The sequence below is a fragment of the Gorilla gorilla genome, chromosome 10 (assembly GCF_029281585.2).
Source record: "Gorilla gorilla gorilla isolate KB3781 chromosome 10, NHGRI_mGorGor1-v2.1_pri, whole genome shotgun sequence".
Taxonomy (NCBI): Eukaryota; Metazoa; Chordata; class Mammalia; order Primates; family Hominidae; genus Gorilla; species Gorilla gorilla.
Window position 1 is genome coordinate 103813464 of NC_073234.2, and position 62888 is coordinate 103876351.

Here is a 62888-nt window from a genome sequence, read left to right on the forward strand (position 1 = left end):
AAATATCACATACTGTACATTTGACTTGTTTATTTGTTATTTGTTTTCTTCCTGTTGTGTTGTCCCAGATCCCTGACTAGAACACAGCTCTGTGAGGGGAGAAGATTTTGTCTATTTATTTATTTATTTTAATGCTGTATGTACAGTGCCTGTTACATATTAATTCTTCAATAACTATTTGTAAAATGAATAAACTTTCCACCTGCCTAGTTAGTCAGGTGGAACAATTTATAGTTGTAAAACTACAATATTACTTGGTTCTAAATAACTTAAGCAGAGAAATAATTTATTGAAATGAGATTGGAAGGCCAAACAACCAGACTCAGAAAACCCTGAGGTTAAAAAAACTTCTCAGGAATTAAATGAGCTGGGCAGCAGGACACCTAGGCATGGTCTGGGGGCATCCTCACCCTGGATCATCCTCATTCATCTTCAGCTAAGGACATGCCCAGGGTTTCTGCACTTTATCCTCATCACCATGAGCAATTTCTAAGTGAAAGTATGCATCTTTGCATACTTCCTCTAGAGCTGGTGTGTCTGTGCCAGGCCTAGGTCATGTGCCAACAATCCAGCCATTAATGGCCGGGAGAGATAATATGTAACGCTTGTCAGCTGCCAAGGGGAAGGCTGAGTTCCCCTCCCCACCAAAATGTGAATAATGAGGGATTCTTTGACATATGAACAGATTTAGATCATGAACAGCCAAAAAACAAAACACATACAAAAAAGCACCTAATTTTAATCTATAATTATACATAAAAAGTGTCTTTTATTTGCTTTATTTTGTTTTTCTAGTTATTGATTTTAAATTTTCCTAGTGATACAAAATAGGTATATTAGCTCATTTAATGACTTTGGCTAGAGAAAATTAACACTAAGCCATACCAAGGTAATAAAAATTTTAGCCAGACCTCAATTTTTCCCTTGACACAGCCTATAATTTGTTGTCTGTCAGTATTTACTCATTAGAAGAAGAAATGAGTGAATTGAGGGCCTTCAATGACCTATCTGATCTCTTCAGAGTAAACTTTTATGCAAAGGCTAAGAAGATATCTTTTGTATTTACTGAATTTGCATAATAAAATGAACTGCATCAATGGAAAGCAGATGCTCATCTGACTAAATCATTACTCATCCTATTCCCCACAGGGAAACAGTCACGCATAGTATTGAACTAGAGTTCAGATTTATTGCACAACTACTTTTATTTGGTATGGGAGTGTTCCAAAGATGAAAGCAACAAGCCCTCCCATCCTACAAGTCCTTTTTCAATATGACTTCTCTATTGATCTCATCAGACTCACTGAGTCTGAGTTGGCCCTGGTGACTTGCCTTAACTCGTAGAATGTTGTAGAGGGGATATATGTAACTCTCAGGCCTAGTCCTTAAGATGCTGTGCAGTTCCTCATCTTGACCTCTCTCAGAAGCCAGCTACCATGTAAGGAAGCCTGGGTTATGCACTTGGGGAAGTAACATGGGAAGAAAGGCCCTGGAGGATGAGAGGCACCACACACAGCAGTCAGCATCAACTGCCATACAGTGTGAGTGGGGCCATCTTGGTGTTCCATCCTCATTTGAGCCACCAGTGGAATTTAGTCACATGATCAGCTCAGTTGATACCTTGGGGAGTAGAGGAACCAACTGTCTGACCCAGCCCATGTGCAAAATCATAACAAATAATAAATTGTAGTCTCAAGCCAATATGTTTTGGAATGGTTGGTTATACAACAATAAATAGCTGAAATATTTAGAATATAAAACTTTTGTGAATTTAATGACATTAAACGTTTTTTGAAAAACCATTAGGAAATATCTACTTTCCTTTGGGCTAAGGAAGAACGCAGTAGGTAAAAACTAGCTCCAGTTGAGCTATACTTATCAACACATCCCAAGCCATTTCTATCCCAGTTCCAACATCCTGGGCAGGAGTGATATCATCTACTTCCCCCAAGGTCCACAGTAACTTATCTGACCAGTAGATCCTTCTCTAATGTCTGAAGGTGTCTTTTAGCTTCTATGATGAATCAATGCTCTAACAGAAAAGGCAGACAGGACTGCTCTCTGATGATGTAGATGTTTTGACTGCTCTTAAGAGATACTGATTCCTTTTTTCTCAGCCTGCATTCTTCCCTCTCCTTCCACTCCTTAACTCTACAACGGAATCTTTTAGTTATGTATACAGTGAGAATTTTAGTCTAATTTGATGCCATATGCATGGCAACAGTAGGATGGTGGAGAAGAGATTTGGGCACAAATGATTCTACCATGTTGGAAGTATTTTTTTTTAAACATTATATTTTATAGCAAATTTCACAACAGCCCCAAATTTCAGAACTATTCCAGGTAACCATTTCAATGAAGTTTGGATATCAGACATTTAATTTAGATTCAGTCAATATTATAATAAAATAATAATGCTTAGTTATTAATTTTTATTTTTTTAACTTATTTTGAATTACTTAAAATATTTAGTCTCTGATGTTTTGCTATATTTCTTTTTGTTTGTTTTTATTGTGATCAAAACACTTAACATGAGATCTATCTTCTTTACTATATTTCTTAAAGCAAGTTTTATATCCATTGTTTCCAGAAAGTTTCTGGTGCAGCTACACTTTCAAAGATCTTTGTTAAAGCACCCAATGTTAAAGAGATAAACTTAAGTAACATTATACATTTCAGTGAGGCCATTTTTTAGAAATTGAACTATGATCTTCATAATGAGTTTTTGCTTATGTACCTAGATGATGCTAATATCAATTAAGAAACAAATTGTTATTGCACATCTACAAGGCACCAGTTCTAGGAAAGGCAATTTGAAAAATATGTTAGAAATATTAGATGTGGTTCCTTCCGTAAAAGAGTTAACATTCCATTCAAAGTAGAAAAGCCTTAAACAAGACATGATGACTGTTAAGAATAAGAAAGTGCCTGGGTTCAGGCTCCACTCTACCACTTTAGGCAAATACTACTCAGTGCCTCAGTTTCCTCCTCTGTAAAATGAGGTAATACTATTACTTATACCATAGATAATCCATGTAGAGTGCTTAGGGACATAATACATATTCATTCTTGTAAACCCTTATTGCTGTCAGATACTCTCCTGCCACTGAGAAGTTTGTCTCTTTGGTCATGTTGTTTTGGCTCAGTATTCTACATCTCACTATCCACATCTGTGAAAAGGCATGTTTCTAATTATATTCTTCAGTGCAGAAATTCAATTTTATATATCACTTTTAGAAAAAAACAAAGAATTACATACTAAAATGGGAAAATTTGTTGGCATGACTTGTGATCCTTATTATTACAATAATTAACATTTTAAAATCATGTAAATATAAAGATGCTTATTTTAAAAATAATTTTGTTTTCTACCTTTAAAATAAAATGTTATTCAAAAACCTTAAAAACTGAAGGAACTGGAACTTTTGTTCATTTAATTTAAGTTGTCATTAAATCTGGATGTCATGAATTAACTTCTAAATATATCAAGATCAATAATTGTACTGATAGTTCAATCAGTAACATAGTTACTTGTTTATTTAACTAACAGGTTTTTATTTCTCTTGATTAAAGCACCTATTACATTTAAACTTCATTTTTTGAGAACATAAAATGATACGTTATGTATTTCATTCTTAGTTCTCCAAAATACTAGTTTTTGTTTTGTCTTATGTTAGTATATTAGATGAACTTGGTGAAGCCATCAGTCATCAGTCAAATGAAAGTCTTAAAAATTGACCTATCAAAACAGTTATACATGCCTAATAGCTTATTGGTAGAAATTAATGAGTGGCAAGCTCATCTTAAAGGTGGAGTTATAAGTTTGCATACTTTATTAATTATATATCATTAAGAAGTTGTTTTTCTATACTTGCTGGGGTTTTTCATGTTATTAATCCTGGTTCTGTTAAAGGAATAAGCATTTCCTCCCAGTGCCTGTTTTGTTACAAATATGTTAAACTGAACAAAGGGTCACTGTTAATAACCATTTGATAAAAAGGTTGCATTTATTTTTTACTCAACATCATTTGCTTTTAGAGGACAAATAATCTACCTTCCCTGATAATTAAGCAATTTGAAGAATGGGGAGGGGGAGGTGGGTAATAATTTTTTAAATCTTGTCTCTAAATTTAACAATAGTATGTTTATATTGCAATTTATCACAGAAATTTTCAGAAAACAATTTGACCAAATAACAGCTCTTGTGAGCTCATAGCCACAGAGGTTTACAGCCTGCCATTCTAAATTAAAAGCATACAAGACTGTCTTTGAAGATTTTCTCTACTGGTAAGTTGCCTAATCAAATTTTGCCACATCACTGGTATGTTTTTATCATGTGTTTTGAAAAAAAAGTAAGAACTACTAAAAACTATGTATAATGAATTTAGACAAATTATATTAAAATTAAAATTAAAACGTTTTATATAAAAAACTATAGTTCTTTACAACATAGTGCAAAATAACTTACCTATCTTTTAAAAAAAGCAAGTAAACTCAAAGTAAATCTTCGGGGAAAAAGTTAAAAATATTATTTATGGAAGTCAAGCATTTTTTTTTGTCCAAAAAGCCCTAGGACAGAAGCATTACATTCCCACAATTCAAACCGTTACCTATAAAAAAAAACCACTACTTTAGATAGCATAGTACTTTATGCATTAGTATGATTAGTATATTTGAGTATTATTAGTAGTATTTTTTGCTATTTTTGGATAACAAAACCTATGAAAATATTGGTGACCAGTAAAATCTGGACATGTTTTAAGTGATGGAACAGTAACTTTAAAATCCTTCTGAAATTTATGATTAAAATGAACTATGTTTCTTAAAGGTATGATGGACTATAAGAAGAGACAAGACTTTAAAATGTTTGAGTTACTAAGATTCTGTTCTCTAATTCCAGTTTTTAAAGCTGTGCTGAAATAACATCATATCCGTTCTATAGTCTGCAAGGAAACAAAAATAAACTAATGTAACCATATTCTATTTACTTAGACTGTATATGAGTGCATCCATGCTAAGATACTATTCATTAGGTAAATATTTGAAAAAATATATTAATTAAGATAGGGGAAGTAATCTGATTGTAATAATCTAAAACATCTTTAAAACCACTTGAGTTTCATAGAAATTAAAGTAAAGGCATTTTCTAATTCTGTCAATAAGTAAAAAAGAAAAAGAAAAAGAAAAAAATTAGCATTCAGATCAATATATGCTACCTACATGAGAAAATTATATCAATGCTTGCTGAAGAATAAAACTTTTCTATTAAATTATTTTTTTAGATTGTTTCAATTTGCTGGGCTTTTTGAATGGCTTTTCTGGTCCAACTTTTCTGAAATGTTTCCCCTACTTTACTGGAGTAAAGTTCAGCTCATGTCTGTCTTGAATGTACAGTAATACCCTTTACCTTGTCAAAAAAAAAAATCAATAGATTTGAATCTGTTAAACTTGGGAGCAGCTGTTCTGAAAATGCAGCCTCTCTGCTATGGTGGAGATTTAAGGCTATCACACAAAAATAAAACAACTCCAGGTTAACTCAATGGAAAATTGTGTGGGAACATCAGTGCAACAGTAAGCATTGTGACTCCATTATTTATTAAACATGTTTCTAGAAAAACCACTACTTATGTGCAGAAGCTGGTGAACACTACCAAGATCTATAAAGCATTTCTAACTATGGTGCTTTGCACTAATTTAGTCTCAAGAAAGACTCCAGGTTTCAATTCAATTCTGCAAATATTTGTTGAGCAAGAGCATTCAATATTTGTTGTACAAGTGAACCCAGCACTCTGCTAAATGTCCTGCTTTGACAAAAATCTGAAATCTATATTTAACCTTAGGCAAAACTTTTAACCTAGCTGGGGCTCAATTTCTTCATAAGTAAAATGAAGAGATTGGATTAAACAATATCTAAGATTTTAAAATTCTATGATTATGGGATTGGCTTGGACATAGTGATGTCATATTATCCTTTGCTTTTAATCTTTGCCTGTACCTCACCAATAGGATAGACACAGTGAGGCTGCCCATTCCATTTGATGCAAGGTACAGCAGTCGTTAGAGGAAGGAGGGAACGTGCTCAGGGAGGCAGGCAAGCACTGTGGTGGAGAGCATGGCCTAGGGAGTGGGACTGTCTGGACTGGGGTTCTGCCCTTCTCAATCATATGATTTGGGACAGTTACTTTACCTCTTGGGGCTTCAGTGTCCTCATTCGTAAAATGGGGATAATGTTTGTATTTACCTTATAGAGCTGTTGTAAAGATTAAATGAGTTAATGTACGTAAAGCACTTGGAACAGCGCCTAACACAAAGTACATATTCAATAGGACTAGCCATTATTATTCTGGTCCAAGGCACAGATGTCAATAGCCTAGTTCAAATCTAAGCACTAACATTGACTAGGACATCACTTAGTTACTTTAATTAATAGTAGCCACCTCACATGATTACTCACAGAATTATATATAAATGAATATCTATATGTCATCAGCAACAGTATCTGACATAAAACACATAAATTAATAAGCAATGGAGCCAGGATTACATATAACTACACTCTTCCCTAACACATAGCAACACCCAGAATTCAAACATTGGGAAATGAGTTAAAAATGGATGCATGTACAGAAGTCTTCGGGCATTGGATTTTTATATATAACAGGTTTATAAATGTAATTGTAGTGAGTTTTTGCAAAATAAGTATTCAGAACAAGAATGTACAGCCTTTAATAACATGCAGAGTGTATAGTGAATGCTCAATAAATATTACCATTGACTGTTATTAAATCCTCTTTCTACAGAGCTGAAACAGTCTTCCTTGGCTTTAATTTAAAAGTTAACTTTAATATGTAATAAAAGTATATTCAATAATGGAATAATTTTACATAATAAAGTTTAAGGAGAAAATAGTTTTCTCATGACATAGTTAAACCTATGTCACAAATATGACACAGTAGCTTGAAGAATTACAGGAAAATTAACAATTATGGCTTAATAAAATAGGATTCATTGAAATGAAAGATATTCTGCTTCAATTAAGTCCATTGAATCAAATGAATCCCTTGTAGTGTATAAAAGAATAACTGACAAGTTCTTTGGCTGCTAAGCTTCTCTGTACTCTTTGCAGAAACCACTAGTTTTTAAAAAGGAGTTACCTTTCATTTAGCTAAAAATCGAAGTTACAAGTGCATCAAAATATTGTCTAAAGACACTGTTGCCCATGAATTGACACACGGTGTAATGAAAGAGGATGTATGTCAAACCCCATTAGTAAATCTTTAGAGAATGTACATGCTATTGAATTAGGTTAATAATATATACAGTCAGTAATAAAGACTTTCTACAAAATTATTTTATAAAAAGATATTATGTGACAGCTACACAAAAGAATTTGTATAACCAAATATGAATGCCAGTTAGGGCAAAATGTCAGGATAAATATTACAACTTATGGTTGGAAGTAAGGCCCTGATAGTGTTAGACTCTAGTTAGATGCATGATGCTCAAAGAGATAACAAAACAACCATTGACTCCAGCGGCTAACTTTTATTTTTTCACCTCTCTGCATATGCTGCAACAAGTTCATTTGTGCAATATATAGCACATGCATAGTTAAAATTGGGAGTATTTCATCTGCATGTAACATCTTTCCTTTCCCATTGGAAAGGACTAAAATGGATTAGAAGTGGCATTATTGGGGAGGATTTTTGCTTTCAGCTAAGGTAGAATAAAAGATATTGAATTTACTCTCTTACTGGAAACTACTAACAACCCAGCAAAAAATAAAACATTCATGTTCAGGCATTGGACACCAAGTAATGCAGAACAATGATCCCCAACTTACAGCCTAGAGAGAATTTTCATGATGCCATGAAGAGAGAGAAAACCCAAGTGGAGCTTGGAGCTCTCCCAGAGTTGAGGAGACAGAGGCAGGAGTATGGGGAAGGCAAGTTGGTTAGGGTTTTGAGGACAAAGTCCCAGAAAGGAGAAAATTGTAGAGAGTAAGAAAGCTCCAGTGATCTGCAGAGGGTCACCCTCCAGTCTTCAGCTCATTACTAATCAGCACATGTAAGAAGGAAATTCTTCAAATTTGTGGAGGCACCACCCAACAAAAAGGAGCAGGGGAACAACTCTTGGAACTTGCAAAGGCCCAGGGAAAGCTTGTCTTCCCAACAGCCAGTGTGGAAAATGTCACAATTCACAGCACATCAGGAAATCAGAAGTGTATTGCCTTAATGGTGGGACAGGATCAGCCCTAGACTATAGGCTATTCTGTTCCTGCATAACAAAGCTTTAAAGCAAGGCTCAGAAGATTCAAACTAATTTTTTCTGGTTTTTAATTTTTAATTTTGGCTTTAACATAATTATACATATTTATGGGGTACAGAGTGATATTCCAATACATGTATATAAAATATAATAGCCAGTTAGAGTAATTAGCTTATCCATTTGTCATTTGTTTAGAGACACTCAAAATCCTTTCCTCTAGCTATTTAAAAATATACAATGTATTATCATTAACTATAGTCACCCTACAGTGCGATAAAACACTAGAATTTATTTATAAATAACTGAATCTCAGATGAAGACTCAGATAATATGTATAGGAATATAAAAATATCCAGTACTCCCAAAGGTAAAATTTACTACCATGTCTAGCATTCAATAAAAAATTACCAGCAATGCAAATAAATGGAAATGATTCACAATGTGGATGAAAACCTACCAATAGAAACATATCCAGAAGTTGCACAAATGATATGATTATTAAGCAAGGGCATTACAACTGTTATTATAACTATTTTATATAATTATAGACATTTTATGTGTTTAAGAAGCTAGAGGAAAGATTGAACATGTAAACAAGACCCAGATTGAAGTCCTAAAAATATCTGAGGTGAAAATAACATTTAATGAGATTAACAGCAAATTAGACACTCCACAAGAAAGGATGAGTAACCTGAAGACATAACAATTAAACATGTCCAAAATTAAAGAGAGGAAAAAAGACTAGAAAACAAATGGACAGAGCATCAGAGAGTTGTGAGACAACTTCCAGTGGCCTAACATATGTGAAATTGGAGTCCCTCAATGAGAAGGGAAAGAAGAGGAACAGAAAAATATTTGAAAAATTATGGTCTAAAATTCTCCAATTTTGATAAACACTATAAACTGATAGATCCAAGAAGGTCAATGCATGCTGAGTACAAGAAATAAGAAGAAAACTTTGCTAAGGTACACCGTAATCAAATAGTTTAAAAGTGGTGATAAAAAGAAAATCTTAAAAGCAGCCAGAGGGGCTGGACACAGTGGCTCACCTATAATCTCGGCACTTCGGGAGGTTGAGGCGAGCACATGAGTTCAGGCCAGGAGTTCGAGACCAGCCTGGCCAACATGGTGAAACCCCATCTCTGCTAAAAATACAAAAGTTAGTTGGGCCTGGTGGCACATGCCTGTAGTCCCAGCTACTCAGGAGGCTAAGGCAGGAGAATCACTTGAACCCAGGAGGTGGAGGTTGCAGTGAGCCGAGATCACACCACTGCACTTCAAACAGGTTGACAGAGTGAGACTCTGTCTCAAAATAAATAAATAAATAAAATTAAATTAAAATAAAATAAACAAATAAATAAAAGCAGCCAGAAGGGGAAAATACATTATGCACAGAGTGGGAAGAAAGATGAAAGACAACAGATTTCTTCTTGGAAACAATGTGAGCCAGAAGATAGTGAAACATCTTTAAACTATTGAAAGAAAAAAGAAATCCCATAAACATAAAATTCTATACACAGCACAAATACATTTGAAAAAGGAAAGCAAAAGACATCCTTCGATATAGAAAACAATAAAATGATTAATCATCAGCAGAAATGTCAACAGTAGTTCCTCTGGGAGAAGAAAAATGATATGAGATGGAAAGCTGCATTCAATTGATGAGCACAGGAAATGGTAAATATATGAGTAAACATAAATGACATTTTTTCCTTTTGTTTTAAAAATCTCTTTAAAAGCTAATTGTTTAAAGCAAAAGTAGTAACAATGTATCGTAAGGGTTAAAACACATGCAGAAGTAACATGTGAGTATGCTGTTATATGATACTTATACCGGGCACGGTAGCTCACACCTGTAATCCCAGCACTTTGGGAGGCCGAGGCAGGCGGATCACGAGGTCAAGAGATCGAGACCGTCCTGGCCAACATGGTGAAACCCCGTTTCTACTAAAAATATAAAAATTAGCTGGGCGTGGTGGTGCACGCCTGTAGTCCCAGCTACTTGGGAGGCTGAGGCAGGAGAATCGCTTGAACCTGGGAGGCGGAGGTTGCAGTGAGCCAAGATCACGCCACTGCACTCCAGCCTGGTGACAGAGTGAGACTCTGTCAAAAAAAAAAAAAAAAAAAAGAATAGTATCACTTGAGGGTAGACCATAATAACTTAAAGATATATACTACAAACCCTAAAGTCACAACTAAAAAATATAATAAAGTAGGGAGTCATACAGAATAAGACAGCAAATGAGATAAAATGAGAAAAAAAAACATTATAGGTCTAGCAAGTGTGAACTTTCACAGTCAAGAATTAGGTTTTCCAAAAATATGGTACTCTTGTCTGCTACTTAGCTCATGGGCCCATCTTACCTTTTCAAGGAACCTTAGCCACACGTAACTTAAAATGCTTACTCTTTTAAGCAAATTCAGTCCATCCAAGTCTTTTTCATTCCTTCTTCCCTGATGTGTCCCTGAATTATCCTTGTTCCTGGGGATATTGTTCTGATGTTATTGAGAGCAAGTTCCTGAACCAGACCCTTGTGTCTGATGTTAACTCTATGTTAACTCTGTTATTACTTATCTGCCACAGGCTGGTTGCTTAACCTTCTTATTTTTTGGTGCTTTTTCACCTGTAAAAAAAGGGGGTAATAGCAGCTACTTTGAAGGATTACTGTGAAGAGTCAATAGATAACATATGTAGATGGTCCAAAGGTAGTCAGTTATCTCAATTGATTATTCAGTCAATTACGGATCAAACTCCTTGTCCTACTCTTTCCCCATTTTCACTACTGCACTTGATGTCTTAACTTAAAAAAATAACATGTGAAAGCACTTAGTACAATGCTCTTTGCTTGTCAAGCCCTAAATGAGTGACATTTTTATTCTTATCTGTATATAATATTCTCTGCTCTGCTGCAGCCACATAACTGTTGATTTTGCCTTTTGTCTTCATGAGATGCCACCAGCTCAGTCAGTAACTGCACACTTCCTTTGTAGGTTTCAGAAATATTTTTGCAGTATTTACAGGCTGGGATGTTCCAGGATTCAGTGGCACAGACTTCCAGTCCAGCTTCCTGGACACTTCACTCCACCACTGCTTCTCTATCGCTCTGTCAGAAACATCCACTCTTCCCAGGCCAAACTCTGCAAAGCAGGATGGAAATTCTAACCATGTTTTTCTGGGCCACCAGGACCTGACTTTCTAACTTTCAAACTAATATTTTCCATTGGAGCTTTTTATTTTCATTTTTTATTTATTTTATTTATTTTTTTTGAGACGGAGTCTCGCTCTGTCACCCAGCCTGGAGTGCAGTGGCACGATCTCATCTCACTGCAATCTCTGCCTCCTGGGACTACAGGCACCCGCCACCATGCCCGGATTTTTTTTTTTTTTGTATTTTGTTGTAGAGATAGAGTTTCTCTGTGTTAGCGAGGCTAGTCTCGATCTCCTGACCTCGTGATCCATCTGCCTCAGCCTCCCAAAGTGCTGGGATTACAGGTGTGAGCCACTGCGCCCTGCTTGATTAGAGCTTTTTAAAACTTCTGTTTGGAAATTCAATTCTAACTAGCGACTTCTGTTACTGTAGCTATCCTGTACACGGCAGTCACTGTATGTGGCCAGTGACACTCTGCCTACATGCTGAGGGCTATAATAGTGGTAAGAAGGGTGGCAGGAAGAAACCTAGTAATATGGTCAAGGACTGTCTGCTCCCTAGTGGCGGCAGAAAAGTTAATCATTTACTTAACTTTAACTGTTACTAGCAACAGATTAATTACGATGTATTGGAAAGTAATTGGTATCCACCATAGTGCCTTGTTGCCACAGTGAGCTGCTGCCTGTGACACTGGACCTGCTTGTTACCAAACACAGGCAGAGATATGGAAACATCTGGAAGGTCCCTGAGGCACCATAGCTATTGAGGTGGCCCTGGATATCTCTGGAAGCTGCAGCTGTCTCTTGATTCAGTCTAGAAAAACAGAAGTCCATGAGACAACAGGTCATCAGTTGAGTTTCAGCTCTGTTATGAACAACTCCATGGAACAATTTCTGAGTATTAGAGACGTAAACATCTTCCTGCATCTTCCTTTTATGGTGATTATCTCCTCTGCTAGTCCAGGAGCCTTTTGAGCAGTGGGACTTACTTACACCTTGACATTCCCTATAGGCCCTCGCAGAATCTTAAAGGAAGCTGCTACAGACACCACCACCACTATATATGAAGAAACTATCCCAGACACTGCTCCAGGGGCTCCACAATCATAATTCTATTTAATCCTCATAGGCCACTCTAAGTTATATATTGCTTTCCTATTGATGGATAGAATGATTGAAGTTCTAAGTAGTTGTAAGATTTGTGCAAGGGCACAAAGCATGGGGCCAACATTCTACCCAAACCTGTGTTACTCTCACACCTTATTTTCTGTCACTGCAATAAAATATCTCCTTCACACAACACCTCTCAGTGGTGGCTGTTTCTGAGCTTGTCTGCTTGCACTGTATCCATACACAAACCTGGTGGTTAGACTGTCTTTGGAGGGAATTTGAACACAAGGCAGTAGAAACAAGATTTGTGGCTATCAAGACAATAGAGGCAAGTAGTATTACCAAATATACAGTCCATTGCTTTAGAAATTTTGCAAAGAACAGTCAATAATAATTAGTTTTTACATACATCTAGTGAAAATATGATAAAATGTTGTTCAAAATTTTATAGCTAGAGGTGAAAAGAATTCAGAGGAAGTTGTCTGAGTATTCCTAATGTTTTCAATCTACAGTAGCCAAAGCCATATTTATTGTTTTCATAGAAAGTAAGAAGTTTGGGATCATAGTTACTAACTTTGGTCTGGAACTTCTGGCCTACAGCCTGTGTTTTAGAACTGCTAGATTGCATTGTACTCCAAAGAGGCATGTGACCAGTGAGCAAAACCAGATGGTGAAGTATGCAAGGCCTACCTTCTGCTGAACTCACTTCTCTCTTATGAAGCCCTCTGACCTCCCTGCCTGCCCCAGTTCTCAGTGCTCCGCTCCACACATCCAGGAGAAAACAAATCATTAGTGTTTTCAGAAAAATTTGTCTGTTAGACGTCTCTGAGACTTTATAACTACCCCAAAGGCAGAAACTCAAAATAATCTTTTGTGATACCAATGACTAATAGTGGTATTTCAACTTCTGTGTCTTCTGATTAAGGGAATTATTTTGGTGCCAAATTATACTCTGTAAGGGGCAAATTGTATTACTAAATCTGCCACTTGCCCTCTCCTCTCAGGTGACTTTGCTTAGCACTACAAAGATGGTAGAAAAACAGTTTTCCAGTAGCCACATAAGAGACTATGCACAATTCCAGATTTGATTCCACACTAATATAGAGGTGGAAGAGTTGCTAATAGTAGAGTTCGATGAATGGAAAATTGCAAGGTGGTTTTTCGTTTAGGATGGGCTGCTGTTGACCTCGCTGCTGACCTTGCTGCTGACCTCACTGCTGACCTTGCTGCTGACTTCACCGCTTCTCCCAATATATGTCAGCTGAGTGGACTTTTGGCTGCCGGACATGAAGAAATCATATAATCAATTAAGCAATCAATCAACAAATATATAGTGGACTTCTGCAATTTGCAAGGCTCTGTGGCAAATTGTACAAGGTATGCAAAGATGACTTATAAGCAATATTCCTGTTTTTAAGTAGTATGTGACAACTACCAAATGAAGAGTGTACATGATATATATTACAGGAGTCAGAGGAGAAAGCTACTCCTGTGGCTGAAGTTATAGAGAAAGTTTTGTTTTTTAGCAGCATTTGCCATATAGAGTAATATTATAGGAAAATAACATAATTTTTAAACTGAATACTTTCTTCATGCCAGGCACTGTGTTAAGCTGTTTACACAAATAGTATGGGGAATACTTAGATGAGTACATGGCACATGGTAAATGCTCAATAAGTATTACTTTTTGTTTTTAATCATTGCATTAATCCTTCCATACCCTTTTAGTAGGAGCTATTATTTCCCACATACTATAGTTGACAAAATGGAGGCAAATTAAGGTTATATGACTTGTATAAGCTAGTAAGTGTGAACATAGATACTGACTCCAGAGTCCATAAGGTTGGTAAGTAAGGCAGAAGCTGGGGGGCTGGGGTTGGGGTTTACACCCAAGGAGCACCAGGGGCATATGAATAGAAGTCATAATGTTCTAATCCTGTTCAGGAGGTCAGAAAGTTAACTATGGTAGAGAACTTAGGATGAAAAGCTATGAGAGGTCTGCCTAGAAAAATAATTGAGAATGAATTATGATGGATTTCAATATTGACTGGGAAGGATATTTTCAAAATCTGTTTATCTTACACGTACTAGAGAGCCGATGGTATTTATACACACACACGCACCTGTGTGCAGACACACGCACCTGTGTGCAGGCACACGCGCTGACATAAAGGAAAGGAAGTTTTTGTGAAGATTAAGCTAGGGATATTATCAGAGCTAAGTTATCCATTAAGCACAGTAGGCACAGTCTCTAGAGCCCAAAGTACATTTAGCACATTTCAAATGTTTTATAATATTTTAAGTGAGAAGGACAAATGAATATAATTGTAATAATTAATACTTAATAATGAATACAGACTAGATTATGTTTATCTTTATACCAATAGAATCATAAAATCTAATTTTTAATTTTTTTCCTGGACAGGGGAAAAGTGTTTGTGGCCCACAGAAATCATGCTGCAGCCCTGGGTGATATGCTGAGACATCTGGGGGAGGAAATGACTAGGCATAAGTAAAACAGGGAACTACTAAAATCCTTATGCATGCAGGCTTTGACTAAGTTTGTGACCATGACAGTGTAAAATGAAAGCCAAAAGCATTGCAAATAAAAAAGCTTAGAAAAGTGAACTGCCTCTGTATGTATGGGCATTTGGTGGAATGTGAGATTATGAGTTACATCTGGGGACACAAAATGTAAATTTGATTCAAGATAGTGGGCAACTATATGCATTTACTTTCTTTGCATTTCAATGAGGCAGGCAGTTAGCAAATGGGCATGATTATTTGCAGGCGGCTAAAAGCAATACAAGTGGGCCTAGACAGGTTAGCTTAAGGACCCATCTCCCCAATAGGAAGAAACTGTTACAACAGACTATAACAATGAACAGATTGCAGACATCCTGCTTTAGGCACAGATAAGAATATAACAAAAAGTAAACTAGGTGGCAACTGGTTAAATCCAAGGTGGCCGAAAATGACTCACGGTTGATCCTTGGCTTCACTATGCCCCATTACCGTAACATTTCTGTGGGGAAGCCTCCCACTCCTATCATGCACCTGATGCCATGACAGTTTCTAATTAACCATATTTAGTTAAGAAAAGGGTGGTACCCCCATTCCAGGTGTTGCTCACCCATTTCCTGGAAAACCCCTCCCCTAATTATAGAATATTCTGTGCCTTCATCATGCTTATCCATATAATACGTGAGCCCTGACCACATGGCATGTGGCTCATTCTTTTGAGCATGCATGCACTCCTCTCTTGAGTGTGTGCTTGCTTTCACTCTGCAATAGAGCTTCTATACTTTCACTGTGGTCTTGCTTCCAAATTATTTTGTGTGGTGAACACAAGAAACTGAAATAGACTTCTGGCAGCACCAACATTTCTTGAAACAACAGAAGAGATATATTTTTCAAAATCTACCATAGTGCTTAAAAGTAAAAGGCTGAAGCAGCAGACTAGAGAAAGTTCAGGACTCTGACTGACAAAGAAAAAATCAAAGTTGAGAAACCTGAAATAAGCACAGGGAGAGTTGCAGAATTCATGTCAGACTAAAGGAGCCTAAGAATAGAAACTCGTCATAGGACGAGGAGTGTAATAATTCGTTTAAAGGATTGTGGAACAACTAGATCAGTTCTATGTAGGGCAGCTGGCTGAAATGTTTGCCTCTGAGTATAAACCTAATGATAGCTTTCAAAACAAAGCAGAAAATCTGCCGGGCTAAGACAGTTGGTAAAATCTCAACATGACCTTGGTGCTAAAAACAAAATGATGCAGATCCTGGGTGACTTTAAACCCACACAGATATGGAATAAGGGTGGGAGAGAATAAACGGCTCAACACTGCAGTGAAATACACTGTAATGTTCTATTTCCTTTCATATCTCAGCATATGAGAGAAGTCCTGCCTTCCTTGCCAGCTTTCTGCCCATGAGCCCATCAGCCTGCATAATATTGCCCTTTCAACTTCAGAGTCTAACCAGATTTCTCATTATTTTGGGGGATGGGCTGGTAAAGAATCAGACATATAAAACTTCTAAGAAAACCCATGTAGGTAACTAATCAACCCAGTCTTCCATTTGCAAATCTATAAGAACAAAATAACTTAGGAAAAGGCAACAGCATTAAAGAAAATCCAATAGAACAGCTCAGCTATAGAAAATTTAAACATTTTAATTCATTCTTAGACAGACTGAAGAGGCTTTAAAAGCCATGAGTCAAGTACAAGCTGCCAGGAAAAAAAGATACAATAAGAGAATTTAAAGCAGAGTTCCTAGAAAATAAAATATGATTGCCAAAAAAATAAATAAATAAGTACACAACACATACATATACATATAGGTGAAAAAACAACTGATAGAGAATTCTCAGGCAAGATGGCCGAATAGGAACAGCTGTGGTCTGCAGCTCCCAGTGAAAACCAACGCAGAAGGCAGGTGATTTCTGCATTTCCAACTGAGGTACCTGGTTCATCTCACTGGGACTGGTTAGACAGTGGGTACAGCCCACAGAGGGCGAGCAGAAGCCAGGTGGGGCATTGCCTCACCTGGGAAGCACAAGAGGTTGGGGAACCCCCTCCCCTAGCCAAGGGAAATCATGAGGGATAGTGCCATGAGGAACTGTGCTATCTGGCCCAGACACTGTGCTTTTTCCGTGGTCTTTGCAACCCACATACCAGGAGATTCCCTCAGGTGCCTACACCACCATGGCCTTGGGTTTCAAGCACAAAACTGATGGCCGTTTGGGCAGACACCGAGCTAGCTGCAGGAGGTTTTTTTTTTATATCCCAGTGGTTCCTGAAATGCCAGTGAAACAGAACCGTTCACTCCCCCTGGAAATGGGGCTAAAGCCAGGGAGCCAAGAGGTCTTGCTCAGTGGATCCCACCCCCACGGACCCCAGGAAGCTCAGATCCACTGGCTTGAAATTCTCACTGACAGCACAGCAGTCTGAAGTCAACCTGGGATGCATGAGCTTGGTGGGGGTAGGGGCATCCACCATTATTGAGGCTTGAGTAGGTGGTTTTCCCCTCAAAGTGTAGACAAAGCCACCAGGAAGTTCAAACTGGGTGGAGCACACTCTAGTACCTCAAAGCCACTGTAGCCAGACTGCCTCTCTAGATTGCTCCTCTCTGGGCAGGGCATATCTGAAAGAAAGGGAGTAGCCCCAGTCAGAGGCTTATAGATAAAACTCCCATCTCCCTGGGACAGAGCACCTAAGGAAAGGGGCGGCTGTGGGCACAGCTTCAGCAGGCTAAACGTTTCTGCCTGCCAGCTCTGAAGAGGGCAGCGGATCTCCCAGCACAGTGCTTGAGTTCTGCTAAGAGACAGACTGCCTTCTCAAGGCAGTCTTGACCCCCAGGCCTTCTGACTGGGAGACACCTCCTGGGAGGGGTCAACAGACACCTCATACAGGAGAGCTCCGGCTGGCATCTGGCAGGTGTCCCTCTGGGACAAAGCTTCCAAAGGAAGGAGCAGGCAGCAATCTTTGCTGTTCTGCAGCCTCTGCTGGTGATACCCAGGCAAACAGGGTCTGGAGTGGACCTTCTGCAAATTCCAGCAGACCTGCAAAAGAGGGTCCTGTTAGAAAGAAAACTAACAAACAGAAGGCAATAGAATCAACATCAACGAAAAGGATGACCACGCAAAAACTCCATCTGAACATCACCAACAGCAAAGACCACAGGTAGATAAATCCAGGAAGATGAGGAAAAACCAGCACAAAAAGGCTGAAAATTCCAAAAACCAGAGTGTGCCTATTTTCCTCCAAAGGATCACAACTCCTTGCCAGCAAGGGAACAAAACTGAATGGAGAATGAGTTTGACGAATTGACAGAAGTAGGCTTCAGAAGGTGGGTAATAACAAACTCAGAGTTAAAGGAGCCTGTTCTAACCAAAGGCAAGGAAGCTAAGAACCTTGATAAAAGGTTAGAGGAATTCCTAACTAGAATAACCAGTTTAGAGAAGAACATAAATGACCTGATGGAGCTGAAAAACACAGCACAAGAACTTGGTGAAACATACACAAGTATCAATAGCTGAATCAATCAAACAGAAGAAAGGATATCAAAGATTGAAGATCAACTTAATGAAATAAAGCAGGAAGACAAGATTAGAGAAAAAAGAATGAAAAGGAATGAACAAAGCCTCCAAGAAATATGACATTATGTGAAAAGACCAAACCTACGTTTGGTTGGTGTACCTGAAAGTGACAGGGAGAATGGAACCAAGTTGGAAAACACTCTTCAGGATATTATCCAGGAGAACTTCCCCAACCTAGCAAGACAGGCCAACATTCAAATTCAGGAAATACAGAGAACACCAGAAAGATACTCCTCAAGAAGAGCAACCCCAAGACACATAATTCTCAGATTCACCAAGGTTGAAATGAAGGAAAAAATGTTAAGGGCAGCCAAAGAGAAAGGTTGAATTACCCACAAAGGGAAGCTCATCAGACTAGCAGCATATCTCTCTGCAGAAACCCTACAAGCCAGAAGAGAGTGGGGCCAATATTCAACATTCTTAAAGAAAAGAATTTTCAGCCCAAAATTTCATATCCAGACAAACTAAGCTTCATAAGTGAAGGAGAAATGAAATCCTTTACAGAAAAGCAAATGCTGAGAGATGTTGTCACCACCAGGCCTGACTTACAAGAGCTCCTGAAGGAAGCACTAAACATGGAAAGGAACAACCATTACCAGCCACTGCAAAAACATACCAAATTGTAAAGACAATCCACACTATGAAGAAACTGCATCAACTAATGGGCAAAATAACCTGCTAACATCATAATGACAGGATCAAATTCACACATAACAATATTAACCTTAAATGTAAACAGGCTGAATGCCCCAATTAAAAGACACACGCTGGTAAATTGGATAAAGAGTCAAGAGCCATTGGGGTGCTGTATTCAAGAGACCCATCTCACGTGCAAAGACAAACATAGGCTCAAAATAAAGGGATGGAGGAAGATTTACCAAGCAAATGGAAAAGAACAACAAAAAAAGGGGTTGCAATCCTTGTCTCTGATAAAACAGACTTAAACCAACAAAGATCAAAAAAGACAAAGAAGGGCATTACATAATGGTAAAGGGATCAATGCAATAAGAAGAACTAACTATTCTAAATATATATGCACCCAATACAGGAGCACCCAGATACATAAAGCAAGTTCTTAGAGACCTACAAAGAGACTTAGACTCCCACACAATAATAGTGGCAGACTTTAACACCCCACTGTCAGTATTAGACAGAACAACGAAATGGAAAATTAACAAGGATATTCAGGACCTGATCTCAGCTCTGGACCATGCAAACCTAATAGACATATACAGAACTCTCCACCCCAAATCAACAGACTATACATTCTTCTCAGTAAACATTGCACTTATTCTGAAATTGACCACATAATTGGAAGTAAAACACTCTTCAGCAAATGCAAAAGAACAGAAATCATAACAGTCTTTCAGGCCATAGTGCAATCAAATTAGAGCTCAGGATTAAGAAACTCACTCAAAACCACACAACTACATGGAAACTGAACAACCTGCTCCTGAATGACTACTGGGTAAATAAAAAAATTAAGGCAGAAATAAATAAGTTATTTGAACTCAGTGAGAACAAAGACATAATGTACCAAAATCTCTGGGACACATCTAAAGCAGTGCTTAGAGAGAAATTTATAGCACTAAATGCCCATAGGAGAAAGTGGAAAAGACCTAAAATTGACACCCTAACATCACAATTAAAAGAACTAGAGAAGTAACAGCAAACAAATTCAAAAGCTAGCAGAAGACAAGAAATAATTAAGATCAGAGCAGAACTGAAGGAGATAGAGACACAAAAAAACCTTTAAAAAGTCAATAAATCCAGGAGGTGGTTTTTGAACAGCTTAACAAAATAGATAGACCACTATCCAGACTGCTAAAGAAGAAATGAAAAAAGAATCAAATAGACACAATAAAAGGGGAGATCACCACTGATCCCACAGAAATAAAAACTACCTTCAGGTGCTATAAACACCTCTACGCAAATAAACTAGAAAATCTAGAAGAAATGAATAAATTCCTGGACACCTACATCTTCCCAAGACTAAACTAGGAAGAAGTCAAATCGCTGAATAGACCAATAACAAGTTCTGAAATTGAGGCAGTAATTAATAGCCTACCAACCAAGAAAAGCCCCAGACCAGACGGATTGACAGCCGAATCCTACAAGAGGTACAAAGAGGAGCTTGTACTATTCCTTCTAAATCTATTCCAAACAATAGAAAAAGAACGTCTCCTTCCGAACTCATTTTATGAGGTCAGCATTATCCTGATAACAAAGCCTAGCAGGGACACAACGACAACAACAAAATTTCAGGCCAATATACCTGATGAATATTGATGCAAAAACCCTCTCAATAAAATACTGGCAAACCAAATCCAGCAGCACATCAAAAAGCTTATCCATGATGATCAAGTTGGCTTCATCCCTGGGATGCAAGGCTGGTTCAACATAAACAAATTAATAATCATAATCCATCATCACATAAACAGAACCAATGATAAAAACCACATGATTATCTCAATAGATGCAGAAAAGGCCTTTGATAGAATTCAACACCCCTTCATGCAAAAAACACTCAATAAGCTAAGCATTGATGTAACATACCTCAAATTAATCAGAGTTATTTATGACAAACCCACAGCCAATATCATACTGAATGGGCAAAAGTTGGAAGCATTTCCTTTGAAAATTGGCACAAGATAAGGATGCCCTCTGTCACTACTCCTATTCAACATAGTATTGGAAGTTCTGGCCAGGGCAATCAGGCAAGAAAAAAAAATAAAGAGTGTTCAAATAGGAAGAGAAGAAGTCAAATTGTCTGTTTGCAGATGACATGATTGTATATTTAGAAAACCCCATTGTCTCAACCCAAAAACTCCTTAAGCTGATAAGCAACTTCAGCAAAGTATCAGGACACAAAATCAATGTGCAAAATTCACAAATATTCCTATACACCAATAATAGACAGAGAGCCAAATCATGAGTGAACTCCCATTCACAATTGCTACAATGAGAACAAAATACCTGGGAATACAACTTAGAAGGGATGTGAAGTACCCCTTCAAGGAGAACTACAAACCACTGCTCAAGGAAATAAGAGAGGACACAAACAAGTGGAAAAACATTCCATGCTTGTGGATAGGAAGAATCAACATCATGAAAATGGCCATACTGCACAAAGTAATTTATAGATTCAGTGCTATTTCCATCAAGCTACCATTGACTTTCTTCACAGAATTTGAAAAAAACTACTTTAAATTTCATATGGAACCAAAAAAGAGCCTGTATAGCCAAGACAATCCTAAGCAAAAACAACAAAGCTGGAGGCATCACGCTACCTGACTTCAAACTATACTACAAGGCTACAGTAACCAAAACAGCATGATACTGGTACCAAAAAATATATGTATAGACCAATAAAACAGAACAGAGGCCTCAGGAATAACACCACACATCTACAACCATCTGTTCTTTGACAAACCTGACAGAAATAATTAATGGGGAAACATTCTCTATTTAATAAATGGTGTTGGGAAAACTGGCTAGCCGTATGCAGAAAACTGAAACTGGATCCCTTCCTTACACTTTATACAAAAATTAATTCAAGATGGATTAAAGACTTAAACATAAGACCTAAAACCATAACAACCCTAGAAGAAAACCTAGGCAATACCATTCAGGACATAGGCATAGGCAAAGACTTCATGACTAAAACACCAAAAGCAATGGCAACAAAAGTCAAAATCAGCAAATGGGATCTAATTAAACTAAAGAACTTCTGCACAGCAAAAGAAACTATCATCAGAATGAACAGGCAACCTGCAGAATGGGAGAATATTTTTGGAATCTGTGCATCTGACAAAGGACTAATATCCAGAATCTACAGGGAAATTAAACAAATTTACAAGAAAAAAAAACCCATCAGAAAGTGGACAAAGTATATTAATAGACACTTTTCAAAAGAAGACATTTATACAACCAACAAACATATTTTAAAAAGCTCATCATCACTGGTCATTTGAGAAATGCAAATCAAAACCGCAATGGGATACCATCACACCAGTTAGAATGGTGATCATTAAAAAGTCAGAAAACAACAGATGCTGGAGAAGATGTGGAGAAATAAGAATGCTTTTACACTGTTGGTGGGAGTGTAAATTAGTTCAATCATTGTAGAAGACAGTGTAGCAATTCCTTAAGTATCTAGGCCTGAAATACCATTTGACCTGGCAATCCCATTACTTGGTATATATCCAAATGATTATAAATTATTGTGCTATAAAGACACATGCACACATGTGTTTATTGCGGCACTGTTCACAATAGCAAAGACTTGGAACCAATCCAAATGCCCATCAATCTTAGACTGGATAAAGAAAATGTGACACATATACACCATGGAATGCTATGCATCCATAAGAAAGGATGAGTTCCTGTCCTTTGCAGGGGCATGGATGAAGCTGTAAACCATTATTCTCAGCAAACTAACACAGGAACAGAAAACCAAACACCGCATATTCACACTCATAAGTGGGAGTTGAACAATGAGAACACATGGGCACATGGAGGGAAACATCACACACTGGGGCCTGTCGGGGGGTGGAAGAGAAGGGGAGGGATAGCATTAGGAGAAATATCTAATGTAGATGACCGGTTGATGGGTGCAGCAAACCACCATGGCACATGTATACCTATGTAACAATCCTGTCTGTTCTTCACATGTATCCCAGAACTTAAAGTATAATTTAAAAAAAGAAAACCTTATATCAAAGGCAAAAACAAACAAACAAACAAAAACCAAAAACAAAACTGATAGAGCTGAAGGTCATATTAATAATGTGGATGATAAACTCCAGAACCTATAGAAGGCAAAGAGATAGAAAATATTAAAAATAAATAAATTAAGAGCCATGGAGAACAGTGCCAGGAAATTTAATAAGCATCTAAAAGAATGGAAAAAATGAGGAAAGAATAAAACATGGAGGTAGAAATAACTAATGAAAAAAAATTTCCTAAGCTGAAGAAAGATCCAAGTATTGAAATGGAAATTCTTTGATGTACTCAACAGGAATACGGAAATACATGTATATTCAGACACATCCTGGCGAAACCTTTGAATTTCAGGAATAAGCATTACATTTTTAAAGATTCCACAGTAAAAGAAATAAACCAAATAGCTAAGAATCAGTACTTTTCATCCTTCACAATAATTTCTAGAAGAAATGCAATAATGGCGTCAATGTCCTGAAGGAAAAAAAGATTTATAACTATGACACTATACCCAGCCAATTTTTCTGCAGATATTTGGGTAACATAAGAATTTTATTGGGCATGAAAAGCCACAGATTTTTCACGTGCATTTTCAAGAAAAAAATTAGTCAAGATGTATTTGATGAACTCAAAATCAGTTTCAAAATTAATCCAAAAAGAAGACATGGTATATATTGTATACATTCCTGCATATGAATTTCAAAAAATCAGTGGATTTTATTATTAACCCTAAGCAATTATTGACAATTTGGACATCAATTTCAGTGTAGTTTATTACAAAATGAATTCCTAGAAAAAGGGCATTTCATAAAATAAATAATGAATAAGTATAATTACAAAATGATACATGGAAACTGTGGGGGGTGGTTTAGTTGATATATGGGAACAAAATTTTTTGTAAAGCTAAAACTGCTCTTAAACATAAAGTCTAGTAATTAAAAAAAAAGTAAGAGATGGGAGAAGAGGCAAAATAAAGGCATGTTAATGATGTTTCTTTTCCCGAAGAGGGAAAATAGTTATTATGTGTCTATTTCACTGAAAAACAAAGTTTGCGTTTATATCTTAAGAAATTAAGACACACAATGAAAATAATTTGAATTATTTAAGCATTTAGAACTTCCAAACCACTAAAAGTGAAAAAGGAGCATGTAAAATGTGTTTCAGTCAGCAGAAGTTAGGAATAAAAAAAGGAGGCCCAAAAAAATACAAAAAAAAGAAAAAAGGATGAGGATGGGGAGAAAAAAAGAAATTGTGTAACATGTGAAGTGTAAGATGGTAGGATAAAAAGTATAGTATTAGGGACTACAATAAATGTGAATAAATGAAATTCCCAAGTAAAAAATGACTCTCAAAGTAAATTAAACAAAATTTAAAAAGTAAAAATTCAATTATATGCTGTATACAGGAGACCCATTCAGAATATAATTCTTTTCCACTCAGTGGAACTTCCTTCTTGTTGAGACATTTGATTATGGACTCTGTGTTGAAAGGCAGAGGTCTGGGAGGCAGGATCTAAGGGGCTGTAGATTATGTGTCCGATAGTGACACTCAGAGGAAAACTGATAGCTTCCAAGATAGCTTGTCTTCATAGGAAGACAAGAAACACTGGACAAAATTGGCAATAAATTATATTCAACTACAAAAAATTTAATTAACTGAAACAATATAGCATCAGAATACATGAAAAGGGAGCAGGCTCAGAGTTTTATGAGTAGATTCACCGAAACCTTCAAAAAACAGATAATTCTTGTGTTAAATTGTCCAGATCAGTCAGAAATAATAAAAACTCTTAAGTTAATAACAAACCAAATGCAGCACAATTTCATACACCAGAGTCAAGTAGAGTTTATGTAAGGAATGCAAGTACGCGAGTGAGGGGATTAGAAGATGCAGTGGGAAAAGGGTAGAAGTGAGAGGAGGAAAAGAAGCAATTGCTTTGGGGGGCTATGGCCAAGAATTTGAGGAGTGATTTAATGAACTGGCTACAGATTTTCTAACAAAGCTCTAATATAAAGTGTTTTTCTATACTGACATTCCTAGGCAGGGTTTGATATGTGAGGACAATTCCTTGGTCTTTGTCAAAATATTATTTTCCAATGACCGAAATGGAGTTCGCTTTCCAAAGGAATTATTAGTGGCCTTTGGTACTGGGGACATATGCCACAAGGATAGGTCAATACATGATTCAGGGGGTATGGTTAAATATGCTCCCAAATTTTTGCAGACATTTTGAGAGGGTGACATTTCTTTACTGTAAATTTTAAGAAGTAGAAAAAAGATATACTATAATTACAAATCTCTAATTCTAAACACATAGGGCTACACGCAAAATATTCCTAAATCAAATGCTAACGAAGGCCAAGGTAAGGAGGTTTCCAAGGTTTAGAGCTTAGGTTACTAGGATTGTGGTAGTACTCAAGACTATAAAAGGGAATTTAGCAGATCAACAAATTTTAGGGAGATATTAAAGGGTCAGGTTGAAGTGATCACAGGACTCCCACATGTAAATATCCATTGCAAACAGTTTCATATGTGGAACTGAGGTTTAGAAAGAGGGATCAGTCTGTGTTTATCGGTTTTGAAACTATAACAAGGAAGCATACTAGTCTAACTTGTGAGTATAGATGACCTGAAATAGAAAAAGACAATCAAGAGATGCCAAAAGATACAAAATGAACTTGGAATAAAGACAAACTTTATAGTGGTTAAATTAAGATGAAGGCAGGGAAACAGAAAGATCAAGAAACAAAGACTGTTGCAGACAAAGGAATGAGAAATATGCAAGCAGAGATCTTGAGATTCTAATCTACAGATTGTTTTAATCTTGAAGTTACAGAAACATTAGAAATAAATTAGATACCATTTATTTATTCTACAAACATATATTGAGCACTTCCTATATGTAAAATAGACTAAATGTCCTCACCTTTCTGATGCTTTTAATTTGACTTACAGAGCAGCAGACAAATTGGGTATGAAAAGATAATTTGTTTATTTTGAAGTAATAAGGGTAAATTCCTTCCATAATCATCCCCACATTTCTTTGATTCCCGTCTATATCTCCTTAACAGTTTTCATCTTTTGGCTCACAATTCAGGCTTTTTTGTGCCAGGAAAAAAAATTCTTGTGTAGTGTATTAGTCCCTTTTCATGCTGCTGATAAAGACATACCTGAGACTGGTTAATTTATAAAGAAAAAGAGGTTTAATGGACTCACAGTTTTTATTTTTATTTTAAAATTTTTAAAATCAGGCCCCATTTACAGATAAACGGACTTTCTATTTTTAAAGAACTAAATTTGCGTTTGAGTCCGAACTAAATTCATGGGTGATATAGTAATCAATTTGTAGTTGATATTATGCTACAGACTCTGCTAGTTGTCCCCCAAAACCTGTCCCTCTTCCTTAGAATATTACTTTGCTAGTGTTGCCATTCAAAGTACCATGGACATCATCTTATAGCTATAGTCACAGTACAATTTAAACTTAATAGTACAATTATAATATTCAACAACTCATAGAATTTTTAATTTGGTTTAAAATTCAAAGATACAATAATATGCTTGTGGCAATTAATTTTTTTTTAAATTTAATGATATTTATAAGCCAGTAATTCAGTACTGTATATATACCAACTGAAATGTGTACATGTGTTCATATACCTGTGCAAAAGTATTCGTAACAGCACCATATGTGGTAGTTCCAAACTGAAGACTACTCAAATGTTCATCAATAGTAGAACTCATAAATAAATTATAAGTTATACAATGGAATGCTATTGTATAACAGCTACAAGACTAAACAAACTACAACTACACACAACAATATAGACGAATCTCACAAACACAGTGTTAAGAGTAGGAAGCCAGACACAAGTGAGTATGCATTGTGTGATTTATTTATGCAAAGTTCAGAAAGAGACAAAATTCATCTATGGCATTAGAAGTCATGATAGTGGCTATCCGCTGGTTGGGAGTGGAGAGACTTAAGGGAGCACCACAGGATAATCTGAGATTCTGCTAATTTTCTACTGGGAGCTGGTTAAATGAATATGTTCAGTTTGTGGAACTTGTGAAAATTTACATGCTGTATCATTATGATCTGTGCACTTTTCAATATATACCTTGTACTTTGGTAAAATTTCCAAGATATATAATGATACATAATACAGAGTATTTATACATATGTAAATATTCCTCTTAGGAAAACTGGCATTACTCACCATATGGAGACCAGGCTATTAATAGACCAATAGCGGGAACAGAAATTTTAAAAGATTGAAAACACTGATCGCAATAGTCAACGAATTCTTGAAGGGAGCCCTTTCAAAATAAAATAATACAAAATTAAAAATACAAAATTAGGCACACAATGAATATTTAGAACAAGAAAGAAATTACAAAACATAACAAATATTTTTATTAATTGCCTGTAACAGCTATAAAACTTATTTCTCTACATGTTATAAATTCTTTGTTTCTTCGCATGATATGCTTTATAATATTTGATAGAGAGATATTAGAAAGATTTGTTTCCGTGTATAGTATGGTTGATGCAATTTTTTAATTTAAAAAACCTGAGATTTTATAGACAGACATATTGTTTGATATTGTTAGTACATGCTTGGGCTTTAAAATCACAGGAATTCTGATAAAGTCTACTTCTTGCAATTCTCGTAAAAGTGTATGATGCTTTTATAATTTTATTCCTTACATTTTTAAATATAATCCCCAAACCACAGAACTTCCATTTTGATTGGAAATTTTAAAGAAGCGAATCTTGCATTTAAAATTATGCATATCTAACAAACAGAAAGAATTTTCAAGAGAACTAGTCTCCTTTCCCTCCACTACCTACATTCTTCCAATCTCTGTGGAAGGAACATGTTTATAATGGAAACACCTTTATGTTAAGACTCTGGGTAAGTCTACCCAACAGCAAGTAGGAGTATATTCCTGGTTTTCCTGCACCAGGACAGATAGGGAGAACTTAACTATAGACAGAAGTGACAAATATATCTCGCTAAAGCCAAACTAAATGTATCTGTAACTCAGCTTCCCTGTACTTGGATCTCAGAAATGCCCATGACTACTCTCACACTCTCCACACAAGGCGAAATGTGAGGAAAGCTAAAGTGGATTGGAAAGAGACTGTGATCCCAACCAATTGCTGTTAAAATATTATAATTTTGAAAATGTTACAAAAACAAATGACCATATGAACCCAGTGCTAGCTCCCTTGCTGGTGCCTTGAAAGATGCCAGCGCAAGCTTCATTTGCTTCTCTATAAATTCACCTCTGCTGTTTTTCTTGCCTCACTGGTTGCACACAGCTTCTCCTGGAAGTGAGCTCTTCATCTCTAATTACTGTCAAAACACTACACGCACCTATGGTTGGCTCTTATGTCAGCTGTGATTGCCACAGTCAACAACAATCTGTGTGGCACTACTGAAGTTTCTCCTTCAGTGACTTTTTATAGAATTTCATCTGACTGCTTCATAGACAGCCCTTTTTAGCTTAGTGGACAGTAGCTGGTGAGGTATCTGGGTTTTGTTATCGACCATTGTTAGGAGATGACCAGCTGAGCACAGTGGGAAGGCGGCCATTAAGCTTTGATGCAGCAGCACTGGCTGTACTTCAAGTTCTTAATGTTTTTCTCTTGCCATCTGATGTAGATTTGATACCAGCACATAGGGTGGAGCCTCTATGGATACACATACAACAGCAGTATTATCAGTGTTCACTTTGATTACATGGTTCTTGATTCAATTCATCACTTGCCCAGACAGGAACTGCTTTTACTTACTTGTGCTGACACCTGACTCTGTTTTACACCTTGAAAAAGTACTCAGAGCTTTTATTTCCTTTCACCCGTAATGTAGATTTGCTCAGCAATATGATATACATTTGTGCTTACCATGGATTTTGCAAGCACTTAGATCAGAAGAATACTTCTATAAGGAAAATGTTTACCTAACAAAGGAATTTTTGCAGTCTAATGTTATCCTGTGTTGAGTATCTTCTCTTTCACCTAAAAAAGTAGTTCATTATTCTAAGTTAATTAAATTATTCTAAAGCTTTTGTATGCAGCACAGAAATTTATTTAAACTGGCAATATTGGATTAAATAACATGAATTTATTTTATACTAGCACTCAGAGAATCTTTAGATTATCCAATAGGTTGACAATAACCATTGAAAGAAGCTTTTAAATTTATAATTAAATTAATTATTCTTCTTCTTTAGTTGCACTAACCAAGTGCTTGTACTAAGTATTTCACAGGTATTATTTCATTTAATTCTCAAAGCAAAACTGTAAGGAAAGCAATATTAGCCTTGTTCTGAGGAAACTAAGCCTCAGATAAGGGATAAATATGCCCAAGTTCAAACAAATCTGTGATTCAAATATGGGTCTGCTAATACCAAAGCTAGTGTTTATAACCACTTTCTATCTTCTATAGTTAGTAATTTGGCCAGCAAGAAAGGATAAATGTTTCTAACTATCTCTTTAAATATTGAATAAGTGAGAATTATTTCCCTATCTGAATGTATGATCGGTTTGGATAATTGAAAAAACTAATTTTTCATCTCACAATGTTGAAAGCAACTAAATCTTCATCATATTAAAAATGCCTTGAATTAGTATTTGGTTTGGTCTGCATTTTTGAGTTAATTAATTTTAGCTGTTCTAATTCCTATTAGGCAGTTTTACTCAAAGTGGGTTAAGCACCTGAGGATCTGTAGGCATGTTTGTTAAAGGAAGAGTTCTAGGCCACATTCCAAACCAACAGAATCAGACTCACTTGAGCTAATGTCAAGAAATATGCATTTTAAACTAGTAATTAGATAGTGATTCTGAAGAGCCTATTTTGCCTTTGGATGATTTCCCCTTGCCTTTACTGTGATTATTTCCTGGGTAGTCATTTATACGTTCCTTTAAAATCTGGATTCATAATTTTAGTTAACTGGTTCTCTAAGGAAGGTCTCTCTGGTAGTCAATAGGCTTGTTCACAGATATTCTGGTTCTTCTCCATCGAAGCACATGATGAGATTGCATTTCCCTGTCCCTTTAAAATTAGATGTGGCCATGTGATTACCAGGGGCCAGTGGAAATGCGTAGAAGTAACTTGTGCTCTGTTCTCTAGCCCCAGGAACCATCTACATTCCAGATAGTGGAGACTTTGCCAGCATGCATTCTTACGTGAAGCTGGGAGGGAGGAGAACCCCCAGCTGGTCCCCACTGGATCTAATAGAGCAGGAAGATAGAAGAAGCCTGGGTCCCTAACAATGTGAAGCTTCTGTCCTTCCCTGAAAAGCCTACCACTGGATTTGTTTTACATGAATGAGAAATAAACCACTATTTTTCAGATTTTTATTTTCTACTACCCCATATATCCACAGCACTATATCTGACCATAATTATTTACAAACCAGGACTTTTTCACTAACTAATTGTATCAATTGATGGTGACATCCTTCATAAATCTGGGCATTTTTCTTCACTTGCCAACAAAAAGGTAGTTGTGGGTACTACGGCTCCAATGTAGATGAGATAACTGAGATGATACAGGCATCATACATTACATGCCTTCCGGAAGTGAGATGTGACTCTCATACATGTCAGCCAGTCTTCTAAAATGATATTCTGCATTTTCTGGATCACTCTGCCTGCTCATCTACTATCAGTGCAGCATCGGTCAGCACCCTACCAGGATAAATGGAGTTTATAAAGGATTGCTGGCCCTACTCAGAAACAGCTGGACAAATGAGTTTTACGAACCCATCAAAGATCCGTAAGCAATTTATATAGGAACTTCAAATTAGCTGATAAGCACTTTTATTTTTGGTCCTCGTTTATTTATTGCCACTTCACACTGATCAACTTCAACTAAAATGTTGCTGTTTTGTGGCACTCTTCTAATCATCATTTGTGTAGTATTCTGAAGTTGGCAGGGTATCGAGGACTCAGAGTTCAATACTTGAATTTTACATTTGAGGAATGTAAATGGCTAATCAAGAGCCATCCGCTAAATTGAAGTTAGAACTGAGAGCCCCGGACTCTCAGTTCATCGCTCTTTTCTCTCAGCTAGGCTTCCCTAGAAGGCCATTTCAGATTCCTTTCCTCTACTTGAAATTCAATCTTAACTTCGTAGCATATACTCACTCAGCATTTAGCTGAGTGAGATCTTTCAAGCTGGGTCCAACTTGTGCGTTTCTTCCAGTCTTATCTCAATATCTCTCTGGCATTTTGTGTGTGTATGTGTGTGTGTGTGTGTGTGTGTGTGTGTGTGTGTGTGTGGCCCTTCTTAATGTTTTCTCCTGAATTCCTGAAGCAAATGCCTTCTTTAATCATTCTCCTTCTCTTGGGGCATCTGTACTCTCTCTCAGCCAGTTTTCTTCTCTCCTGCTTACAAATATACCTAGGTCTTTCCTATTTTTATATAGTGGACATATTTTAATGTTTTAAATAAAATTTATTGTACTGTCTGAGCTTTCAAATTCTTTTTCATTCTCTGGGCAGCTTTGCTCAGAAATGGTTATTGCAGATCATTTATTACTCATTGCTTTTCTTTTTCTTTTTTTAAAATTTTAGATTCAGGGGTATATGTACAGGTTTGCTACATGGGTATATTGTGTTATGCTGAGGTTTGGGGTATGGACCCCATCACCCAGGTAGTGAACATAGTACCCAATAGTTAGTTTTTCAGCCTACATCCCTCTCCCACTCTCCCTGCTCTGACTGTCTCCAGTTTCTATGGTTTCTATCTTTATGTCCGTGTATACTCAATCTTTGGTTCCCACTTATAAGTGAGAACACATAGTATTTGATTTCCTGTTTTTACTTTTCACTTGTTTATGGAATTTTTTTTTGTCATTCTGTGACACTCTTTTTCTCTTTACCCCTTTTCCTGTTGTTGATAAGAAATATCCTTGCATTCTTAATAGCTAGCATAGTGCCTGGCATATGCTGAGTGTTCCGTAAATTTTTTAAATAAATAAATGATTAAAATAGTAGAAAAATTATGATAACCCTTAGGAAACCTGACTCTTCATTAAACATGGTTAAATAGGAACCAGGCTATGTGTACAAATATAAACATAAACATACATACAAAGGAGGAGCTCAGAAGCTTTTTATGTACTCACTATGCATTCATCTGTTCAAAGCCCCTTACGTGTTATTGTCTCATTTGATAATAATAAGAGTTATTATTATTTTAATGGTGACTGCAGATAGTGCTCAGAATGGGTTAGGTACCATTTAGATCACATTACTGTGTATTCACAAGAACTCTATGTGGTAGGCACTTTTTTATCTTAACAGAGACACAGAGAGAAATAGCTTTTGCATTTACACAGCTAGTGAGTAGGAGAGTGAGGACTTGAACTTATGCATTCTGACTCTAGAGTCTATACTCTAATCAGTATGGTGCTGATAAGCACCATACTGCTTATCACCCAAGGTCTCACAAGTAGAGTGGGTGTTCCAAAGAAAGCATACTCTGTATCCTACTCCAAGGACCATTTCCCTAAAACATCTTCCTTTCCAGCTTGCATGGTAAGTGACTAAATTTTTTTATTATTCAGTCATAATCTTTACAGAAGGGACTTAAAGAACTGAAAAACCCTACAAAGGTATCATGCAAGATAAAAATGATATAAAGCTGTAATCAATCATTGACATTTTAGCATAAAATTATTTATCAGATAAACATTATTGGTCCTTGACTCTTAAGGAAATTGGACATGAGACAGACAGTAAGTCAAGTTTTGAAATTTGGACAAATTAAAAAGCCTTTGAATCTGGTACCATCAAAGTACTCTATACTGTGTGATTACTTCTATCTTGCCTGATTATGCCTAATTTTGAATATATTCATTTTATTTTAGATTATATATTTCACTTTGCATCATATCATTGGGACCAATGATTTCTTTCTTTAGCTCAAGCTGCATATCTTAAGAAGTATTATTAATAAGCATAATTTAGACATATTCCTCTCACCTGAAGAAATAATCTCCAATTTTATAATATAAGTCTAGTGGGAAAGCTGTGTCTAATATAGAATTTTGCTTTAGCAATTACTTTTATTTACATCTTGTTTCAAGACACAGCCGTTGAGCTAGGTATTCCTGGGTGACAGCCAACCTCTAATTTTTATTTATTGCCTGCGCCAACTTTGTGCTTTTTAAGCTTCTAATAAAGAACACTTGGTTTAAGCAATTTTGTAGTCATCCCTCATGTATGGGACCTCATGTAACATGTTTTGTAATGACATACACCATCTTTTATAATAAAATTTCATCTTATGAGTCTTTCAAGTAGTAAATCCCTTTTGATTTCTCAGTAGGATAAAGTTCTACATGTATATTATACATGAATCATCTGTTTTCTTTAGCAATTCACTGATCTCATAAATCATGCATCTAGGTAAAGAACTACTGAAGATTTAAACCTCCTTTATTTGGATGAGATATGTATTGAAAATGAAAAATTGTTAAGCTAACAGTAGCAAATTCCATGTATTTGGAAGAGTGATTTTATTAAGCTTTTCTCTAATCCATTGGATTTTAAAACAATTCATAGTTACTTAAGAGTTTACTTAAAGAGTTACCCTCAGACAGCAGAACTTTCTCTGGAAGCCTCCCTCAGGAAATAGTCTTGTGTGTTCTCCTCCTTGAATAAAACTAAATGGCAAGATTAGGCAATGGATGGATACTTTCTAATTGTTCACTTTTAGAATGCTAGAACTCATGTTAATTTCAGAGGAACTTCAACTTTCATTTTTCAAGACATTATTATAGAAACAGAGCATTTGGTGAAATGTTAACAGGATATCAAATTATGGATCTTCCCATCTGGAAGTGTTATTGGCCAGAGTTCTCAAGAAAGAAAGAACCAATAGGATGGGTGAATAGATAGATAGATCAATGAGAGGGGATTTATTGGGGGAATTTGTTCATGCAATTATGGAGCCAGAAATGTTCCACAATAGGCCCTCTGCAAGCTGGAGATCCACGATGCTGGTAGCGTGGCTCAGTCCAAGTCTGAATGCCCTGGAACAAGCAATGCTGTAACTCAGTTTGAGGCCAAAGACCCAAGAACCCGAGTATGGAGAAGCGCTGAAGTCCAAAGGTCAGAGAGCCTCAGGTTCTGGTGATGTCCAAGAGCAGGAGGAGAAGGATGTCTCAGCTCCAGGAGACAAAAAGAGAGAAAAATCATATTTCCTCTGCCTTTTTTGTCCTATCAGGCCCCTAGCTGATTGGATGGTGCCTCCCCACATTAAGGGTGAATCTTCCCTACTCAGTTCACAATCACACACACCTATCTCCTCTGGAAACACCCTCACAGACATATCCAAAAATAATGCTTCAACAGTTCTCTAGGTATTCCTTAATCCAGTCGAGTTGACATCTAAAATTAACTATCACAGGGAAGTTAGGCCAAGATCCCAAAGCTGAGAACAGTAAGTGCCAAGTACTCCCACGGTTAAGGCAAGATGGGCCATTTATAAAGGAAGTGGCAAAAAAAAAAAAAGTTCTGCCAGTGTTGGTTCAGATTGTATCAAAGAATAATTTAGTAGGAGGTAAGGGATGGGAGGGTGTCTTAGTTCTGGCTGTTACAACACATTACAATAGACTGCGTGACTTAAGTAACAAACATTTATTTCTCATGGTTCTGAAGGCTGGAAGCCGGAGATCAGGGTGCCACCACAGTTAGGTTCTTGATGAGGGTCTTCTTCCTAGTTATGTTTTTGCATGGCCTTTCCCTGGTGTGTGCATGCAGGAAGAGCTCTCTCTTTCTTCTTCTTCTTCTTCTTCTTCTTCTTCTTCTTCTTCTTCTTCTTCTTCTTCTTCTTCTTCTTCTTCTTCTTCTTCTTCTTCTTCTTTTTTTTTTGAGATGGAGTCTTGCTCCATCACCAGGCTGGGGTGCAGTGGCACAATCTCGGCTCACTGCAACCTCTGCTACCCAGGTTCAAGCAATTCTCCTGCGTCAGCCTCCCGAGTAGCTGGGATTACAGGTGTGTGCCACCACGCCCAGCTAACTTTTGTATTTTTAGTAGAGATGGGGTTTCACCATGTTGGTCAGGCTGGTCTCGATCTCATGACCTCGTGATCTGCCCGCCTCGGCCTCCCAAAGTGCTGGGATTACAGGCATGAGCCACTGTGTCCGGACTCTTTCTTCTTTTTATAATGGCATTCACCTCATCATGGAGGTCTCACCTATGTGACCTCATCTACACCCTCAAAAGACCCCCACCTCCAAATACCATTATATTGGGAATTAGGGCTTCAACATATAAAGTTTGCAGTGACCCACACATTCAGTCCATAACAGAGAGTAACGGTTATTTCAAGAAAGAGTTGCCCATGTTCTTGGATATTTGAATTTCATCCATTAAGAAGGTCAAAGTAGGCAGACTTCAAGAGGGCCACTCAAAGTCTTAGCCCATGAGCTCTGAAGTTCAGAAAAAACATAGAGACTAGAGCTTGACTTCCATCTGGAAAAGTTGAACAACTGGCAAGTTTTGCCAAAAATTAATGGAAGGGGAAGAATTTGAGTAGGAGCAAGGTGAGCCTCCCTGCATGGTAGAGCACAGGTATGTCTTTTTTATGGCCCAGAGATGACCCATGGTAGGTAGACTGCCATAAGCCCTCTTGACAGGTTTTACCCAAGAAGACCACCTAGAGGGCTGAACCCTAGCGGAATAGGATACATTGCCAGAGTCCGGAGGTTTGAGAGCAATCATATCTGGATAGCTAAAGGAAATACGAGTGGTATAGTATAGCAACTGAACATTTGAGAGAGAAGATCTCTAAGGGACCCACGGAGGCACCCCATAAAAGAAGCATTTGGTCATCTAGCTCACCCAGAAGGTACCAATATCTGATTACATTAGGGGAAAAAAAGGAAATTATGCTTTCACATATGACAGTGTTTTTAAAAGCTATGGCAGATTCTGGAGCGTTTACCCATGAGTGCAAAAGAATAAACCAACAGAGCGACTTTAATGGGGATGGTAAGAAACAATAAAGTTGCCTTCTGCTTGAGCCCTAGTGAGTGCAGCTTGATGAACTAGTTGAAATCATACAGATTTTAAGGGAAGAGAGTTGGAACTCTGTGATTATCCAAAAATGAGTCTCAGAAACATTGCAATGTTTCTTTTCACAAAAGTCCTTAAGATAAGATAAAGAAAATTAATTTTAAGAAAGCCCCATTGAGTTTTAGAAGCTCAAATAAAGTATTCAACCGGAATATTAGAGCTGAAAAGGAAGAGATAATTTTTATTGGATATTAACTAGAAAGTAGTAGATATCAAATAATATTTCTTACCCTGAATGTTGTCTTGAAATAGTCAAGCATGAAACCAAAAACATAGGCAATAGAATTAAGTGTTTATTTCCTATTACTACCATAACAAATTTAGTGGCTTAGGCAATACAAACATGTTATCTCACAGTTCTGTGGGTCAGAAATCCAATGGGCTCATCTGGTTCCTCTGCTCCAATTTCACAGGTCCAAAATCAAGGTGTTGGCAGGGCTGTGTTTCTCTCTTGAGACCCTAGGACAGAATCCTCTCTTACTTATTTGGAGTGTTAGCAGAATTCAGTCTTGCAGTTCTATGACTGAAGTAATGGTTTTCTTCCTGGCTGTCAGCTGAGAATCAACCCCAGCTTCTGAAGAATGTTGTATTTCTTGCCTTGTGGCCCCCTTCTTTCAGCTTCAAAGTCAGAAATGGCAGGGCAAGTACTTATTATGCTTCAGATCTCTTCTACATCTTCTATTGTGGCATTTCTCTGGCTGCCTCCAGGAAAGGTCTCCTTTTAAAGACTCAAGTGGTTTGATTGAGCCCACCTAGATAATCCAGGATAATCTCTCCATATCAGGGTTTACACCCTTAATCACATCTGCAAAATTCCTTTTGCTGCCATTTGAGACAACATATGCACCAGTTCTAGGGATTAAGGTATGGACATCTCTGGGGAGACATTTTTCTGCCTACCATGGTGTTAATGCCTGACAGCCTCTATTTTCATCATGAAGTAAGACATTAAGTCTTTAGGTGATAGTGAGGTAGGGAGTGGTGTAATTGAAGGATTGAAAGAAGGAATAAGATCCAGAATAGCTATAGGGATTAGTGAGAATAGAAATAAATTAAGAGTTAAAAGCAAAAACAAAAACAAAAGTTCCTGTGTTGGAAATGAGATTGTGAGAGATTTAGGCACCATCTGGCAAAGCAAGTATAAATAAGAGTCATGTAATTATCACACTTGCTGATCTGAGAAAGCACTGGTAATTTAAGATTGTATATATATGTATAATAGTACTATTATGTATATACTGTATATACTATATGTATATACTATTATGTATATACTGTATATACTATTATGTATATAATGTATATACTATTATACATATAGCTCTTAGATATATAATTATATATATGTGTATGTACATATAGCTCTTAAATATATATTTATAGCTCCTTTGGAAGTTCACATGTGGTTAAATAATTTGCATTTTAAATTCTTCACTTCTTTCTTAAATAATCCTAATCATTAACTTTCAATTAATATGCAAATATCATTGCTGAAGAATATAAGTAATTTGATACTGTTTTCCACTTGATAACCAGAGCATTGATTTTCAGCAGATGGAGAAACTACTAGGGGTTATGGAGCGTGTAAGGTGGGATACAAGTCTCATAACCAAGAGGCTTATGAGATTAGAAAAAAATATATTTAATATATAGTTTAATATTATATTTTAGAAAAGAAAAAATGCTTATACATTTTGAAATATAGACTGAGTATTAGTTGAGATACTTACATTTTTAAAAAAGTTTTTAAAAAGATAGAAAACACTGATTTAGAGAAGAACCTCTAGATTTCTTTAAGTTTTATTTGTTTGGCTTGGAATATATAGGCCTCTCTGTGTGAAGTCTGTGTCATAAGGCTAGGATGATCCTTTCCTAAAGTTTTTTTTTTTGTGTGTGTGTGTGTGTGTGCATACGCATATGTGTGTATGTGTTTGTTTTTGCTCATCGCTTATTGCTTTTTTTTTAAATTTTCGGGAACCATAGTCTTTGTTCTGCCACTGGATCATAGTCGGGTACAATTAATGATTGCTTTTGCCTACCCTAACAGATCTCCCTCAATTCAAGTTGGCATAGTATATAGCTAATGTTGGAAGTTTCTTTGATCTCAACCACTCCAGACCAGTGGTTATGGTTTGGCCTACAATGGCTGACTATAGAAACATAAACTAAAAAGAGCTATGAAGTCAATGTTCAATATGGTACACCATTGAGAACTGAACAGGAACCCTGAGCATCAGGTGCATGTCTGTGGCAAAGAAAAGTAAAAAGTAGAACTATCTAAAATAGCAATATCATGGGGTATAGAGAAATAATGGCTTCACCAAACAGTTCTCTCTTATTATTCTTGATTAAATAGAAACTGGCTGGGCATGGTGGCACATGCCTGTAGTCCCAGCTGTGGCATTCAGTAGGCTGTGGCCGGAGGATTGTTTGAGCCCAGGAGTTCAAGGCCGCAGTGAGCTATGCCTGGGTGACAGAGCAAGACTCTGTGTCTAAAAAAAAAAAATTTTTTAAGTACTGTAAATATATAGACTCCAAAGTGTAAATATGCTGAGGAATCCCTAGCCTCTTTGCACCCCACACAAAGACATTGCAATCATGGTAGGGGAACAAAATGCAGATTCCCAAGTGCTCTTCTAAACTCCCTTTACTTCCCAGATAAATAATGGAAGAGAAGATTAAAATGATCACCTTTCATTCTATTACACTTATCTCAACATTTCAAATTGAATTTCTAGGTTTTTAATCTTTAACAGAGCAGACTCTCCTTCTTCTTCATCTTCTCCTTCCCTTATCCTCCCTTCATGGTAAGTTCAGTCCCAAAGCCATTAGTGGGGTTGCTCAAGGCAGACATCTATGCCAGAGTTGGGGTACCTGCAATGGCCCAACATTGCAGAGGGCAAGTGGGTGAGGAGGGCTTCCCTGTGGAGGGACAACCTGTGCAAGGTGTAGAGCCCTAGCAGGCTGAGGAGGGCATCACAGGAAGGCAGCCCAGAACAGGGTATCAGAGTGTGAGCAATTTAAGGTGGTGTCTATAGGGGGAGTGCCTGGACACACAGTGCCAGAGTTTGCACAGAAGTGTTATGCTTGATGGGAGTGGTCAGTCCCCAGGTGGGGTAAGGAAGGCATTCTCATGGTGAGGCAACTCAATACAGGTATGTCAGAACTCTGGTAGTGTAAAGAGGAGGTCCATACATAGAGGTGAGCTGATATGGGGTATTGAAGTCTGGGGAGACTATGGAGGGTATCTATGCAAGAGATCAGGGCAGGCTGACCTGAAGTGTCAGGACCCAGGCAGGGTAAGGGAGTGTCCTTGCAAGAGAGCAGCCCAGCCCAAACAAGGTGAGGAGACCAAGGTGAGAAAGTTCCCCAATAAGGAATGTCAGAGCCCAGGCAGATGAGCAGAGTGTCCACACAGGGTGGGAGGGGGTCTGGTACAGGAAAGCAGTGAAGAGTATATACATGGGGGAAGAGAGTGACAGCAGTTGTGGGAGATTAGTTACTAAAAGATTGAGCAAATAAGTAAATGTATGAAGATAATAGAAACTATATCTCTCAACTTTGGAAAAGGAAATTCCAAGTATGGAAAAGAAAAATAAAAACAACTAGAAGGTAAAAGGAGCTTTGCTTTGTTAGATTGGAATTAGAGATATCAGTGCAAACTCATGGTTTTCAATCTATATAAATAGATGAAGATACATCTGTAGTATATAGTATAAATATAAATGTTAATGTGAGTGTGTGTGCATGTGTGTGTTGGGAGGGCCCAGGAGTAGCTCTACATCAATAACCTCAAGGATTCCTAGAACTCAGGTCCCTATACCATTCTCCATCATTTGGCTGATTCCAAGGCTAGGGTAGGGAATCAGCAAAATGATTCTGGAACATCTTTTTGTGCCAGAAAGAAAGTGCTGATAGAACCATGTGGACACATTAAAAGGAAAGAGAAGCCAGTATTAAGGGCCTCACACTGGCCAAATGGAAGACAATTTGAACATAAAATAACAGTCATGGATTATGAATCTTGAATAAAATAGGAAACCATGAGTATACATTCTTTAATGGGGGACAGGATATCTATAGACTTAAAGTAACTCTCTATAGAATACTTATTAATGACAAAGGGAAAATCAGTAATTTTACTAATTTTGGAGAACTCTGGCAGAAACCCTCTTAACCAAGTGATTAGAGAACAAGATTGTACATAGGACAAATTGAATTGTGCGTTATCCAATAGGATGTAATGAGAAGAGCACAACCTTTCTGTAACATTCTTGCCAAAGATGCATAAGCTGAACGTAATAAGGAAACACTGGAAACCCCAAATTTAGGGTTATTCTACAAAACACCTAGCCTGCAATCTTCGAAAGTGTCAAGGTCATTAAAGTCAAAGAAAGACTGAGGAACTGTTCTAGATTTAGGAGCCTCAGGAGACACATCACTGAAATGCAGAGTGTGATTCTGAACTGGATTCTTTACCCTTGAGGATATTTTTGGGATGACTGGTGAAATTTGAATGGATTAGATAATAATGGTGTGTATCAATGTTAATTTCCTGATTTTGATGGTTATCTTATGGTTTTGTAGAATAATTTCCTTGTTTGTAGAAACTACAAACTGTTATCTGGTAGTGATATCCCCTTAAAAAAAAAGAAACCACCCACTGTATTAGTTTCCTAGAGCTGCTGTAACAAATTACCTAAAACTGAATGAAGTAAAATAACAAAAATTTATTCTCACAGTTTGGGAGGTCAAACGTCTAAAATCAAGACATCAGTGGAGTTGGTTCCCTCTGAAAGGTCCAAGGGAGAATCTATTCCCTGCACCTCTGCTAGCTTCTGGTGGTTCTGGCAATTCCTCGCATTCTTTGGCTTACAGACATATCACTCAAACCCCTGCCTCCATCTTCACTTGGCTCTCCCCTGTGTCTGTGTATCTCACATCTTTCTTTTCTCTTATAATGATACCAGCAATCATATTTTTTATTACACTTTAAGTTCTGGTGTACATGTGCAGAACATGCAGGTTTGTTACATAAGTATACATGTGCCATGGTGGTTTGCTGCACCCATCAACCAATCATCTCATTAGGTATTTTTCCTAATGCTATCCCTCCCCTAGCCCCCAATCCCCCGACAGGCCCCTGTGTGTGATGTTCCCCTCACTGTGTCCTGTTCTCATTGTTCAACTTCCACTTATGAGTGAGAACATGTGGTGTTTGGTTCTCTGTTATGTGTTAGTTTGTTGAGAATGATGGCTTCCAGCTTCATCCATGTCCCTGCAAAGGACATGAACTCATCCTATTTTATGGCTGCATAGCATTCCATGGTGTATATGTGCCACATATTCTCTATCCAGTCTGTCATTGATGGGCATTTGGGTGGTTCCAAGTCTTTGCTATTGTGAATAGTGCTGCAATAGACACACGTGGGCATGTGCCTTTATAGCAGAATAATTTATAATCCTTTGGGTATATATCCAGTAATGGGTTTGCTGGGTCAAATGGTATTTCTGGTTCTAGATCCTTGAGGAATCGTCACACTGTCTTCCACAATGGTTGAACTAATTTACACTCCCACCAAAAATGTGAAAGCATTCCCATTTCTCCACATCCCTTTCAGCGTAAAAGCATTCCCATTTCTCCACATCCTCTCCAGCATCTATTGTTTCCTGACTTTTTAATGATCACCATTCTAACTGGTGTGAGATGGGATCTCATTGTGGTTTTGGTTTGCATTTCTGTAATGACCAGTGATGAAGAGCTTTTTTTTTTCATCTGTTCGTTGACCACATAAATGTCTTCTTTTGAGAAGTGTCTGTTTATATCCTTTGCCCACTTTTTGATGGGGTTGTTCATTTTTTTCTTGTAAATTTGTTCAAGTTCCTTGTAGATTCTGGATATTAGCCCTTTGTCATATGGATAGATTGCAAAAATTTTCTCCCATTTTGTAGGTTGCCTGTTCACTCTGATGACAGTTTCTTTTGCTGTGCAGAAGCTCTTTAGTTTAATTAGCTCCCATTTGTCAATTTTGGCTTCTGTTGCCATTGCTTTTAGTGTTTTAGCCATGAAGTCTTTGCCCATGCCTATGTCCTGAATGGTATTGCCTAGGTTTTCTTCTAGGGTTTGTAAGGTTTTAGGTTTTATGTTTAAGTCTTTAATCTATCTTGCATTTAAGTCTTTAATACACTCAGGATAGATCATACATCTTTTGTATAAGGTGAAAGGAAGGGTCTAGTTTCAGTTTTCTGCATATGGCTAGCCAGTTTTCCTAACACCATTTATTAATAGAGAATCCTTTCCTCATTGCTTATTTTTGTCAGGTTTGTCAAAAATTAGATGGTTTTAGATGTGTGGCATTATTCCTGAGGCCTCTGTTCTGTTCCATTGGTCTATATATCTGTTTTGGTACCACTACCAGGATGTTTTGGCTACTGTAACCTTGTAGTATAGTTTGAAGTCAGACAGTGTGATGTCTCCAGCTTTGCTCTTTTTGCTTAGGCTACACAGGCTCTTTTTTGGTTCTATATGAAATTTAAGGTAGTTTTTCAAATTCTGTGAAGAAAGTCAATGGTAGCTTGATGCAGATAGCATTGAATCTATAAATTACTTTGGGTAGTATGGCCATTTTCATGATATTGAGTCTTCCTATCTATGAGCATAGAATATTTTTTCCATTTGTTTGTGCCCTCTCTTATTTCTTTGAGCAGTGGTTTGTAGTTCTCCTTAAAGAGGTCCTTCACATCTCTTGTAAGTTGTATTCCTAGGTATTTTATTCTCATTGTAGCAATTGTGAATGGGAGTTCACTCATGATTTGGCTCTCTGTTTGTCTATTATTGGTGTATAGGAATACTTGCGATTTTTGCACATTGACTTTTTATCCTGATACTTTGCTTTCAGCTTAGTAATCAGAAGTTGCATATCAGTGTAATAAGATTTGGGGCTGAGAAGATGAGGTTTTCTAAATATACATTCATGTCATCTGCAAACAGAGACAATTTGACTTCCTCTCTTCCTATTTGAATACCCTTCATTTCTTTCTCTTGCCTGACTTCCCTGGCCAGAACTTTCAATACTATGTTGAATAGGAGTGGTGAGTGAGGGCATCCTTGTCTTGTCCTAGTTTTCAAAGGGAATGCTTCCAGCTTTTGCCCATTCAGTATGATATTGGCTGTGGGTTTGTCATAAATAGCTCTTAATATTTTGAGATATGTTCCATCAGTACCTAGTTGATTGAGAGTTTTCAGCATGAAGGGGTGTTGAATTTTGTCAAAGGCCTTTTCTGCATTTATTGGGATAACCATGTAGTTTTTGTCACTGGTTCTATTTATGTGATGGATTACATTTATTGATTTGCATATGTTGAAACATCCTTGCATCCCAGGGATGAAGCTGACTTGACTGTAGTGGATAAGCTTTTTGACATACTACTGGATTCAGTTTGCCAGTATTTTATTGAGGATATTCACATCGATGTTCATCAGGGATATTGGCCTGATTTTTTTTTTTAATGAGTTAGGGAGAAGTACCTCTTTTTCTATTGTTTGAAATAGTTTCAGAAGGAATGGTACCAGCTGCTCTTTGTACCTCTGGTAGAATTTGGCTGTGAATTCATCTGCTCCCGGGCTTTTTTTGGTTGGTAGGCTACTAATTACTGCCTCAATTTCAGAACTTGTTATTAGTCTGTTCAGGGATTCAACTTCTTTCTAGTTTAGTGTTGGGAGGGTGCGTGTGTCCAGGAATTTATTCATTTCTTCTAGATTTTCTAGTTTATTTGCATAGAGGTGTTTACAGTATTCTCTGATGGTAGTTTGTATTTCCGTGGCATCACTGGTGGTCTCCCCTTTAACATTTTTTATTGTGTCTATTTGATCCTTCTCTCTTTTCTTCTTCAGTAGTCTGGCTAGTGGTCAATCTATTTTGTTAATATTTTGAAAAAACAAGCTCCTCAATTCATTGATTTTTGAAGGGTGTTTTGTGTATCTATCTCCTTCAGTTCTGCTCTGATCTTACTTATTTCTTGTCTTCTGCTAGCTTTTGAATTTGTTTGCTCTTGCTTCTCTAGTTCTTATTATTGTGATATTAGGGTATTGATTTTTGATCTTTCCCGTTTTCTCCTATGGGCATTTAGTGTTATAAATTTCCCTCTAAACACTGCTTTAGCTGTGTCCCAGAGATTCTGGCATGTTGTGTCTTTGTTCTCATTGGGTTCAAAGAACTTCTTTATTTCTGCCTTAACTTTGTTATTTACCCAGAAGTCATTCAGGAGCTGGTTGTTCAGTTTCCATGTAGTTGTGCAGTTTTGAGTGAGTTTCTTAATCCTGAGTTCTAATTTGATTGCACTGTGGCCTGAGAGACTGTTTGTTATGATTTCTGTTCTTTTGCATTTGCTGAAGAGTGTTTTACTTCCAATTATGTGTTCAATTTTAAAATAAGTGTGATGTAGTGCTGAGAAGAATGTATATTCTGTTGATTTGGGGTGGAGTGTTCTGTAGATGTCTATTTGGTCCACTTGGTCCAGAGCTGAGTTCAAGTCCTGAATATCCTTGTTAATTATCTGACTCATTGATCTGTCTAATATTGACACTGGGATGTTAAAGGGTTTATTAGGTCCGCTTGGTCCAGAACTGAGTTCAAGTCCTGAATATCCTTGTTATTTTTCTGTTTCGTTGATCTGTCTAATATTGAAAATGGGGTGTTAAAGTTTAAGTCTCTTTGTAGGTCTCTAAGAACTTGCTTTATGAACCTGGGTGCTCCTGTATTGGGTGCATATAGTTGGCTCTTCTCGTTGCATTGATCCCTTTACCATTAGGTAATGGCCTTTTTTGTCTCTTTTGATCTTTGTTCGTATAAAGTCTGTTTTATCAGAGACTAGAAGTGCAACACCTGTTTTTTGTTTGTTTGTTTGTTTGTTTGTTTTGCTTTCCATTTGCTTGGTAAATCTTCCTCCATCCCTTTATCTTGAGCCTATGTGAGTCTTTCCATGTGAGATGGGTCTCCTGAATACAGCACACCGATGGGTCTTGGCTCTTTATCCAATCTGCCAGTCCATGTCTTTTAATTGGAGCATTTAAACCATTTACATTTAAAGCTAATATTGTTGGGGGTGAATTCGATCCCATCATTATGATGCTAGCTGGTTATTTTGCCCATTAGTTGATGTAATTTCTTCATAGCATCAATGGTCTTTACAATTTTGTATGTTTTTGCAGTGACTGGTACCAGTTTTTCCTTTCTGTATTTAGTGCTTCCTTCAGGAGCTCTTGTAAGGCAGGCCTGGTGGTGACAAAATCTCTCAGCATTTGCTTATCTGTAAAGGATTTTATTTCTCCTTCGCTTATGAAGCTTAGTTTGGCTGGATATGAAATTCTGGGTTGAAAATTCTTTTCTTTAAGAATGTTGAATATTGGCCCCACTCTCTTCTGGCTTGTAGGGTTTCTGCAGAAAGATCCGCTGTTAGTCTGGGGGGCTTCCCTTTGTGGGTACCCTGACCTTTCTCTCTGGCTGCCCTTAACATTTTTTCCTTCATTTCAACTTTGGTGAATCTGACAGTTATGTGTCTTGGAGTTGCTCTTCTCGAGGAGTATCTTTGTGGCGTTCTCTGTATTTCCTGAATCTGAATGTTGGCCTGCCTTGCTAGATTGGGGAAGTTCTCCTGGATAATATCCTGCAGAGTGTTTTCCAACTTGGTTCCATTCTCCCCATCACTTTCAGGTACATCAATCAGACGTAGATTTGGTCTTTTCACATAGTCCCATATTTCTTGGAGGCTTTGTTCATTTCTTTTTATTCTTTTTTCTCTAAACTTCCCTTCTCGCTTCATTTCATTCATTTCATCTTCCATCACTGATACCCTTTCTTCCAGTTGATTGCATCGACTCCTGAGGCTTCTACATTCTTCATGCAGTTCTCGAGCCTTGGCTTTCAGCTCCATCAGCTCCTTTAAGCACTTCTCTGTATTGGTTATTCTAGTTATACATTCGTCTAAATTTTTTTCAAAGTTTTTAACTTCGTTGCCTTTGGTTTGAATTTCCTCCTGTAGCTCAGAGTAGTTTGATTGTCTGAAGCCTTCTCCTCTCAACTTGTTAAAGTCATTCTCCGTCCAGCTTCGTTCTGTTGCTGGTGAGGAACTGTGTTCCTTTGGAGGATGAGAGGCGCTCTGCTTTTTAGAGTTTACAGTTTTTCTGCTCTGTTTTTTCCCCATCTGTGTGGTTTTATCTACTTTTGGTCTTTGATGATGGTGATTTACAGATGGGTTTTTGGTGTGGATGTCCTTTCTGTTTGTTAGTTTTCCTTCTAACAGACAGGACCCTCAGCTGCAGGTCTGCTGGAGTTTGCTAGAGGTCCACTGTAGACCCTGTTTGCCTGGGTATCAGCAGCAGTGGCTGCAGAACAGCGGATTTTCGTGAATCGCGAATGCTGCTGTCTGATCGTTCCTCTGGAAGTTTTGTCTCAGAGGAGTACCCGGTCATGTGAGATGTCAGTCTGCCCCTACTTGGGGGTGCCTCCCAGTTAGGCTGCTCAGGAGTCAGGGGTCAGGGACCCACTTGAGGAGGCAGTCTGCCCATTCTCAGATCTCTATCTATGTGCTGGGAGAACCACTGCTCTCTTCAAAGCTGTCAGACAGGGACATTTAAGTCTGCAGAGGTTACTGCTGTCTTTTTGTTTGTCTGTGCCCTGACCCCAGAGGTGGAGCCTACAGAGGCAGGCAGGCCTCCTTGAGCTGTGGTCAGCTCCACCCAGTTCGAGCTTCCCGCCTGCTTTGTTTACCTAAGCAAGCCTGGGCAATGGCGGACTCCCCTCCCCCAGCCTCGTTGCCACCTTGCAGTTTGATCTCAGACTGCTGTGCTAGCAATCAGTGAGACTCCGCGGGCATAGGACCCTCCGAGCCACATGCAGGATATAATCTCCTGATGCGCCGTTTTTTTAAGCCTGTCAGAAAAGCGCAGTATTAGGGTGGGAGTGACCCAATTTTCCAGGTGCTATCTGTCACCCCTTTCTTTGACTAGGAAAGGGAACTCCCTGACCCCTCGCGCTTGCCGAGTGAGGCAATGCCTCACCCTGCTTCAGCTCGCGCACGGTGTGCTGCACCCACTGTCCTGCGCCCACTGTCTGGCACTCCCTAGTGAGACAAACCTGGTACCTCAGATGGAAATGCAGAAATCACCTGTCTTCTGTGTCGCTCACGCTGGGAGCTGTAGACCGGAGCTGTTCCTATTCAGCCATCTTGGCTCGGGTCAATATTTTAATCAAGATTTGTCTGATTCCAAAGTCCACGTTCAGGTTTACTATGAGTCATCTTAAAAATTTATCTTTCTGAAGCATCTTTTCCCCATGAAGCATGTGTGTAATGCCCTGAAGATGCCATTTATCCTTGTCCCACATATCATACCCAAAGTTCTTGTCTCCCTCATGCAGCTACAGTGCCCAACACTTTTGCTGCACCTGTCACAGGACTTTACTGCCTCCTTTTGTGGTCATCTCTTAAGACAGGGAGCTCAATATCTTCTCACCGTCTCCTAAGCTCTTTGGGGAAAACTTGTGATGAGGAAAATAATGCTGCAGAAGAAGCTTGTCTGTAGATGGTAATGTGATTCTAAAATCAGCAGGAAATTATTTCATTTCAGGCAGGCAGGCTGATCTGAAGATCAAGGGAATGGGAGGGGAGGGGAGGGGAGGGGAGGGGAGGGCAGACCCAGTTACAAAACCAAGGTTCTTTTTAGAACAATCTTTTCTCAGTTGTAGTCTACACATACTCTAGCCAGTCTCAATCATTTCCCTCCTGGCTATTACCTGTCAGTCCAGCCTTTCATCATTGACTCATCTCTTGGACCCTTTTTTCACCAAGGATGTTGATACTTTTCCTCCCCACCCTTCCTTTTCATAATTTTTCAATAACTCTCATTAATTTCTATATTTATGACACATTCAATGCTCCAGGTCCATTTTCTTGATCTACTTTACTGTAATAAACTTCACTTCTAACCCACTCACATAGCCGTCCACACCTCTAATGTCTTCAACCCTGAGATTTCTCTCTTGAACCCTCCTCTCTTCCCACCTCTTCTACTCCCTCAATTTTAATAAGTTTGCTTTTTGCTTTTGTTATGACCTTACCTATTGTCCAATTTATGTATTCTTAGTTTCAAGTATACTAGAGTCTCAGCATCATTTTCTGCTTATCACACCCCCTTTCAACAAGCAGGTATGACCTTATGCATTGATGCTATAAGTATGCTCCAGGTCACTTGATTGACAGCATAAATCAATCTGCTCCAACTTCTCCAAATTTCTGAGTTTGTCATTAATTTTTCACTTTTTTTTTTTTTTTTTTTGCATTTCACTAGTCTCAGGGCTTGACTCACAGCACTGAATTTATGGTTATTACCTTATTTTTTCTTTCTGGGTAATAGACTTAGTCTATGCTATCTATAGACATCTGGATAAATATCTTTCCTGGAATTGTTCAATCCTGTATCTTATCCTTGCTACAGCATTTATAAGTTAAGATAGTACTAATTCTACCCACCCCCATATATAACATCTAGATAGTTATCTACCCAGGCAGAATCCCAGGGCTCATGATGTCAAGTACATACCAACCTATTTCCTTCTTTCAGTCTTTTGACTGCTTAGTGGAAAGTATACTCCATGAATCCATCAATCTGATTTGCATTATTAAATCCCTACTGATTTGCATTCTCTAATCCCATTCAAAAATTTCAAAATACTATGATAGAAAATTGCATAATTATGTTGGTTGGAAGCCATTAAAAATTTATGTTTTCCAGGCTCAATGAGATAAGCAACTCTTTTAATCATTGTTACTCAGTTTCTAACACATTCCTTTCAGTGACAGTTAAAAAAATAAAGCAGACAAAAGACTTAATGGTTCTTCTCAAGCCCCTGATGCTCAAAAAAGAAATGATAACCTACTTTATATATAACCTACAATTTGTATATCTTGTAAGAAAACCCTCAATATCTATTATTTCCAACATGTTATTCCTTCATCATCTTTCTCTCTTCTGTATTAAGCTTCTTTGGCAGGGATGACAAAAATAAACTCTTCCCCCTTTGAAAAACTGAATTTACCAGAAGGGAATTTATCAGAAGGTCATGGTATCAACAAGAAGCCTAGAGATGTGGACTTGAAAATGTGTGGGAAGCGAGGAAGCCCCAGAGAGGATTAGAAAATAGTCTCTTTGATGACAAAAACAGCTTGGTATTGCAGGCCTGATTTCTTTGATGAATACAGCTATTTCTAGTCTCTTGTCATTCTGCTTTCTGGAAAGAGAGCATCTAAGTGACTTACATTGTGTTACAGAAGTTGCTTCTCAGCTAAGTGGAAGCAGGGCCTCCAATTAGCCATCAAGCTGTAACTGATGGAGAGGCAGTACTTCCCCAAAAGGTAATGAAGAAGGGCAAATGAATATTATGAAATCAAAACACAACAGAATTCCACCATACTTCCTGTCTCTGAGAAACAATTGGTACTACTCTTTCTCAATTTTCACACAGGTTTCTTGGTTTATTCCTCGTAAGGCTTTTTTTTTTATAACCTTCCTCTGCAGTATACTCCTTCTAATAGTGGATTTTCTTTTTATCAGGTTGAAAACCATAATATCTTTTCAGGTCTCCAAATTAGAAGCCTCAGAGTCATCGTCGACTCTCTAATCTATTTTCCATAGCTATTTCACTGATTTTAAAGTTTTGTCGATATTATGCAAAAAATGTCTCTTCAATTAAGCTCCTTTATCTTTGCCTCAGTTCAGGCTGTCCTGGACAATTGCAATAACATCCTAGATGATTTTCTTTCCCTCAAACTTTCCCAATCTAGAATTATTTTTCCAGTTGTCAAAATACCAAAAAGCAAACAATAATCTTATCATGTTATTTACTTGCTTGAAAAGACTGTATATGCGAAGTTGTGCATAGGTTATATACAAATACTACATCATTTTATATAAGGGATTTTAGCATCTATGGATTTTGGTATATGCAGGGCTGGGTCCTAGAACCAATCCCCCAGAGATCCTGAAGGACTACTGCATATGTGCACTATATACTAACACACAAACACACACACACACACACACAAACACACACACACACGTATGTGTCTATATACTATTTTTTTCACTAGAGAACTTTGGCTAATGCATACTTCATTCATTTGGCAAATATTTATTGAACACTTTGTATGTACCAGGTTCTCTTACAGGCACTGGAAAAACCAGAAATAAGCAAATAGTCAAAAATCCAAGCCCTCATAGAATTTATATTCTAGAAGGCAACACAGAAATTGAACATGAACAAAAAAGTATGATGTGGGAGATACAAAGTGTTATGGAGATAAATAAATCTTGGAAAAGGGGATAAGGAATGCTGGTGAGAGGTTGCACTGTAAAATTGGTGTTCAGGGAAGGTCTCACTAAGAAGACAGAATTTTGAGCATAGACTTAAAAGAGGCAGGAAAGCTGGTGGCAATCTGGGGGGAAAGTGAGGCAAGAGTGTAGTTATCATGTTCAATATCAGTATGTCATTGAAGAACAAGTAAACTAGTGTGAAGGAACAGGGAGAAGAGAGGGAAAGAATGATAGGAGAGGGGAGCAAATTAAAAACAGGGGCCATGCCAGGCCCCTGTATAAATGAACATACAAATATATATATATTTATTTATATATAAATCAAAAAATAAAAACAGGAGCCAGATTATACAGGATTTTGTAAGCCATTGACTCCGAATAAAGAATTTGGGCAGAGAACTGACAAGATCTGACTTATTTTTCTAAAGGTTCACTTTGGTTGCTGGGCTGAGCATAGACTTTGGGGGAACTCTTATTACACTACAGTTATTAGTTGTTGATTTATCTCTAGCATCTCTCCCTCTTCGAGCACAAATCCTGCATTTTGTTTATCTTAAAGTGTTTGTTACTTGCAGGTGTTTGGGAGACTTACTAAGTAATCTGCATTTGTTGAATTAATTCCATTTCTTCATCAGGCATAAGAGAAATATATGTATTAAATGAAATCAGAAAAGATTACATTAAGTTTAATTCCGCAGACAAGCAAAACTAAATGATAAAGACGGTAGACTGTAGAAGGGGAAAAAGAGAAGAAAGTTAAACTCAAATATAGTTAGGTAAAGAATATAGTTTTAAAATAAAAAATGAAATACAATATTGTTCCTAGGGTTCAAAAATGAATTAAGACCTAATAGAGTACAGAATTCTAGCATAATAACAGTATAAACTAAACAAATAAAATGATGCCAACTATATCGTAATGCAGTATGTCCCTACTAAAATTAAATATGCTGCAACTCTGAAAAATTGGCCATTTTTCATATGGCTGTGTCAAACAGCAGCATAGACAAATCACCAAATAAGTATCCCACAGTTAAATAAATGTGTATCCCGAATCTAACTCAAATTATGTGTTTGGGTCTTGCATGTTACTTCCAAATACAAACTGCGACTTCATTGATTTTTCAGACAATTCACAGGTTTCACTGAACTTATTCTTTTGCACCAATTTTCTGGCATTTGAAAGGCTGTATTCATAAGTTTAGCTAGAAAATATTTATAAGCCGTATGGTGCCAGGCACTGGCAAATGTCCTCCCCTGGACATGTACTGAAGGGAACAAGCCACACAACTCCTTTCCCTCCCACATAATCCCTATGGTTCACTGGAATTGGATGACCTTCCTGGGAACTCTTTACTGTGGCCTCTATGAGTGCCAAAAGCCCAAGAAAGCTTGCTGAGCTGTTCTCATTCAAATACTGCACTTGCTGGGTTCTTATTCAGGGCTCTTTAGACACACTTCCTTCTTGCTCAGCAAAACTGCTAATTGGCACAGAAAATATCCTAGCTTTGTCCATTTTCTATAGAAGTTGAAAATGCTTCTACCTGACTGTGCTGACAGAATTATATTTTCAATGGTATGAATACTCCAGACATTTCAATGACAACTTTGGGAACAAAATAATACATATAATACAGTTGGTTGGTCTTAAACAGCCTCATGCCTCAGTATAAGTGACCAGAAGCAAAAATCCTCCAAAATTAGGGGCTAAGATATGAGCGTTTGGGATATAATCATTTACATTTGACAAAGACTGCACATAGTGCCTTTCTGTTTCTGTGATTTTTACCTTAATTGGTTCATTTTCACTATTATACATTTAATCTGTTTGTCACTAGTAATAAATAAGCAGGGCTGTTGTGATTGGTTGCCAATAATTATTTTTCCATCAGCTCAAGAAAGCATGTTGCAACGCCAGGAGTAAAGAAAATTCTCCTTGTATTTGTCGTTGGCCAGGAGCCCAAGTCTCATATATGTCTTGGTGAGGGTGCTGTGGGGAAACCCTTTAATTCATATTTTTAGGTCCTGCCTCCTTCTCACGGACTTGTGTAGAGGGAAAAAAGAGCTATAATTACTTGTAAGAGCACTTGGATCAGGTGACAAAATTATTGAAAACCTTTTAAGCCATGATTAGCCATTTGAATGTTTACTTATGTCCACTTCCAAGAACTACCTTAAATTATTTGCATGTGTATGTATGTATGCAACTTGTTTGAATTTATGGAGATGTATAAAGGTTTTGTTGAGTCTTCAGAAGACAGAGGATAGTGATGCTCTTTAGCTGCGATATTTTATGCTCGTCAGATATATTGATACATACTGCATTCAGAAATATCATTAAAAACAGGAGATTATTAATATTTTGCCTCGTATTTCTAATTGCATATTGTTAGGTTTTGGGCTATTCACTGACAAGACTGTAATTCATGACATCATCGTCCTTGTGTTTAAAAGATCATGCCAACACAATGACTAACCAGGTAGATGGTTATATACGGAAAAATCCAGTCATTGGTATTCATTTCTGTACTCCATGTAAAAGAAGTTCATTTATGCTGTCCTGTTTTCAGTGCTAGAAGTTATCTGATTCCATGAAATTCTATGTGCTCACAATATGCCCGGAACTGTGGTATAAATACTTGAATGGACAAAAAAGACGTCTCCCAGAGAACTTTTGTTTAGATCCTGTTTGAACTGTGATTCCTAATTCTTGCCAAGTTGTTTGTTGAAATTAACTTTTAAAGAACAGTTTCAAAGGGTAATAGTTTATTCTCTCCCCAACTTCGCCCAAATTAAAGAACCATTAATTTGTGAAGCAAAATTAAAAACAATTTTCAATAACACAGTGAGTCACATGGATGGGTGCTTGAGTAGGAAAAAAGTGCCAGATAAAATAGAATTGACAGTTCTAGAAATAAACCCAAAATACATATGGGAATTTAGTGTGTGGCAGATCCGTTATTTCAAGTCAGTGGGGAAAGATCAATTAGTTAACAGGCATTGTTGAGACAGCTGGCTAGTTACTTGGATGAAGAGGAAGCTGGATCTGTATTTTAGAGCCCAAATAAATTCCTGGTAAAGCAATGATTTAAAATAATAATAACAGTAATAATAATAATGCTAAAAGGAACCATAAAATTAGAAAAAATATTATTATAAAATGAGAAAGGTCTTTTTAAAAAATATATTACCTATAGGATATAGAAAAAAGAAATGGCACAGTTGACTACAAAACTATTTTAAAATTCCATACAGAAAAATTATACAAAATACAGCAGAAAAATGTCCATATAGCAAAAATTACCAGAAAAATGTCAAAAGAAAAATCAGAAAATATTTGGTGAACATATAATAAGCAAAAGCAATAATTTTCTAGACATACAAAAACTTTCATAGACCTGTAAAAACATACCAGCTGAAAGAAAAATTGGCAAAAATGTAAAACAAAGAGTTCACAGAAAAAGAAACATAAATAGTCAATAACCACTGATTTTACAAATATACCCTGAAAACCTACATATCCCAGGATTATTGAAGGTGCTTAGCATATATCAGAGAAAAAAACAGATAGAAATTTCTGTGCTTCGATACATTCTATTATAGGGGTGATGGTGGAGAAGACAATAAATAATGTACCTAATAAGTAACTAATTATACAATATGTTAGAACCGTGATTCCCAAACTGTGTGCCAAAGCACCCTGGGATGTTACAGCAAAATTATAGGTTCACTGCAGTTTATTTACATTTTTAAGGGAAACATAGTGCTATGGTCTAAATGTTGGTGTCATCCCAAAACGTATTTTGGAATTTAATCTGCAATGTGATAGTATTAACAGGTGCAGCCTTTTGGGAAGTGATAAAGTCATAAGTGTCCTGCCCTTAAGAATGGGATTAGTACCCTTATAAAAGCAGGTGAAGGGAGTGTGTTTGCCGTCTTCCCCATTTCTTTCTGCCATGTGAGGACAGAGCGAGAAGACATTGTCTACAAGCAATGGGCTTTTAACAGACACCAAATCTGCTGACATGTTGATCTTGGACTTCCCACCCACTAGAACAATAAGCAATAGATTTATTTTGTTTACAAGCTACTCAGTCTAAGGTATTTTGTTATAGCAGCAGGGACATACTAAGTCACACAGCAGTATCTGTCAGACAATACACAAATTACTAGCTGAGAAATCTCACATTTTCAACATTAGATTATACTAAATTTCTTTTAGTGACATCATATCTTTTCAAAGCCAGCTTTTTGGTGGTTGTGACAACAAGCAAGTAACTGCACAAAAAGCAACGTGCATTGGGAGATGAGGGTGGTGTTGTCCATTATGACTCCAAGCATTGACAAGCCATTTAGGGTTCAATAGGCATACACATCCCATTAATGAGTAATTGTTGTTATTTTCAAACAGCATATACATATCATTTTCTTTCAATTTATGTATATTATTTTTTCAAATGACTATTAATTTGTTAGTACATAAATACTTATTGTTTGAACCTATTTAAAAAATGAAATTATTAGATGTTTCTTTTGGCCAAAGGTGCTGTGAAAAATTATTGAAGGCATCATGAATTGATAAAGGGCATCATGAATTGATAAACTGGGGACCTCTGTGTTAGAGGGTGATAAATGCTACCAAAAAAAAGAGTGGAACACATTAAATTGGTCTGCGAATGCTGAGGGTAAGAATAGGGTGGGTGGCTATTTTAAATAGGGTGTATAGGTTATGTTTCACTGAGAAAGAGACATTTAAGCAAAGCCTGGAAGAAAGCGAGAATGTTCCAAGCAGAGGGCACAGCCAGTGCAAGAGCCCAAAGATGACAGTGTGCTTCAAACATCCAAGGAGGCCAGTGTCACTGGAACATAGTTGATATGGTTTGGCTCTGTGTCCCCACCCAATTCTCACCTCAAATTGTAATTCCCATAATCCCCACATGTCAAGGGCAAGACCAGGTGGCAATAATTGGATCATGGGGGCAGTTCCCCCATGTGGTTCTCATGATAGTGAGTGAGTTCTCACTAGATCTGATGGTTTTATGAGCATCTGGCATTTCCCCTGCTTGCACTCACTCCATCCTGCTGCCCTATGCAGAAGGTACCTGCTTCTCCTTTGCCTTTGCCATGATTGTAAGTTTTCCTGAGGCCCTCTAAGCAATGAGGAACTGTGAGTCCATTAAATCTCTTTCCTTTATAAATTACCCAGTCTCAAGTATTTCTTTATAGCACTGTGAGAATGGAATAATACAATAGTGATTCAAAAGGAAAGCGAGAGGAAGTAAAGTCAAGCAGGGGCCTGTGGGGCAAGTCACACATAGGTGAGTAAATAACTTTGGGTTTTGCTCTGGGAGACATACAGAATCATGGCATTTAAAAATAAGCTTTTATGAGGCTAGCGTCACCCCAATACCAAAACCTGGCAGAGACACAACAAAAAAAGAAACTTTCAGGCTGATATCCCTGATGAACATTGATGCGAAAACCCTCAATAAAATACTGGCAAACTGAATCCAACAGCACATCAAAAAGCTTATCCACCACAATCAAGTCGGCTTCATCCCTGGGATGGAAGGCTGGTTCAACATACAATAATCAATAAACATAATCCATCACATAAACAGAACCAATGACAAAAATCACATGATTATGTCAATAGATGCAGAAAAGACCTTCAATAAAATTTAACATCCCTTCTTGCTAAAAACGCTCAATAAACTAGGTATTGATGGAACGTATCTCAAAATAGTAAGAGTTATTTATGACAAACCCACAGCCAATATCATACTGAATGGGCAAAAGCTGGAAGCATTCCCTTTGAAAACTGGCACAAGACAAGGATGTCCTCTCTCACCACTACTATTCAACATAGCATTGGAAGTTCTGGCCAGAGCAATCAGGAGAGAGTAAGAAATAAAGGGTATTCAAACAGGAAGAGAGGAAGTCAAATTGTCTCTGTTTGCAGATGACATGATTGTATATTTAGAAAACCCCATCGTCTCAGCCCGTAATCTTTAGCTGATAGCCACTTCTGCAAAGTCTCAGGATACAAAACCAATGTGCAAAAATCACAAGCATTCCTATACACCAATAACAGAGAGCCAAATCATGAGTGAACTCCCATTCACAATTGCTGCAAAGCTAATAAAATACCTAGGAATACAACTTACAAGAAATGTGAAGGATCTCTTCAAGGAGAACCACAAACCACTGCTCAAGGAAATAGGAGAGGACACAAACAAATAGAAAAACATTCCATGCTCATGGATAGGAAGAATCAATATCATAAAAATGGCCATACTGCTGAAAGTAATTTATAGATTCAATGTTATCCCCATTAAGCTAGCACTGACTTTCTTCACAGAATTAGAAAAAAACTACTTTAAATTTCATATGAAACCAAAAAAGAGCCCACATAGCCAAGACAATTTTAAGCAAAAAGAACAAAGCTGGAAGTATCATGCTACCTGACTTCAAACTATACTACAAGGCTACAGTAACCAAAACAGCATGGTACTGGTACCAAAACAGATATGCAGACCAATGGAACAGAGCAGAGGCCCCAGAAATAATGCCACACATCTACAACCATCTGATATTTGAAAAACCTGACAAAAACAAGCAATGGGGAAAGGATTCCCTATTTAATAAATGATGTTGGGAAAACTGGCTAGCCATAGGCAAAAAACTGAAACAGGACTGCTTCCCTACATGTTATACAAAAATTAACTCAAGATGGATTAAACACAAGACCGAAAACCATAAAAACCCTAGAAGAAAACCTAGGCAATACCATTCAGGACATAGGCATGGGCAAACACTTCATGACTAAAACGCCAAAAGCAATTGCAACAAAAGCCAAAATTGACAAATGGGATTTAATTAAACTAAAGAGCTCCTGCACAGCAAAAGAAACTGTCATCAGAGTGAACAGGCAACCTACAGAATGGGAGAAAATTTTTGCAATCTATCCATCTGACAAAGAGCTAATATCCAGAATCTACAAAGAACTTAAACAAATTTACAAGAAAAAAAAACCAAACAACCCCATCAAAAAGTGGGCGAAGGATATGAGCAGACACTTCTCAACAGAAGACATTTATGCAGCCAACAGACATAAGAAAAAATGCCCATCATCACTGGTCATTAGAGAAATGCAAATCAAAACCACAATGAGATACCATCTCCTGCCGGTTAGAATAGCAATCATTAAAAAGTCAGGAAACAACAGATGATGGAGAGGATGGGGAGAAATAGGAATGCTTTTACACTGTTGATGGGAGTGTGAATTAGTTCAGTCATTGTGGGAGACAGTGTGGTGATTCCTCAAGGATCTAGAACCAGAAATACCATTTGACCCAGTGATCCCATTATTGGGTACATACCCAAAGGATTATAAATCATTCTACTATAAAGACACACGCACACGTATGTTTATTGCAGCACTGTTCACAATAGCAAAGACTTGGAACCAACCCAAATGCCCATCAACAATAGACTGGATAAAGAAAATGTGTCACATATACACCATGGAATACTATGCAGCCATAAAAAGGATCAGTTCACGTTCTTTGCAGGGACATGGATGAAGCTGGAAACCATCCTTAGCAAACTAACACAGGAACAGAAAACCAAACAATGCATGTTCTTAGTCATAAGTGGGAGTTGAACAATGAGAACACATGGATACAGGGAGGGGAACATCACACACTGGGGCCTGTCTGGGGATGGGGGGCCAGGGGAGGGAAAGCATTAGGAGAAATACCTAATGTAGATGACGAGTTGATGGGTGCAGCAAACCCACCATGGCACATGTATACCTATGTAACAAACCTGTACGTTCTGCACATGTATCCCAGAACTTAAAGTATATTAAAAAAAGATAACTTAAGAAAATGAGCTTTTTAATATACAGAAATTCCAAAATAAATATTTTAGTTTAGTTTAAAAACACACTTACATTTGAATTTTCTCATATTTCAATAAACTCTACACCATGTAGAGTTGAAATACATAAAATTCCAACTACTATTGTGTATGTTTCCAAATTCAAATATATTTTAAAATAAATAAATGTAGCTATTATCTCAGAAAACAGCTTTCTACCTTAGAAGTGGATCATTTAATGACATCATTGCTTAAGATATAAAGTGGTCATACAGAATATAACAGGCTACAAACAAACGATTTACTTGCCATTCCATTTTCACCTACAGAAAAAACCCTTCTGGTAATTTAGCAAAGTAGTGCTCAATCTTAAATTTAAAAACAATTGTGTGTATAGAATAGAGGGAGATAATATTATTTTACAATAGTTTTTCACCATCAAACATCTAAAGAATTATAAATAGTGAGCAAATTATTTTTAAACAGTAATCTTTAAGGTTACATTTTCTGAAAACTTTTGGAGGAATGTTATGCTAACACATTTTAAAATATTTTAAATGTCAAATATTCTATATTATATAAATATTCTCAATTACATACATGATCTCCTTTTGCCTGAGATTAAAATTTGATAGTCTTTGTGACCCCACATAAGTACTATAACTTGAGTTCATTTCAGAATGAGAACTAGGCAAATTAGTATAGAGACAAATTAGTATTAATTATAGACAAATTAGTATTAAAGTTACTGTTTATATCCTGAAAAGAGCAATATACCATCAGATAAACTTAAGTCACAGCACAAGTATTATTTGTGTAAATATTATTTTGTTGAATAATTTTTAATGTAGTAAACAATACTGGTAACTGAACATTTTTCAATTAATAGAAGTAGAGGAGCTGAGTGGAGCAAGATGGCCAAATAAAAACCTTCACCAATCACCTGCCCTGTAGGAACACCAAATTTGACAAGTATCTACACAAAAAGCACCTTCATAAGAAACAAAAATCAAGTGAGCAATCACAGTACCTGGTTTTAACTTCATATCTTTGAAAGACATACTAAAGAGGGTAGGAAAGACAGTCTTGAGTTGTTGACGCCATCCTTCCCCCATTTGCTGGTAGCACCCACATGGCATAGAGAGAGAATCTAAGCGCTTGGGGAAAGGAAAATTCAGTGCCTATGGGACTGTGCATTGAATTCAGAGTTGCCTTGTCAGAGCAGAAAGCAAAACTAACCTGGCTGAACTCAGCAGATACCTGCCCACAGAAGGACCATTTAGACCAGCTCTAGCTAGAGGGGAATAACCCATCCCCGTGGTCAGAACTTGAGTTCCAGCAAGCCTCGCAACCACGGGCTAAAGTGATCTGGGGTCCTAAATAAAATTGAAAAGCTATCTGAGCCACAGGGACTGCAATTCTTTTTTTTTTTTTTTTCTTTGACGGAGTCTCGCTCTGTTGCCCAGGCTGGAGTGCAGTGGTGTGGTCTTGGCTCACTGCAAGCTCCACTTCCTGGGTTCACGGCATTCTCCTGCCTCAGCCTCCTGAGTAGCTGGGACTACAGGTACCTGCCACCACACCCAGCTGATTTTTTGTATTTTTAGTAGAGACGGGGTTTCACCATGTTAGCAAGGATGGTCTCGATCTCCTGACCTTGTGATCCGCCCGCCTCGGCCCCCCAAAGTGCTGGGATTACAGGTGTGAGCCACTGCGCCCGGCCAGGGACTGCAATTCTTAGGCAAGTCTTTGTGCTGTGCTGGGCTCCAAGCCAGTGGACATAGGGGACACATGACCTAGTGAGACATCTGCTGGGGTGGCTAAGGGAATGTTTGTGCCACCCCTCCCTCAACCCCAGGCAGTGCAACTCACAGCAACAAAAGTAATTCCTTCCTTCTGCTTGAGGAGAGGAGAGAGAAGAGTAAAGAGGATTTTGTCTTGCATCTTGTACCCACAGTAAGATAGGGCTACATCATCAGGCCCCCATTCCAGACTGTAGCTCTCGGACGACGTTTCCAGACACACCTTAGGCCATGTGGGAACCCACTGTCTTGAAGGAAAGAGCCTATTCCTGGCAGGTTTCATTACCTGCTGACTAAAGAGGCCTCGAGCCCTGAATAACCAGTGGTGATACCCAGGTAGCATGCCGTGGGCCTTGGGTACGACTCTGAGATATGCTGGCTTCAGGTGAGATCCAGCATGTTTGCTGGGGTGGTGGCTGTGGTGAGAGACTCCTTCTGTTTAAGAATAGCAGAGGGAAAAGAAAAAGGGACTTTGTCTTGCACCTTAGGTACGAGCTTGGTCACAGTGGGGTAGAGCACCAAGTAGGCTCTTGGGGATCCACTTTCAAGCCTTGGCTTTTAGATGGCATTTCTCGACCCACTCTGGGCCATAGGGGACCCCATGACCCTGAAAGGTGAGTCTCAGGCCTGGCAGCATTCACCACAAGCTGACTGAAGGGCCCTTGGGACTTAAATGAACACTGACAGTAGCCTGGCAGTACTTTCCTTGGGCCTTTGGTGGTGGTGGTCATGGGAAGAGGCTCCTCTGTCTGTGGAAAAGGGAGGAAAAAGTGGGAAGGACTCTGCCTTGTGATTTAAGCGCCAACTTAGCTTCAGTAGTACAGAGCAGCAAGTAGATTTCTAAGGTTTTTGATTCTAGTCCCTGGCTCCTGAACAACATCTCTGGATCGACCTGGGGCCTCAGAAAACTCACTGCCCTGAAGGAAAAGACACAAGCCTGGCTGGTTTCACTACCTGCAGATTGTAGATTCCTAGCACCTTGAACAAACATAGGCAGCAGCCAGATAGTGGTTATAGTGGACCTTGAACAAGACCTAGTGTTTTGCTGGATTCAGGTATGACCCAGTACAGTCTCAGTGGTGGTGACCACTGAATTGCCTGTGTCATCTCACCCACAGCTCCAGGTGGCTCAGCACAGAGACAGAGGGAGACAGAGAGAGAGAGAGAGAGAGAGAGAGACTACATTTGTTTTGGAGAAAGTGAAGAGAGTGAGAGTTTCTGCCTGGTAGTTCAGATAATTCTTCCAGATTTTATCCAAGACCACAAACGCAATACCTTTACAATGCTGTAAGCACAACAGCATTACTGGGCTTGGGGTAATTAGGGGTGCTCCCTAATGCAGATACATCTTCGATCACAACACCCAAGTTCCTTCAAATACCTGGAAAGCCTTCCCAAGAGAGACAGGTACAAAGAAGCCCACACTGTGAAGACTACAAGAAATACCTGACTCTTCAATCCAGAGACAGCAACATATATCCACAAGTATCAAGACTATCCAGGAAAACATGTCCTCACCAAATGAACTAAGCAGGGCACCAGGGATCAATCCTGGAGAAACACAGATACGTGACCTTTTAGACAAGAATGCAAAATAGCTGTTTTGAGGAAACCTAAAGAAATTCAAGATAACACAGAGAAGGAATTTAGTAATCTGTCAGATAAATTTAACAGAGATTTAAATAATCAGAAAGAATCAAGTAGAAATTCTGGAGCTGAAAAATGCAATTGACATGTTTAAGAATGCATCAAAGTTTCCTAATAGCAGAATTGATCAATCAGAAGGAAGAATTAGTGAGCTGGAAGACAGGCTATTTGAAAATACACAGTCAGAGGAGACAAAATAAAAAACAATGAGAAAGAGAGAGAGAGGTAGAAAGTTTCTTGAAAAAGACAATAACAGAGAACTTCCCAAACATAGAGAAAGATATTAATATCCAAGTACGAGAGGGTATTGAATATCAAGAAGATTTAACCCAAAGAAGACTTCCTCAAGGCATTTAACAATCAAACTCTCAAAGGTCAAGGATAGAGAAAGGATCCTAAAAGCAGCAAGAGAAAAGAAACAAATAACAAACAATGGGGCTCCAATCTGTCTGGCAGCAGACATTTTAGTGGAAACCTTACAGTCCAGGAGAGAATGGCAAGACATATTTAAAGTGCTGAAAGAAAAAAAAAAAACTTTTACAATAGAATAGTCGTTCAGGAAAAATATCCATCAAACATGAAAAAGAAATAAAGACTTTCCCAGACAAACAAAAAAGCTGAGGAATTTCATCAACACCAGATCTGCCTTATAAGAAATGCTGAAGAGAGTTCTTCAGTCTGAAAGAAAAGGAAGTTAATAAGCAGAAAGAAATCATCTGAAGGTATAAAACTCACTGGTA

The 62888-nt window shown here is 37.7% G+C and overlaps 1 long non-coding RNA gene across 1 annotated transcript; it reads left to right on the plus strand.

The window, feature by feature from the left end:
• Window positions 1–1337: 1337 nt before the first annotated feature.
• On the plus strand, window positions 1338–15087 carry LOC129525780 (uncharacterized). Its single transcript, XR_008670250.2, has 4 exons — window positions 1338–1438; window positions 4167–4287; window positions 13696–13903; window positions 14952–15087. It is a non-coding gene; the product is annotated as an uncharacterized lncRNA (long non-coding RNA).
• The last annotated feature ends 47801 nt before the right edge of the window (window positions 15088–62888 follow it).